This window comes from Sturnira hondurensis, unplaced genomic scaffold (assembly GCF_014824575.4).
Source record: "Sturnira hondurensis isolate 20B ecotype Veracruz unplaced genomic scaffold, ASM1482457v3 Scaffold0000566, whole genome shotgun sequence".
Classification (NCBI taxonomy): Eukaryota; Metazoa; Chordata; class Mammalia; order Chiroptera; family Phyllostomidae; genus Sturnira; species Sturnira hondurensis.
In genome coordinates, this window is record NW_028073197.1 from 3,879 (window position 1) to 75,967 (window position 72,089).

A 72,089-nucleotide genomic window follows, 5' to 3' on the forward strand; every position below is an offset into this window, starting at 1 on the left:
GCTGGAGATTTGTCATCTATGGCCTTTATTAGTTGAGATATCTGCCTTATATGCCCATTTTGCTGAGAGTTTTTATCATAAAAGGATGTTGGATTTTGTCAAATGTTTTATCTGCATCTGTTGAGATGAACATATGATTCATCCCTTTTCTTATTGTTAATGAGATGTATCACACTGATTGATTTACTATAGTTCAATCATCCTTGCATCCCTGAGATGAATCCAAGTTGGCCATGCTGTATAATCCTTCTGAAACTAATGTTGTTAAGAAGTTTTGCATCTACATTTATCAAGGACATTGGCCTGTAATTTTCTTTCTTTGTAATAGTTGTGTCTGGTTTTTGTAACCAGGTAATGCTGGCTTTACAGTATGAGATGGGAAGCATTCTTCCCTCTTCAATTTTTAAAAGAGTTTAAGAACGGGCATTAATTCTTCTTTAAAAGTTTGGTGGAATAACCTGTAAAGCCATCTGGTCATGAGCTTTGGTTTGTAGTTTGTACTACTTCAATTTCTTTCTTTTTCTGACAATATATTTTTTAATTACAGTTGACACACTATATTGCATTAGTTTCAGGTGTACAATGCCCAGTAATTAGATATTATGAATCTACTAAGTGATCACCCAAATAAATCTAATGCCTTTCTGACACTGTACATATATATTGGAATATTGACTGTATTGCTTATGCTCTATTTTACATTTCCATGACTACTCTGTATCTTCCACTTTGTACTCCTTAATCTCTTCAAATTTTATACTCGTCCCTTCAAGCCCCTCCCACCTGATGTATTTCTCTTCTTCTTAAAAAAGACTCTTCAATATTTCATGTAATACTGACTTGGTGATAATGCACTCTTTTATCTTCTTCTTGCCTGGAAAGACCTTTATATCTCCTCTGATTCTAAATGATAGCTTAGATGTGTAGAGTACTCTGTGTTGTAAGTCCTTGCTTTTCATTACTTTGAATATTTTGTGTCAATTACTTCTGGCCTGCAAATTTTCTGCTGAGAAATCTCCTGAAAATCATACTCAAGCTCCCCTGTAAATAAATACCTGCTTTTCTACTTCTACCTTTAAGACTCTGTCTTCAACTTTGACATTTTAATTATGGTATGTCTTGATTGTGGGCCTCTTTGGATTCCTCCTGTCTGGAACTCTCTGCACTTCCTGGGCTTGCATGTATATCTCTTTCCTTTTCCAGGTTAGGAAAGATTTCTGTCATGTTTTCACATAGGCCTTCAATCTCTTGCTCTCTCTTTTGTCCTCTGGCACTAACATCATGTAAATGTTTGTGTGCTTGATATTTTCCCAATGTTCCTCATATTACTCTCATTTTTGGAAATTCTTTTCATTTTTGCTGATGTTATTGGGTGTTCTCTTCTTTCTTGTTTTGCAAATCTGTGATTTGATCCTCTGCTTAATCTTTTCCTCTCCTGATTCCCTATAATGTGTTCTGCATTTTAGTTAGTATTTTCTTATGTCTGACTGGTTTTTTTTATGTTTTCTACTTCTATCTTTATGTTTCCTATTTCTTTGTTGAAGTTCCCACTAAGTTTGTACACTCTTTTCCTAAGTTCACGGAGCATCCATATAAAGAATATTTTGAACTGCATATAGTAAATAATTTGCCTCCATTTTTAGTACATTTTCTGGAGTTTTTTTAGTTCTTTCATTGGTACATGTTTCTTTATCTCCTCATTTTGGCACCCCTCCTGACTTTTTTCCATATATTATGTAGAGCTGCTATAACTCTCAGAGTTAGTAAAGTGGCTTTATATGGTAGGTGTCCTTTGAGGCCCAGTGACAGAGCTCTATATTCACCTGAAATGGGCACTCCAGGTGCACACTCCTCTGTCACACATGTACACAATCTTACTGAAGTTGATATGTGGTTACTGATGTCACATGAATTGGATATATTTACCCCAAGGTTGCTTGGCTGTGAGGACTGGCTGCTCCCACCATTGAGGATCAGTTGTGCAGGGGCCCACTTATGAAGCAGAACTTATTTCCATAGAGCTCTGGTGTCTGCTGAGTCCACCTCTTTAGTGTCTCACTTGTGGAGGTGGTTTGGCAATGCTTCACTGTTTCATGAAGCTGTCCACCAGGTATATTGGCTCTGGGTCCTCTTAGGAGATGCAGGCCAAGGTCATCACTGCCTATGTTCTGGCTGGAGCCACCTGGCATGAGCTACAAAGCAATCTGTAGGTGGCTGGAATTTATGCTGGCCTTGGAGGTATCCAGGAGAGTCCAAGCTGTGAATCAAGACCAACTGCTGCTAGTGCCCAGCATGGGGCCACTTAACAAGTTATATGAAACACACCAAGGACAGTTGCTGCTTATCTCAGAAATTTTATGAAAGTCAGAAGCATGAATCAGGACAGGCTGTTAGCATAGAAAAGTCCTTGAAAAGGGCTTGGGATGGGCTTGGTTTCAAGGAATCACTAGGCCAAGGCTATGAGTGTTAGCAAAATTGATAGAGACAGCTGCTAGCTAGCTCTGTGGAGAGAGGGCACAGAAAAGGAACAATGGTCTTTGACGGCAATTCTGCCTAGGAGAAAGGTGCCCTTTTAGCTCTCACCCTAATGCCAGACACTTCAGTTTCTTCCTGTACATCCCTTGTGCCTTTAGAACTTCTATCCCAGTGCTGGAGCTCAGAGAGAGTGAGTACAAGTACATTCATGTGAAGGCCCTTTACGAGGAATACCTGGAAATCCAGGAGCCCACTATCTCACTCAGCAACAATCCCTGCTAGTTTTTCCAGCCAGAGGTTATGGGGACTTCTCTTCCTGCCACTGGAACCCTGGGCTGGGGGCCTGGTGTGGCACTAACACCACTTGCTCCTCAGGGGAGACCTCCACAGCTGAGATACCCCTCTCAAATTTTATCTGCCACTTGTGAGTGTGAGAGCAGCCCATTCCTTGTGTCCACCTTGTTTCCTACTAGTCCTGTTGTGGTTCTTCTTTATATCCTTAGTTGTGGGGCATTTCTGCTCAGCTAGATATGAGATCATGATGAATGACAGTTATTCTGTAACTTACTTGCATTTTGCTGTCATAGAATTAGTTTACCACATTTACCTGTGCCACAGTCTTGACCAGAATCCCAACTAATACTGCTTCAATTCCATTGCTACTAATGAATCTATTTAAATTCTGTAGTTTTTTCCTGTTCAGCATGGGAATGGTATATACTTTAACAAATTTACCAGTTCCTTCTATATTGTTGGGTTTCTTAGCATCTAATTGCAATATTCTTTAGTGAGTCTTTGTATTATTGTGTGTCAGTTAACTGCTCCTCTCTCATTGATGATTTTATTTCTTTGGTCTTTTTTTTCTCTTGATGAGTTTCAGTATAAGTTTATCAATTTTTTTCCAAAGAGCCATCTCATAGTTTTACTGTTCTTTCAATAGGTTTTTTTCAGTTTCATTTATTTTTGCTCTGATCATAACTTTGTTCTTCCTTCTACTTACTTGGGGTTTCATCTTTTCTTTTTCTGGTTCCATTAGATGTAAAGTTAGATTTTTTTTTTATTTGGGATTCCTCTTGTATCTTGAGGTAGGCCTGTATGGCTATGAACTGCCTTCTTAGAAGTGCTTTCCTTCATCCCATAAATTTTCAAAAACTGTTTTTTCATTTATATCTGTTATGAAGTACATATCATTTCTTGTTTGATTTGCTCTTGATCCATTAGTTGTTTAGTACCATATTGCTTAGTTTTCAGGTGTTCATTCCAGTTTCCTTCCTGTAGTTGATGTCTAGTTTCATGCTGTTATAATGAAGAAATACACTGGATATAATTTCAATCAAGGGAAATTATTTCAGGCTTGTCTTGTGGCCTAATATGTGACCTATTATAAACAATGTTCTATGGGAACTTGAAAAAAATGTGCTCTGCATTTTGTGGATGAAATGTTCCACAAACGTCTATTATGTCAATCTGATCTAATGTGACATTTTAAGGCATTCTTTGTTTATTAATTTTCTGTCCAGATGATCTACCCATTGCTGTAAGTGTGGTATACATCCTCTTCTATTTCAGTATTACTTTGGATATCTCACTTGATGTTCATTAGTAATTGCTTTATATATTCAGATAGTCTTGTGTTGTGTGTACAGATATTTTGAAATGTTATATTCTCTACTTCAATTGACCACTTAATATTTGTGTAATGTCCTTTGCCTTTATTTTAAATTTTTGTTTAAAAAATCTACTTAGTTATAAGCATTGCTACCTCAAGTTTGTTTTTTTTTCTATTTCCATGAAATATATTTTTTCATCTCTCCATTTTCTGGCCATGTGTCTTGAATTTGCAGTCTCTTGTAAGCAGCATATTGATGAAGCAAATTTTTTAATCCATTCCGTAGGCCTGTGTCTCTTTTTTTATTTATCTTCACACCAGGACACTTTTTGTTGTTTTTAGAGAGACAGGAGTGGAGAGAAAGACAGAGAGAGAGAAAGAGAAGCATCAATGTGAGAGAGAAACATTGGCCAGTTGCCTCCTTATATGCACCTCAACTGAGAATCAAACTTGCAACCTGGGTATGAACCATGACTGGGAATGAAACCCACCAACTTTTGGTCTACAGGACGATGCTCCAACCAACTGAGCCACAGCAGCCAGTGTACCCTATGTCTTTTTATTGGACTATAATATACATTTACATTTAAAGTAATCATTTATAGCTCTGAACCTATTGCCATTTTATTAATCATTTTGTTGTTCTCTTTGTAATTCTCTGTTCTCTTCTTCTCCTTTAATCTCTTCCTTTGTGGTTTGCTGCTTTTCTGTATTGCTTTGCAGGTATTCCTTTCTCTTTATTCTTTGTATGTATTGTGGGGGTTTTGTTTTGTAGTTATCATAAAGTTTATGTATTCCTTCTATATCTCTAGCAGTCCACTTTAAGCTAATATGCATTTAAGTTCAAATATATTCTATAAGAATTATTGTTTATTTTCTCTTCCACATTTTGTTAGTGATGTTTATTTTAGATATTTCTGAGCTGTGCATCCACAAACTATTTATGGTATGTTGAGTTGGGTTACATACATTTTTTGACCTTTATACTAATTTTTTAAAATATTTTATTTATTTATCTTTTTAGAGGGGAAGGGAAGGAGAGAGGACAGAAACATCAATGTATGGTTGCTTCTTGTGCATCCCCTGCAGGGAACTGGTCCCTGCCAGAAACTGGCCTGCAACCCAAGCATGTGCCCTGACTGGAAATCGAACTGCGATCGTCTGGTTCGCAGGCCCGCGCTCAATCCACTGAGCTACACCAGCCAGGGTATACTAATTTTTTAAATGTCAGATTTACTGTATTTATTAAATATAACTGTGATGTTTTTCTTTTCTTATATTTCCTTATTTCTGGTTATGCCATTTCCTTTTCTTCTTAAAGAAGAGCCTTTAACTAGGAATAATAAAGACACACACAAGGATATTGCTAGCACTTATAATCACAGAACAGATATTAAATCCACCTTTTTATGAACAAGATCATCTACATTAGCTTTTCCAACTTCTCTGTGAATGCTCTGGTTGTTTGTATGAGGATACTATATTTACTTCAAGGTGTGGGAGTTATATTTTAACTTCCTGATTGATTTCTCCTCGGATAAACATGAGCAAAGACAAAAGGGATTATTAGTTTGGAAAGAAGCGTGTGTTCCAGCAAGATGTCTGTGAAATGGATTCCAGTTCTGCTGCTGCTACAGCTGAGTTGCCAGTTCAGCCCTGGGGGATGTGGAAAGGTGCTGGTGTGGCCCACAGATTATAGCCATTGGATCAATATGAAGATCATCCTGGATGAACTTGTCCAGAGAGGCCATGAAGTGACTGTTCTGACATCTACAGTTTCAATTCTTGTTGATCCCAATAAACCATCTGCTATTAAATTTGAGATTTATAATACATCTTTAAAAAAAGATGATTTTCAGAAGCTTTTCATAGAGGTGATCTCTAAATGGACATATATGCCTGAAGATACATTTTGGACTTATTTTTTACGAATGGAAGAAGTCATTCTGGAATACACTGATTCTATTCTAAAGCTCTGTAAAGATGCAGTTTTGAACAAGAAGCTTATAACAAAACTACAGCAAGAAAAGTTTGATGTCATTCTTGCAGATGCTGTGACACCCTGTGGTGAACTGCTGGCTGAGCTGCTTAAAATACCCTTTGTGTACAGTCTTCGCTTCTCTCCTGTCTATACAGTTGAAAAGCGGAGTGGAGGACTTCCATTCCCCCCTTCCTATGTACCTATCATCTCATCAGAATTAAGTGATCAAATGACATTCATCGAGAGAGTAAAAAATATGCTGTATGTGCTTTATTTTGACTTCTGGTTTCAAATGTTTCATGAGGACTGGAATCAATTTTATAGTGAAGTACTAGGTAAGTTAGGTTTGTATTTGGTAGTATGAAATTCTAACTTTCTTAGTGCCTTGGAAGGTGAGTATTTATTTGCATAAATACTAAGTGCATATAAGTAAAATGATGAAATAAAATTATAAATTGATATGTCATTCTAACAATTATTATGGAAATGCTTAAATTATAAGATCAGTGAAGAATTGTCTTCTCTTATATACTTTAGTTAGATTTTAAAACTGAACTATTTTGCCATATTACCTGAAGGATTCCTTCATAATATAATGACTCTATCTCAGACACAGGAACAGATAATCTAAGGTTTCTAATGATTTCAAATTCCTTCACTAAGAACTTACAACTTATCCATTTAAATATGTAAAAAATTGTTGAAAGGTGGACATGTAAGTCAGTAAACTATTGGGTTGGCAGAAATGCTCATTCATTATTAAAGTAAACAAAAAGTCACGTTTTTCTTTCTCACCGTTAACTTTATTTTTTTCTCTTTTTAATTGTTGTTCAAGTACCATTTACAATTACTGTTCACACTTTTGCTACATGACTCTTTCTGACACCAGCCATCCTCACCTCCCACCCTCCATCCTACCACCCTTTGGTTTTCTCCATGTGTCCTTTACACATGTTTTTTTCACAAACTTTCTCCTTCCTCTTTCCCCCATTATGTCCTCCAGCCTTTTTTTTTGGTACTGTCATTTTGTTCTTCATTTCAATGTGTCCTATTGCATATTGCTTTCTTGTGTTTTTTTTTTGTTGTTGTTGTTGTTGCTGTTGTTGATTAGGCTCCACTTACAGATGAGATCATACAGTATTTGTCTTTCACCATCTGGCTTATTTCACTTAGCATAATGCTGTGCAGTACCATCCTTGCTATCGCAAAGGGTAGGAGCTCCTTTCTTTCTGCTGTGTGGTATTCCCTCATGTAAATGAACAACAGCTTTTCGAACCACTCATTTACTGACTGGCACCTAGCCTGCTTCCAACACCTGGCTATTGTAAATTGTGCTGCTATGAACATTGGGGTGCATAAGTTCTTTTGAGTTGTTGTTTCAGGTACAGATTCTTAGGGTATAATCCTAGCACTTCCACTGCTGGGTCAAAAGGCAGTTCCATTTTTAATTTTCTGAAGAAATTCCATACAGTTTTCCACAGTGGCTGCACCAGTCTGCATTCGCACCAACACTACACCAGGGTTCCCTTTCCTCCACAGCCTTGCCAGCACTTGTTGTTTGTTGATTTGGTTATGACAGTCATTCTGACCTGTGTGAAGTGGTATCTCATTGTGGCTTTAATTTGCATCTATCTGATGGCTAGTGATGCTGAGCATCTTTCATATGTCTCTGGGCCCTCTGTATGCCCTTCTTCGAGAAGTATCTGTTCAGGTCCTTTGCTCATTTTTAATTAGTTTGTTGCTCTTCCTGGAGTGGAGTTGTCTGAGTTCTGTATATATTTTTTGGAGATCAAATGCTTGTCCAAGGTATCATTTACAAATATATTTTCCCATATCGTTGGCTCCCTTTTCAATTTGCTGGTGTTGTTCTTTTTTTTTAGCTGTGTAGAAACTTTTTATTTTAATGAAGTCCCATTTGTTAACTCATTTATGTCCCATGTTCTAAAAGACATATCAGTTGAAATTTTGCAAAATGAGATATCTGAGATTTTCCTGCCTGTGTTTTTCAGTAGAACTTTTATGGTATCATGACATATTTTTAAGTCCTCTCTGAATCTTGAGTTGTTTTTTTTTTTTTTTTGTATGCGGTGTAATTTGCTGATCAAGTTTCTTTTTTCTTTTCTTTTTCTTTTCTCTTTGTTTTGCATTTAGCTATCCAGATCTCCAAACAACACTTGTTGGAGAGCCTATTTTTACTCTACTTTACATTTCTGACCCTTTTCTTGATTATTAAATAACCATAGAAATTTTGTTTTATTCCAGGGCATTCTATTCTGTTCCATTGATCTATGTGTCTGTTCTTATGCCAGTACCGGACTGTTTTGATTTCTGAGGCCAGGTTATATATTTTGATGTCAACTATTCTGATCCCTCCCACTTTGTTCTTCTTTCTCAAAATTGTTGCAGCTATTTGGAGTCATTTATGGTTCCATATAAATTTCTGAAATGTGTTCTGAGCTTTTTCTGAAGTTTGTTCTGTATGTGTGAAATAGGTCATTGGTATTTTAATAGGAATTGCATTGAATCTATACATTCTTTTGGGTAATATGGACAATCTGCTGGTATTAGTTATTTCGATCCATGAACATGGTATATGCTTTCATTTATTTGTGTCTTCCTTCATTTCTTTCTTCAGCGTTGTGTAGTTTTCTGAGCACAGATTTTTCACCTCCTTGGTAAGGATTATTCTGAGATATTTTATTTTTCTTACTGCTCTAGGAAATGGGTTTTTCTTGATTTCTGATTCTGATCTTTCATTGGTGGTGTATAAAAATGCCTTTGATATCTGAATATTGACTTTGAGCCCTGCTTTTTTGCCAAATTCATTTATTAGGTTGAGTGGGGGGTTTTTGTGGAGTCTATAGGTTTTTCTATGTACACTACCATATCATCTGGAAACAGTGAGAGTTTTACTTCCTTCTTTTCAATTTGGTTGACTTTTACTTCTTTTTCTTTTGTGATAAGTGTGACTAGGACTTCCAATAACTTGTTGAATAGAAAGGGTGAAAGCAAACATCCTTGTTTTTTCCTGATCTTAGTGGGAAAACTTTTGGGTTTTGCCCGTTGAGTATGATGTTTGCTGTAGGTCTCTCATATATGGCCTTCATTATGTTGAGAAATGCTCCCTCTCCTCTCACTTTGCTGATTGTTTTTATCATAAATGGGTGCTCTACATTATCAAATGCTTTTTCAGACTCCATTGATACGATCACGTGATTTTTGTCTATCTGTTTGTTTGTGTGATGCATTAGGATTATTTGTGAATATTGTACAATCCTCACATCCCTGGAATGAGTTCCACGTGGTCATAATGTGTGATGTTTTTTTATGTATTTCAGGATGTTGTTTGTCAATATTTGGTTGAGGATTTTAGTGTCTATGTTCATCAGCAATATTGTCCTGTAGATTTCTTTCTTCATTTTGGATTTATCATGCTTGGGGATTAGGATGATGCTGGCTTCATAAAAACAGTTTGGGAGTCTTCCATCATTTTGGATTTTTTGGAATAGTCTGTGAAGAATAGGGGGAAGCTCTTCCTTAAATATTTTATAAAATTCTCTCATGAGACCATCCTGTCCAGGGCTTTTGTGTACCAGGAGTGTTTTCAGTACTGCTTCTATTTTGCCAGCTGTTATTAGTCTGTTCAAGGTTTTCTGCTTCTACTTCATTGAATTTTAGAAGATTAATTTTTTTCTGGAAATTTGACCATTATACCAAGGTTTTCAAAGTTCTTGGCATACAGTTCTTCATAATGATTTCTTACAATTCTTTTTATCTTTGAGTTATTGGTTATAATCTCCCCTCTTTCATTTCTGGTTTTATTTATTTGGGTTGTCTCTGTTGTATTCTTGATGAGTCTGCTTAAAGTCTTCCCAATAACCAGTCTTTTGGTTATCTTTTCAAAGAACAAGCTCCCGGACTTTTTGATCCTTAGAATTGTTCTTTCAGTCTATGTTATTCAAGTCTGCTCTGATCTTGGTTATTTCCTTGCTTCTACTTAATCTGGACTTTGTTGTTGTTTCTTCAGTTCTTGTAGATGTAGGGTTAGTTTGTTTATTGGGAATGCTTCTCTCTCTTTTAGTTAGGCCTGTATCACTACAAACTTCTTTCTCAGGACTGCCTTTGCTGAGTCCCATGAGTTTCAGACTGTTGTGAGTTCATTTTCATTTGTTTCCAGAATTTTTGTTTCTTCTCTAATCTCTTTATTAACCCATTCATTATTTAATAGCATGCTGTTCAATCTCCATGAATTTGAGCGTTTTTGAGCTTTTTTCCATGAGGTTGGTTTCTAGTTTCAGTCCCTTGTGGACCAAGAAAATATTTGAGATGATTTCAATATTTTTTAATTTGTTGGGGCATGTTTTGTGTCCTTTAATTTGGTCTATCTTTGAAAAGGCTGCACATGCATTTGAAAAGAATGAGTATTTTGTTTCCTTGGTTGAAAGTTTATGTATATATATATATGTATATATATATATATATATATATATATATATATATATAATCTCAATTAAGTCCATTTGACTAAGATGTTCTTCAAAGGCACAAGATTTTGGTTGATATTTTGTTTGCAAGATCTATCATTTGTTGACAGTGGGATGTTAAAAATCCCCTAGTGTATGTGTATTCCTATATATATATCTTTCTTGAAGTGCTCAAAGATTTTCCTTATACCTTTGGTTGCTCCTATTTTGGGTGCCTTTATGTTTATAATGTTTGTCTTCTTCATGGATTCTTCCCTTGAATATTATGAAGTGTCCTTCTCTGTCTCTTTTGGCCCTTGTTTTGAAGTCTGTTTTGTTGGATATAAGTATTGCTACCCTTGTTTTCTTCCTGTCCATTTCCTTGGAACATTTTTTCAGGCTTTCATTTTCAGTTTGTGTACGTCTCTTGTTCTGAAGAGGGTCTCTGGTAGGCAGGATATGTGTGGGTCATGATTTCTTGTCTATTCAGCTACCCTATGCCTTTTGATTGGAACATTTAATCCATTTACATTTAACTGTATTATTGATAGGTATTTACTCATTGCTATTTTATTCCCTTCATACCTGTGCTCCTCTCTCTCTCTCACTGTTTTATTCCTTTTCTTAAAATCAATCCCCATGCATCTCTTGCAGAGGTGGTTTGGAGGGAGTATATTCTTTCAGGCTTCTTTTGTCCAGAAAGCTCTGCATTTGACCTTACATTTTAATTGAGAGCCTTGCTAAATAAAGCAGCCTTGGTTGCAGGGGCTTGCTTTTTATCACTTGGAATATTTCTGCCACTTCTGTCAGGTTTAGAGTGTTTCCATTGAGAAGTCAGCTGCTAGCCTTATCGGGGCTCCTTTGCACACTACTTCCTGTTTCTCCCTTGCTACCATGAAGTTTTTCTCTTTGTCTTGGAATTCTGCCATTTTAACTATGATGTGTCTTGGAGTAGGCCTCTAGGGTTGCTATTAATTGGGACCCTCAGGGCTTATGGCTTTCTGTGACTTTTCCTCTCCTCAAATTAGGGAAGTTTTTCATTGTTACTATTCAAACAGGTTTTCTATACCTTGCTCCTTTTTGCTTTTTCCTGGTATCCCTATTATATGGATACTATTGTGTTTTACGTTTTCCTGCATTTCCCTTATCTCATCTTTATTCCTTCTGAGTCTTTTCCTTTTCTTGCTCTTTCTGGGAGTTTCTTTCTACCTTGCTCTCTAGCTCTCTGATTCAGTCCTCTGCTTCATCTAGCATGCTTTTAATTCCTTCTGCTCTGTTCTTCAACTTAAAAATTGTATTCTTTTTGTTCTCTTGGCTCTTCTTGATAGTTAGTATGTTTTTTTCATGGTGGTGTAATTCACAGTAAGTTTCTTGTAGCTTTCTTGTAGATTTTTGTAATTCTCAATGAGCCCATTGGGCTTCCTTATAACTATTGTTTTGAACTCAATATCTGATCATTGAATTACCTCTCTTTCATTGAGTATTCTTTCTGAGGATTCCTCCTTTCCTTTCGTTGGGGTTTCTTCATCTTCCCATCGTTTGTGAGACTCCTTTTGTTTACCTCTGCTTCTAAACTGACCTGTTTTTACTCTCTGAGTTGTTGGTGTGAATTTCTATATTAGGAGACCTATGAGTTTTAGTCATGCTGTCTCCTTGATATCCTGAACTAGATGATCTTGGGATGCCCTTATGCCATTTATGTTGGCTCTCTGGACATAACTGGATTTTGATTGTTGTTGGGTCATTCTTTGGTGAATCCTTCCCTCTACCTTGTTGACTAAGTGTGGCTGTGGCCACCACGTCTGGTATGCTGTTGTGCAGGTACTGCCAAAACAAAATCATAAAGCCCAGGAAAAAAAACACATCTACCAAAATATCATCCCCCTGACATCCCACTATCAACACCAAATGATCTAGTATTGATATGGGAGTACAGAGATTAAAACTATTATAAGAAAGGAGAGAAATGAAATGTAGTAAAAAAGCTAGTGACTTAATATGCACGAACTTGATGGATAACAAATGAATGTTAAAAAGCTATGCAGAAAAGAAAATATCACTAATCCTGGAGAAGACCACAGTGGATTTCCCATAGGTACCTCTAGTATTTGCCACTGTTTTTCCTTTCTAGATCCACCTCTGGTGATGTCAGATGTTGACCCCACCTGACCTTGACAGCCTCTTTGAGACTTCCAGGGATCTTTTGTTCCCTTCTATGTCCTTCAATTGTTAATCTAGTCATTCTACACTGAGCAGTCAGGCTTAAGCCCCATAGAAAAGGGCAGAATCTCTCCCGTGTTGGGGCTATTGTTCCTCCTCAGGCGTCTGGGGCTTGGAGGGGAGTGGTCTGTCTGAACATGCTGGCTGCTGCAGTATGGGGGATGACTCAGCATGGGGATCCCAACAGATACTTTCTCAGTTCTCTCCCCAAAGCTTCTGTCCCAAGTATCTCCTATGGCATAGGAGGAGGAGATACTTATATCTTGCCCACTCTGCCCATCGCCTTTGCCAGAGCCCTGGGTAAGTGGCTACAAATGAATATTTGTGTGTTGGCCGTTTAAACAGCTCTTTTGTGTCTCCATCCATCCATTTCTGTCATACAGCAAGCCTCATGCTTTTTGCTGATGGTTACTACTTGTGTACTTTTTGGTTTCAAGTATTCTAGGCTGGAGATCCTAGCTTAGGGTTTAGACCCTACACTTGTCAGTGGATCCAACCACTTGCTTCATTATTCCTGCCACCTATGGGCACCTAGCCAGCCCTATCGAGTCTCCACCATACTCCTTCCCAGTTCAGTTAGTGCTCAAGATAATTCTTCTGTCAGTCCGAGTCTATAAGATTTCTCTCTCACTGCTGTCCAGTTGTTTGTTCTGGGTGATTTCTCCACACTTTAGTTGTAATTCAAGATTAGACCTGGGAGGAGCTCAGTATGGATTTCATTCATTCCTCTGCCATCATGCCTCTTCCTCACCAATAGCTTTACTGAAAATGCATTCACCATTTCATTCCACTCCTTTCTGTCACTTTCAGTGAACTTCATAATCTCATCTTCCTAATACTTTTATTTTTTAAACGCAAAAATGTTTCTTGTGTCTTGTGCAGTCTTCCAAGGACCTGAATTTTTTCCATTAATAGAATTTTGCGAAGACTTAAATAAATGAAAATCTGAAGATGCAATGTCTGGTGAATATGGCAGATGAATCAGCACTTTCTAGTCAAACTGTAAAGTTCTTGCCTGGTCATCAAAGTAATGTGTGGTCTTGCGTTAACTTGATGGAAGATTTTGTGTTCTCTGTTGAGTAATTCTGGGTGCTTTTTGATAACTGCTGCTTTCAGTTGGTCTAACTTGGAGCAGTACTTGCTGGAATTAATCTTTTGGTTTTCAGGAAGGAGCACACAATAGAGGATTCCCTTCCACTCTCACCATACACACAACATCACCTTCTTTGGTGAAGACTGGCCTTTGGTGTGGTGGATGCTTCATTTTGCTTGCCCCACAGTCTCTTCTATTACACATCATTGTAAAGTATCCACTTTGCATCTTCCAACACAATGTGTTCATAAAATAGAATGTTTTCATTATCTTTATCCAGAGTATCACATGCAGAAATACAGTCAAGGAGGCTTTTTTCACATAAGTTCTGTGTAACCCAAACACCAAAGCAATTAACACAACCAAGCTGGTGCAAAAGATTTTAAAAGCTTGATTTGGATATTTTGAATATGTCGTCGATCTCCCATGTGATATAATGTTCATTGTTTTCAACTAATGTTTTGATTTGTTTCCTATCAAGTTGAAGTGGTCTACCTACTGTGGAGCATTGTTCAGAGAGAAATCTCCAGCATGAAACTTTGCAAACCACTTTTGACACATTTGATCACTGACAGCACCTTCTCCATACACACACCCTAAATGCTTTGTGTTTCAGTTGCATTTCTACCTACCTTAAAAGAATAATACATGATATGCCAAAAAATGTTGCTTATTTTCCTCCATCTTCAAGATTAAAAGGGCCATACAAAAATTCACCAATTTTGATTTTTTTCAATGAATGCTGATGTGACAGCTGTCACAATTTTATCTAACATGACTGTTTCCAATGAAGTTAAAGACAGCTAAGCACTACTAAAGCCATCTTAAGGAAAAAACAAACAAACCTTTGGGCCATCCCACATACTTTCTGAAAACTCTTCCTTTAAAGGCAAAATGAGCCAAAATTAAGGGTGAAGAAACCTATTATTACACATTATAAAATTATTCCAAATATTCCAACAGTTATTTGCAAATATTTTTATTAATGTACAAGGATTATTAAGCTCCTAAAACAAACCTGATGAAGTTATAGTACCAGTGACTTGCTTGCTAAATTGTAGAAACCACATGAACTAATCTAGGGGAAAGTGTTTCCATGGCTATGGTAGAGGACTTGGAATGATTGTTTATCTTTGCATCTATTACTGTTGCAGCTTTACAGAGTAAACAAATACATATTTAAGTCTATATTTTCTTATGGTTAATCATTTTCTATGATAGTAAATGTACTGATGCGACATTAGAAAAAAAACTATTACACTTTATCATATATCATGTATATTTCATGTATATAAATGATAGAATTAAACATGTATATTATATAATTATGTTTGCTGATAAAACCACCAACAATTTAAAGGGCTTTTGGCTACATTATCCCAAGCTTTTTCAGAAAACTAAATGGTACATTCACATTGCAACATTCTCAATTGATATACTTTCTCTTTGCTTTTTTTCTTTCAGGAAGACCCACAACTATATATGAGTTGATGGGGAAAGCTGAAATGTGGCTCACTCGAACCTATTGGGATTTTGAATTTCCTCGCCCACTCTTGCCACATTTTGAATTGATTGGAGGATTCCACTGCAAGCCTGCCAAACCTCTGCCTAAGGTAATCCTATCCATGCTGGCTTTACTTTGCTTACTTTGCAAATTTAGTTATAATAACTTTGGGTTCCTCATTTAGAATGTCTGATCACACTGGGAAAGGTATGAGAATAGAAGGAAAGTAACATGACAATTAGAAACTCATATATTTCTATATTATTACAAGAGTCTGAATGTCATTATCACTGTAGGATAAAGAGTCATACTTGGAGGGCTTTGGACATCGATTCAGTTAAATTAAGGCCTTCTTCATTCAATGCATAACAAAGTATCAGCCACAATTCAAGGAATACTTTTAACAACACTAGAATACTGCAAGGATAAGTGATGGGTATGTAGAGGAACAGACACAATGTTTGCTCTCACACACAAGATATTCTACTTGATAAGCAAGTACTAAAAATTGTGTGAAAAGTATCATAATAAAGAAAGAACGTAATGCTACTATAATGATAGAGAATATCTCATGGGAATGGATCATACTGCATCAGGAGTGACGACAGCAATCACGCATAAGTGAGCATAAAAGATCCCATTTTCTGTCTCTGTGACAACATATCTATTCATGAACAAAAATGTCTCTGTGGAAGTTGACATCTAGCATTACATGCCAAGGGACCAGAGGAGAATCTTGCCCACCTACACATCAGCTAATAGGCAGAGAGACACCAGTACTGGCTGTGATACCTACAGGATGTTGTGAATTGTTCTGCCCCTCCTGGCTGCAGTCCAGGAGCATGTACAAACCCTGACTTGGGCAGTCACCTATAGCTTAGGGAGCTGTTGTGGAAGTCGAAGTTTCCAGGGGAGAAGTTCCAACACACTATTGGAGCACAAAATATGTGCATTTAAATGCTTTGGTATGAGGTAGAGAGAAGCTTAACTTTTCCAGCATCACTCCTCCTCCAAGACAGCACAGTTTAAAGCTAAGAGAGAGCCCATGATTTCTCCAACAGGGGACAGGACAAGTCAGTCATTGGAGGGTGAGCTTTCCCTAGTGTGCAAAAGAGTCCTTTAGAAATGAATTATCAAAGGGCTCATTTCTCTTGCATGGCCTCCAGAATATTGAATAAGAGCTCAGTAATGTAGAAAGGGAACAGATTGAGAGAACAGCACATAAGATTCCCAAAGGGCGTTAAAGAGACACAGTTCCTGCTGACTGCACTCCCTGCTCCATCAGGAAGCTTGACCACAAACTAGGAAGAAAACCTCTCTTACAGATCCGCCAACTAGTCTGTGGGTGCCAAAAGTGAACTGCATTCCAAACCCATACAACCCACCCTCTGCACTCAGCTCCTTGTGCAAGCTGCTAAGCTTAGCAGCAAGAACAAGATTTGGGAGAAGGCTTCAGATCAAGAGCAGAATGCAGGCAAGGGTTTACTCACAGGTGAGAAACTACACACTGGAGCTGTAGCACCACCTTCAGGAAAATAGGGAGGCTATCAACATCTGGCCAGAACTTCATAGGGTGAAGAAGGACATCCAGACATAAGAATTCACCCAGGAGAGAGAGCCAGAAGCAGGGAGCTGGCATATTCAGACAAGGTCTGAAAAAGCCTTATCTGTGTCAGTATTGACTAAAGGTATTTCTACCTTGAAAGCAGTAAAGATGAAAGTAACAGACTGCTAATTCAAACACAAAAATCAACACCGCAAAACCTTAAAGGACATGAAAAACCAAAAAAACCTAAATCACCAAGTTTGACAATAATCCTCCAGCAACCAAATGCACACATGAATATATATCATTTCCCCCCCCCCAAAATTCAAACTAGCTCTGTGAGAAAACTCAATGATCTAGAAGGAAATAGGACCTTCTCTGCCATCAGTAGAAATGTAAAAATCATTGCAACCACTATGGGAAACTGTATTGATATTTCTGAGAAATTAAAAAACATCTGCCATATGATCCAGAAATCCCATTTCTGGGTATATATCCAAAAGAAAGAAAAACAGAATATTAAAATATATTCATAAACCCATATCTATTGCACCACTATTCACCATAGCCAATAAATGGAAACAACTTAAGTGTCTGTCAACAAATGAATGGGTAAAGAGGCGTGAATTACACACCAAGAAATAACACAAAAAAACAGAATATTATCCAGCCATGAGAAAAAACAAAAATTCTACCATCTTGGACAACACAGATGGACCGTGAAGGCAATATGCTAAGTGATGTAAGTCACAATGAAAAAGACAAATAATGTGCCATGCGCTTATATGTGGAATCTAAAAATGCAAACTCATAGGAACACAGAGCACAATGATGATTAGTATAGAGTGGAGAAAAGGACACAGGAGGTTGAGTAGGTGATCAAAAGGTATAAACCTGCAACTCAAAGATGATTAGGTTCAGGAGATGTAATGATTGTAGCCAGCAGTGCTCTATTATATGCTTGAAAGTTTCTAGAGACCAGATACTAATTGTTCTCACCACACACACAAAAAGATAAGTATGTGGCCAAATGGACGTGTTCACTAATGCTAAGGTCATACTCATACTACACTACATAAATGAATCAACTCAACACACTTTGCTCATAAACTTACAGAATGTTCTATGTCAATTGTATACTAATTTTTAAGACAAAAGCATGAAATAATGATTAAAGTAAAAACTTAAACTTTCCATGTTAAAAGGTTAGGTTAGTATTTTCCAGAGAGAAAAAACAAAAATTTAAAACAAGTGATCAAAGGGGCAAAAGAAATTAGTATGACATTTGAACCAGATATCCATTAAACATTTCACTCTTTACATATGTGGGATGAGGGTATAGTAAGTACATTGAACAATTAGAAATTTCTCTAGTACAGAAGGTAATGAAATTTTAAAACTGATAAGGATCAGGGTACATAGAATAATTCAGAAACAATTTGGGGGGAACATGACTTTACCAGGAACTTTATATTCATTGAACTGAGCTATTCAAGAGGGTGACCAGATCTCTGCTGCAGAAGGCCCAGCTCTACCTGTCCCAGCACAGGGCATGCGATCCCTGGGGGACTCAGTGAGGTGGTGATGAGGGCCCCTCCTATCTAGGTACATGTACCAAATTGTACTAAATCATCCATTTTGAATATGGTTTCAGAACAAAAGGTATCATTTGTAAATAAGCCATAAAAATTGTCACATAAATAAGTACCTTTACAAGTACAATCTGGAATCTTACAGCTATTTCATGGAAATTTCAGACAATAATACCAGATTCATGAATTATAGTGATATTCAACGTATACAAAGTGATTTAGGGGGAGAGGTCTGAAATGTCACTGCAAAAAGACCATGAACTCACATTCATGCATGAACACAATGAATATATACCTCCATGTAGAGCAAGTCCTCCTGACAGGTAACTGAGGGTTGATGGAGCAGCTTCAGCACAACAAAAGCTGAGAGACTGCATAGAGAAGGTTGAGAATCGGACTTCTGGCCAAGATGGAGGTGTAGGTGGAAACACTGTGCCCCCTCCAACAACTAAATTTAAAGACAACTAACTTTTAGTAACAAAAACGCAGCCAAAACAGTGAAAATTGAGCTGTACAGAAGTACGACTACAACAAACCACTCAACCAGACCAGTAAGAGGGGCAGAGTCAGCAGCAGAGCTGGTTGGGCTGGAAAGATCTTTAGGTCCACCAACCCAGGAGCAGAGGTGGAGGCAGTTGGTGGATCCCAGGAGTGGGGTGACAACGGGCAGACCCAGGGAGGGCGCAGGGTGGCTGGCTGACTGGCATCACACATTCGTACGCAGATAAACCAAGCAAAGGAGTGAACGGTGAAACACACCACTCAGGCTAGGGCCCCAGCGACGGGAACTAGAGCCTGAAAGCACCAATTGAAAAGACTTTCTTGGGGTCAAGGGCCCAGGAAAGGCTCCCAGGCTCACAGGGAGACCCACAGGGGAGAGAGGTCTCTCTCTCTTCCTTAGAGAGACCCACATGGCCCTGGAGAGTACCCAGGCCCACATACCCGGGAACCAGCACCAGAGGGGCCCAATTTGCTTGTGGCAAGCCGACGAGGTGACAGAAAACTGAGAGAGAGCAGAATAGAGCAAAGTGCCATTTTTTCCCCTCTCTGACCCTGCCCCCACATACAGCGTCACAACCCAGTGACTGGGTGGCCCTGACCTGGTGAACACCTAAGGATCCACCCCTCAGACCTCACAGGTACAAACAGAACAAACATTATGACTCAAGAACAGCTCGAATCCCCAGAGCCTATAATTCTAAGTGACCAAGAAATAGCCAGCCTTTCAGATGCACAGGTGAAAATACTGGTGATCAGGATGCTCACAGAATTGGTTGATTTAAGCCACAAATTAGAGGAATATATGAAGGCTAAACTGATTGAAATGAAGGGAAATGCACAGGAAACTGATAGTGATGGAAAGGAAACTGGGACAGAAATCAAGGGAGTAGACCAGGAGGAAGAAAGAAACAACCAAACAGAAAAGAAGAAAGAAACAAGAATTCAAAAAAATGAGGAGACGCTTAGGAACCTCCAGGACATCTTTAAACGTTCCAACATCCTGATTATAGGGGTACCAGAAGGGGGAAAGAAACAGCCACAAGTGGAAAACTTATTTGAACAAATCATAAAGGAGAACTTCCCCAGTCTGGCAAAGGAAATAGACTTCCAGGAAATCCAGAAAGCTCAGAGAGTCCCAAAGAAGTTGGACCCAAGAAGGAACACACCAAGGCACATCATAATTACATTAGCCAAGATTAAAATGAAGGAGAGAATCCTAGAAGCAGCAAGTGATAAGGGGACAGTCACCTACAAAGGAATGCCCATCAGACTGTCCGTGGATTTCTCAAAAGAGACCTTACAGGCAAGAAGGGCCTGGAAAGAAGTATTCCAAGTCATGAAATCCAAAGACCTACAGCCAATATTGCTCTATCCAGCAAAGCTTTCATTTAGAATGGAAGGGCAGATAAAGTGCTTCTCAGATAAGGTCAAATTCAAGGAGTTCATCATCACCAAGCCCTTATTCTATGAAATGTTAAAGGGACTTATCTAAAAAAGAAGATAAAAAATATGAACAATGAAAGGACAGCCGACTAACAGTTATTAACAACCACACCACTCACAGAAACAGAAAGCAGAATGACATTTGTGAGGGATGGGTGAGATGGGAAGAAAATGGAGAATTATAGTATAAGAAAGACACTTCCCATATGCAAGATGAAAAAGTTCAGAGATGGGTTGAACAAGAATCCAAATGCAATTCCACTGTACACACAGAAATGAAAAGGTGAGATGGTCACTTCATATTATGTAGAAATAACCACAGTCTTTAAAATCAGGCCCTACTCTAGTAACTACTTACAATCACTAATTTTCTCTCTGTAGTTTTTTGTAGCAGTGCTTTTCACTGGTGTTCACTCTGCTGTTGCTCTTTTGTGATGGGAAACTTTCTTCCTTCACAGGAAATGGAACAGTTTGTCCAGAGCTCTGGAGAAGATGGTATTGTGGTGTTTAGCCTGGGGTCGATGGTCTCTAATTTGACTGAAGAAAAGGCCAATATGATTGCCTCAGCCCTGGCCCAGGTTCCTCAAAAGGTTAGACAAAGCACCTTTGAGTAGAAAAACAATGAGTGTGTTAAACTCTCTAAAGCATCTGATAGCAGAAATTCCTACATAAAAGGTATACTCTTATGGACTGCTCCAGTTTATCTCAGGTAGCAATTTAAATCAAAGTGCCCATGGCAAAAACTAAAGTGATGCAGACAGTGCTTTGTTTGGTAATGACATTGGCATTAACATGGTGACAACAGAGCAGTGTAGTTCAGAGGCACAGTGTGAGGTCTGGTATTATAACAATGCTGTTGACAGATCCAGATATCGCCAAATTCTCCCTTGTCTCTTGCTCCCTTTTCTTGCAGGAACCCTAGGGAACTGTGTACATTACAGATGTTTTCAGAAAGTAGTTGCATTTTTGCAGTAACATAAATTGGGGATGATAACAGCCTGAAAAGCATCATGCAGTTTAGGCTTGCCAAGTTCACAGGCCTCCCTTCCTTTCTCTGAATTTTGTAACTGACCTATTCAACGTATTCTTCAACATTATGTTCAGAGAAAGTATGTCCAGGGCTCAGCAAGGTTCTGAAGCCAGCCTCAATGATTTAGAGCAAGAGAAAAATAGGCCTGTAAAAAAAACAAGAGAGAAGCCTCCTAGGTGGGGTGGGCCATGATAAATTCTAAAGCAGGAGATTCAATAGATAAGGTGGAGGTAACTCCAACACTCAAGGTGGCTGGCCCTGTGTTTTGTAAACTGTGGCCCAGAAACATCCCATCAGAAAAATAACCTCTCCCAAGTGGACAACAAAGGAACATAGTTGTAAAAAAAATGTCAAGCAAATGCAAGTCTCATTTGGGACCCCTTGAAATTCCTTCTCCATAAAATATGTTGTAAATTATCTAATACAGAAAATACACTTGAACCCTCAGAGTTTTTGTCACATACTTTTAGATTTCTAACTAGCAGGGATTTGTCCCTCTCACATTTGCTGGAAAATCACCGTATGCTGATTTGCTGGAAAACTGAGGTTACTTTAGCACTCACATAACAAATAGATGCTAACTACTTATAAACTAGCGTCTGCCCTATGAGACTTTCTTAGAAACTTCACATTTTAAACCTAATTTAGTTATGGGACTTAGAAGTTTCCTGGCCATTTATGATTAATTAACCATATTAGTCAATGCTCTCTGTGGGTCACAGCACATTGTGAGGTTAAACCATCAGTTCAATAAAATTCATCTTTGTAATCTTATTTGATCTTTTCAACAGCTATACTATTATTTATGAAATGCCAATGGGCTTTTAAAAGCTCTTCTACATTTTAAGAGAATTACCAATCCCAGCTAGACTGATAACATAAAATTCATTTAAAAATTATCACCTGAAATTTTTCATAGAGAGAGTAGTGATTCATAATTAGTCACCATAAAGAAGCTAAATTTACCCCAAAGCAGAAATTATTTATTATTAATAATAAATTGTTAAACATCAGAATGATTTAATTTTCACAAATAGCTGATTGCATTTATTTGGTAATTCTAGTTATGTAAAAGTCAAATAAAATACACTATGGAACAAGTGAATATAACTAAACCACTTCACTAATATACATAAAGAAATGAACAGGTTAATGTTCAATCTGGAAGATGAGAGCTGCTATACTTAATAGTTAAAACCACATAAATGTGTAGATTATTAGTAAGTTTCTGGGCTTTGCACAACAATTATGACTACCTAAAACTTTGAATATGCTTGAGAGAGTCATTGATACTCTTATTTATCTAACCCCTAACATCATGATTGCATTTTCACCGGACTGAATATAAAAACAAGTACATGCAATAGCAGTATCTACTCCTCTTATGTCAGTTTTATTGGTTCTCATTATCCAACATGTCTTGTCCTCATTCCCTTCTCTGTAAGATGGATGGGTTGAACTAGATGTCTCTGAATCTATTTAAGATTTAACATGTCATAATTTGGTAATTTGACTCATGGAAATTTCTGTTTCTTTACCCTAACAGGTTATATGGAGATATGAAGGCAAAAAACCAGACATGTTAGGGCCAAATACTCGCCTGTATAAATGGATCCCCCAGAATGATCTTCTTGGTAAGATTCTGGAAAACACTGAAATCAGCATCAGTTCCTCCAGAGTGATGAACAGTTCACTAGGAAAGAAATGTTTTGAACATTTCTTATTGATAGCGTCAGAAATAAAAATTAACTTCCTTACATGTATTTCACAGTCCTAGGGGAAATGAATAAGACAAAACAGTTAGCATCTTAGTCTACACGGTCACATTCCTCATGGCCACAAAGAAAATACCTTTAATACATGTGTCATTTCCTCTCAAATAGAACATCTCAACAATTTCTGGGTTACCACCCTGTCACTTAACTTTCTCCTTAGACAAAATCTTTCCACTTAAGGGTGTAGAAGTGCCATTGAATAATAGCCCATCTTTTCTTACCTGTGACTCTTTTGTTACCAGTGGTTTTCTCTTCAAAAAAAGTCAAAATCTCTTTCTGAAATAATAACATTTTTTTTTATAATGTGTACCAGAAAAAGACTTTCTCCTCTGACCCTGTGCCACTGCCATCACATTGGGTGCTGCCTTGACACCCCACATCTCAGACTCAGTGACTTCACCATTTTACTTAGAGAATATGTTCTATCATGCCTCCCCACTTTTCTGCATGCACTTTTTAAATTTGTATCCATATATTCTCTTTCAATTTGTCCACAGGCAATTTATATTCATTTCAAAGTTATAAGAAACACACCAAGCCTTCACTGTCTATGTAAGCCTTCACTGTCTCTTTGGAAGTTGTAGGAGCCTCTTCCTTTGAATTCTGAAAGACATTTTAATGCAGTCTGAAGTGCATTCTAATCTGTTCCTAAATGCACCATTATTTTCAAACACTCATTTTATTTAAGGTTCATAATTCATAATTTGCTTACATTCACCCAATTCTAGGTCATCCAAAAACCAAAGCTTTTGTAACTCATGGTGGAGCCAATGGCGTCTATGAGGCCATCTACCATGGGATCCCAATGGTGGGTCTCCCTTTGTTTGCGGATCAACCTGATAACATCGTTCGCATGAAGATCAAGGGAGCAGCTGTCAGATTGGACATCAACACAATGTCTAGTGCAGATTTTCTCAATGCACTGAGGACGGTCATTAATGACCCTTCGTAAGTATCACATTTTTAATAGTATTTGTAAAAAGCTCTCTTGTCAAAAATGCATATGAGTTTCATCCCATTTTAAGAGACTAATTTTGAGATTACTAACATGACTTAAACCATCTTAAATCTACTTTTATTTTCAACAACTCATTTATTTCAGAGTTATATTTTAACTTCGTGTTTTTAATGGGTAGCCAAGTAGTGTAACAGTTTTCTTCTCCAGTAAAATAAAGTTTTATAGGTAATTGCAGAAACCATTAAAAATATGATAGAACATATAGAAGGAATAATGATGAACTAGAAGATAAATCATAGCATCTTCCAATTAAATACCTAACATTTCTGAAAATATAAATCTCTTTATACTCAAAACTTATTTTCTTCTAATCACTTAAACGGATTTATGAATATAATGTACATAACTATGTGTAGCATGTTTACAGAGCTATGAATTTATTACCATGATATAAATTTAGGGTGTTTTCACCCTCCCCAAAAGCCATGTCATATGCCTTAGAAGTCACTCCCCTACCCCTCACACAAGTAACCATTAATCAATTTTCTGTCTCTATAAATTAGTCCTTTTAGACATTTCAGCATAACAGGACCATACAATGTGTAGTCTTTTGAAACTGGCTTCTTTCACATAGCATAATGTTTTTTAGTTTCATCCCAGTTGTAGCTTTGTTTCGCTGAATAATGATCTATGATATAAATATAGCACATTTTATTTATCTGTTTATTAGTTTGTGAGCATTATGCTTATTTCTAAGTTTGCCTATATTATAATATTGCTATCTAAGATTTTGTGTAAATATATGTGAAGATGTCAGTAGTCACAGAAAATATAAACAAAGGAAATCACTCAAACACAAACTGGACTAGAGTTTTTTATTAAAAATTTTTAATTTTTAAAATTAACTCTATATATTACTTAGAGGGCTTGCTTACATGGAAGTGTACAACAAGATTATAAAAAGTTAGAAAAATGACCTATTTCAACAGAGATCATAAAAAACACTTCGGTACACTATTATCAGACACAATGGACCAGAAGCACCACTAAAAATAGAGATAAAAATTTTCTAATAATAAATAGGCTAAGTTTCAAAACAATACAGATTATTAATTGGTAACACCTATTAATAAATCCCGAAACAGAAGAAGTAAAAGTAAAAAAATTCCAAAATTCATGTTTTTAATCATAGCAGATGTTTTTAAGGATCTTCATTCTATAATATAAAAAGAGGACAAAATAAATAAGTACAATAAAATATTTTAAACACAATGTTAAAATGCAACCTTTTGATATATATATATAAAAGTGGAGAATGTATAACTTTAAATACATAAGGAATGAACACAAGAAAAAAAATGAGGAATTCAACATACATGCTGGGGCAAAAGCCATGAGTCATATTTGAAAGTTGTCAAATTGTAAAGAGGATTTGTCCAACCAAACTAGAAGTAAATTTAAAAAGAAAACATAAACTAAAAAATTCTAAATTTTTAAAATTAACCAACACATTTTAAAATAATTCAGAATCAATACAGAACTCTTTACCATACACGCACCTTCTCAGCAATTCCACTTCTAGGAATATACACAATAGAAATGTATAAATATGTAAACCAAAGACATACACAAAAATAGTTGCATCAGCAATAGTAAACATATCTGAAATATATATTCATAATCCAAATGTCCATTTAGCATTATGAACGAATAATGTGCTATGGTCATATACTGAATTCTCTAGAGCAATGGAATCTAATAATTGTTATGAAAAGACAAAAACTAGTAAGTATTATTATATGAACCCCATACATACAGAAGACAAAAAAATCTATGATGTCAAAGGTAATGATAGTACTAATTTGAAGAAGGGATTTGTGACTAAAAAGTCCAAGAAAACGGGGAACTTCTGCAGCTTCTGGCATCCTGTATCAGTACTAGGTAGTAGGTACATTGATGTATTTATTTCATGAATATTTACTAAGTAACTATAAAACATAAAATTTTGAGTTGGTTACTTAGGATATGTACATTTTTCTTATGTTTTTACAATGAAATGTAGGGTATACTTTACAATATACAGTGTTTTGTTTTGTTTGGGGGAGGGAGCAATTTATACTCATAGACTGATTTCTGTCTTCGCTAAGAAACTAAGTAGCACAGACTCATGTGGAAGTTATAATTTCACATGTAAATAGCATAAGGATAATATCTCTTAATAAGTCAAATAAAGAAACAATATATATTTCAAACAATTGACTGGTTAATCACGCTATATTACAGGCAAGTAGAGATGAAGGAATGAAGTCACCTTTAATGAAGTATCAATGACCAATGAAGGACAGATTGCCAACAGTCAGTAGAAAAATAAAAGTCTCCTGTTGCTGGAGCATGTTGCTAGGGAGCATGATAACAGTTTGGAAGGCTGGCTGATCTCTTTCAAGGGCAGCTTTGAGAGTTATCACCACTGTTTAAGGCACCTATGTTGCCAAGACAGGAAGGAATGCCCAAGGGTCTCTGGAGAGAGTTTTGGTTAATGAAGAGTCACCCTGCCCAAACCAAATCTCTCAAATACTGCTAAAAAACCCTCAGTATTTATAGTCTAGATGTTTCCTGGCCATAGTTGCTTCACCACACCTCCTCATCAATAAGCTCCCATGTGGGGAACAAGAGCCTCTGCTTATGGACAAACATGAAGAGGGACATCCCAAGAGAAATTTCTTCATTCTTAAATCAAAGCAAATACTTTAGTCTTTGTAATAAACAAGCCTATTAAAAAGACTTAACTCATAAATGAGTGGATTTAAAATCACATAAGCAATGCATATGTATTTAAAGATCTATAGATCAAATAGTGAAAAAATTCAAAACCATAGAAGAAATGGCCTGGGCACCATTAGTGTGGTCAGTAAAAGATCCTCTGACACATGACATTGACCCCAAGGCCTCTGTCAGAAGTTAAGTGTAGCCTTGGGTGTTACAGGGAAGCCTGCTCTAAAAGGGGGACAGAGGAGAAGGAAAGGTCACAAGTGCTGAGGTGGAAACACGCTTGGCAGCTTCAGTGAACAGCCAGAAGGTACAGGTGCCAGCAAGACAGTGTGCATAGGGAAAGAGATAGGACAGGTGGTTGTCAAGGGTCTGTCCACTGTCACGCTGAAAAAATTCAGCCAAGTAAATTTGAAGATGGAATGGACTGTAACAAGTGATTCATGAATGGGGCAAATAACAACTAGCAACTAGAAGGGTTCTCAGAGCTTTTGTATGAAATGGAAGGTTTGTATAGAAAGAAGGATGTGCTGGAAGAATTATTAGCAAAATAAAAGAAAGGATTATTTTTAGAATGGGCATGTCTTTCCAGGAATGGGACTGTGTTATGAAAAAAAACCCAGAACCAATTTGCATCTTTGTCTCACATAATAGAAGAATATAGTGCAGCGATGGTGATAATGAAAATAAGATTTGTTTCAGTTTCGTAGAGGGTAGAAATTCTGGGAATCAGATCCAGAGTGTCACACCTGCATTAGAGTGCTCTGGCTTTTTCTTGTGGAGAGAGGGTGGGGGTGGGCTTTTCTTTTTGGTGTGATTTTCTATGGCTACGGGGAATTGACATGCTGTCTTTCATGGGAGTAAGGGGTGGGGAAGCTGAAAAGGGAGTCCTGCAGCTTCTTGTAAGTTCATTCCCTTCATTCAGGTGCTATCTCTCTGTTTTCATTACTGTTCCTCCCTACCCTAAACTCCTGTGGTATCTCACAACTGCGAGGAGAAGTGTCTGAAGAAGTCCCAGACCAGGGTAATTTAATCTAAGTATTTTCTGGTTAGGGAGGAGATGTATAAACCATTTGCTCTCAAATGTCCTTGGTTAGGGGAGATAAGGCCTTGCGATTCATCGGCTGGCTTTAAGTTGCTCAAACTCTCTGGCCTTGTTTAATAATCTTCTTTCAATTACTTTATTGTTCACATTATTACAGTTATTCTAATTTTTCCCTCTTTGCCCACCACCCAGACCCTCTCCAATCCCTCAGGCAATCCCAATGCTGTAGTCCTTGTCCATGGATCATGTATATATATTCTTTACCTACTATATTCACTATGCTGTCCTTTACATCTCGCTATTTGGTAACAATCAATTTGTACTTAATCTCTTCACCTTTTTCATCCATCCCCCTGACATTCCTCCCATCTCCCAACCATCTATCAAAACAGTCTCTGTACCTGTGATTCTGTTTCTCTTCTGTTTATTTTGTTTTTTAGATTCAATTTATGATAGATACTTATTGATTGCCATTTCAATGTTCATATTCTTAATCTTCTTCTTTCTCTTAAAGAAGACCCTTTAACATTGCATATAATACAGTTTTGGTCATGATGAACCTCTTTAGCTTTTTCTTGTCTGAGAACTTCTTTATCTGTCCTTCAGTTCTAAGTGAAAGCTTTGCTGGAGGAGTAATCTTGGTTGTGGGTTCTTGCATTTCATCACTGAATATTTCTTGCCATTTTGTTCCACCCTGCAAAGTTTCATTTGACAAATCAGCGGACAGTCTTAAGGAAGCTACATTAGAGGTAACAAACTGCTTTTTCACTTGTGGCTTTTCAGATTCTCTCTTTGTCTTTAACCTTTGTCATATCATTTATTTTTATTTTTATTTAATTCTTGTTTAAGAACAGTTTTCTGTCTTATATTCCTAGCCCTGCCCCCCCAGTGCTCCCCACCTCCCTCCCATTTCCACCCCCACCTTAGATATTGTCCATGTGTCCTTTATACTTGTTCATGTGAGTCCATCCCCTTTTCCCCTATGATTCTCTCCCCTCTCCCCTCTGGACCCTGTCACCCTGTTCCCTATTTGAGTGTCATTGGTCATATTTTGCTTGCTTGTTTGTTTTGTTGTTTAGATTTCTGTTAACAGTGATATCATATGGTATTCGTCTTTCACCACCTGGCTTATTTCGCTCAACATAATGCTTCCCAGTTCCATCCATGATGTTGCAAAGGGTAGGAGTTCCTTCTTCCTTTCTGCTGCATATAATTCCATTGTGTAAATGTACCATAGTTTTTTGATCCAGTCATTTACTGATGGGCATCTAGGTTGCTTCCACTTCTTGGCTATTGTAAATTGTGCTGCTATGAACATCAGGGTGCACAGGTTCTTTTGGATTGGTGTTTCAGGGTTCTTAGGATATACTCATAATAGTGGAATTGCTGGGTCAAAAGGCACGTCCATTTTTAGTTTTCTGAGAAAATTCCATACTGTTTTCCATAGTGGTTGTACAATCCCACCAACAGTGAACTAGGGTCCCCTTTTCCCCACAACCTCTCCAGCACTTGGTGTTTGTTTCTTTGTTTATCATAGCCATTCTGACTGCTGTAAGTGGTATCTCATTGTGGTTTTAATTTGCATCTCTCTGATAGCTAGCTTTATCAAGCATCTTTTCATGTGTCTCTAGATCCTCTGTATGTCCTCCTTGGAGAAATGTCTGTTCAAGTCCTTTGCCCATTTTTTAACTGGGTTGCTCGTCTTCCTTGCGTGGAGTCCAGTGAGTTCTTTGTATATTTTGGAGATTAAACCTTTGTCTGAGGTATCATTGGCAAATATGTTTTCCCAAGCTGTTACTTCTCTTTTTATCTTGATACTGTTTTCCTTATCCAAGCAGAAGCTTTTAATTTTGAAGAGATTCCATTTGTTTATTCTTTCCTTTATGACCCTTGATCAAGGGGATGTATTAGTAAAAATATTGCTGCATGGAATATATGAGATTTTCCTACCAATATTCTCCTCTAGGGCTTTAATGGTTTCATGGCTTATATTTAAGTCTTTTATCCACCTTGAATTAATTTTGGCGTATGGTGGAAGTTGGTGCTCGAGTTTAATTTTTTTGCATGTAGCTGTCAAGTTCTCCCAACACCATTTGTTGAAAAGGCTATCTTTATTCCATTTTATGTTATTGCCCCCTTTGTCAAATATTAATTGACTATAGAGAGTTGGGTTGATTTCTGGGCTCTCTGTTCCATTCCATTGGTCTATCTGCCTGTTTTTATGCCAGTACCAGGCCATTTTGATTACAGTGGCCTTGTAATACAGTTTGATGTCAGGTAGTGTGATCCCTCCTTCTTTATTCTTCTTTCTCAGAATTGCAGCTGCTATTTGGGGTCTTTTATGGTTCCATACAAATTTTTGAAGTGTTTGCTCTATGTCTGTGAAATATGCCATTGGTACTTTAATAGGTATTGCATTGAACCTGTAAATTGCTTTGGGTAGTATGGACATTTTGATGATGTTAATTCTTCCAATCCATGAACCTGCTATATGTTTCCATTTCTTTGTGTCTTCCTTGGTTTCTTTCTTCAGTGTTGTGTAGTTTTCAGCACACAGGTCTTTTACCTCCTTGGTTAGGTTTATTCCCAGATGTTTTATTTTTGTTTTTGCTATATCAAATGGGATTTGTTTCTTGATTTCTGCTTCTGCTGTTTCATTTTTGGTATACAAAAATGCCTTTGATTTCTGGATATTGACTTGGTATCCCACTGTTTTGCCAAATTCATCTATTAGTTCGAACAGTTATTTGGTAGAGTGTATAGGATTTTTCATTTTTCAGAGGACTATCATGTCATCTGAAAACAATGACAGTTTTCTTTCCTCCTTTCTGATTTGGATGCCTTTTATTTTCTTTCCTTGTGTGATGGCTGTGGCTAGAACTTCCAATACTATACTAAATAGAAGTGGTGAAAGTGGGCAACCTTGTCTTGTGCCTAATCTTAACAGAAAATCTTTTAGTTTTTGCCCATTGAGTATGATGTTGGCTGTAGGTCTTTCATATATGGCCTTTTCTATATTGAGGAATGCTCCCGCTATTCCCACTTTGCTGAGTATCTTTATCATAAATGGGTGTTCTGCCTGACCAAAAGCTTTTTCTGCATCTATTGATATGACCATGTGGTTTTTGTCTTTGCTTTTCTTTATGTGGTGTATTACATTTACTGATTTACGAATATGGAACCATCCTTACATCCCTGGGATGAATCCCACTTGGTTGTGGTGTATGATCTTTTTGGTGTATTGTTGGATGCTTTTGTGAATATTTTATTCAGGATTTTAGCGACTATGTTCACCAGTGATATTGGCCTGAAGTTTTCTTTCTTTGTTGTGTCTCTATCTGGTTTTGGAATTACGATGATGCTGGCTTCATAAAAAGAGTTTGGGAGTTTTCCATCATTTTGGATTTTTTGGAATAGTCTGTGAAGAATCGGGGTTAGCTCTTCCTTAAAAGCTTTGTAGAATTCTCCTGTGAAACCATCTGGTCCAGGGCTTTTCTGGGATGGAAGTTTTTTGATTTCTTCTTCAATTTCATCTGCTATGATTGGTCTGTACAGGTTTTCTGCTTCTTTTTCATTGAGTTTTGGAAGATTCTATTTTTCTAGAAGTGTGTCCATTTCACCTAGGTTTTCAAATTTCTTGGCATACAATTCTGCATAGTAATTTCTTTACAATCCCTTCTATTTCTGTGGTATCAGTTGTAATCTCTCCTCTTTCATTTCTCATTGTCTGTATTTGTGACCTCTCTCTTCTTGATGAGTCTACTTAAAGGTTTGCCTATTTTGTTTATCTTTCCAAAAAACAGCTCTTAGATTCATTGATCCTTAGAATTGTGCTTTTAGTCTCTATGTCATTTAATTCTGCTCTGATCTTGGTTATTTCCTCCCTTCTACTTGCTCTGGGCTGTCTTTGTTGTTGTTCCTCGAGTTCATGGAGGTGTCGGGTAAGGTTGTTTGTTTGAGATGTTTCTATCTATTTTAGAAAAGCCTGTATTTCATGAATTTCCCTCTCAGGACAGCCTTCACTGTGTCCCATAAGTTTTGGGTTGTTGCGAGTTCATTTTCATTTATTTCCAGAAACTTTTTATTTCTTCCCTAATTTCAGTCTTGACCCATTCGTTGTTTAACACCATACCATCAGTGTCCATGCTTTTGGGTGTTTTGGGTGTTTTCCTGTGGGGTTAGTTTCCAATTTCAGTCCCTTGTGATCAGAGAAAATGCTTGGTATGGTTTCTATTTTCCTGAATTTGTTGAGACTCGTTTTGTCTCCTATCATGTGGTCTATCTTTGAAAATGTTCCATGTGCATTTCAAAAGAATGTGTATTTAGCTTTTTTGGGATGGAGGGCTCTCTATATATATATCAATTAGGTCCATTTCATCTAGGGTGTCGTTTAATGCTGCAATATCTTTGTTGATATTTTGTTTGGAAGATTTGTCCATTTTAGACAGTGGGGTGTTAAAATCCCCTAGTATAATTGTGTTGCTGTCAATATCTTTCCTGAGGTCCTCTAGGATTTTCTTTATATATTTGGGTGCTCCTGTGTTGGCTGCATATATATTTACAATGTTAAGGTGTTCTTGGTGATTTCTTTTCTTGAGTATTATGAAGTGACCTTTTGGATCTCTCTTTATGGCCCTTTTTTGAAGTCTATTTTTTCTGATATGAGAATTGCTCCCCGGCTTTTTTTTTTCCTGTCTGTTTGCTTGGAAATTTTTTTTCCATCCATTCACTTTTAGTCTGTGATGGTCTTTTGACCTGAGGTGGGTCTCTTCTAGGCAGCATATGTGTGGGTCATGCTTTCTTATCCATTCGGCTATTCTATGTCTTTTAATTGGTGCATTTAATCCATTTGTGTTTAAGGTTATTATTGAAAGGTACTTATTCATTGTCATTTATGTTCCTGTGTTCCTCTCCGTCTATCTCTTTTCCTTCCTTTCCTTAAAGCAGTCCTTTTAACATCTCTACAGAGCTGTTTTAGTGGAGGCCTATTCTTTTAGACTTCTTTTGTCTTGGAAGCTCTTTATTTGGCCTTCTGTCTTGATTGAGAGCCTTGCTGTATACAGTACCCTTGGTTGTAGGCCTCTGTTTCTCATTACTTGAAATATTTCTTGCCATTCTCTTCTTGCTTGGAATATTTCCATTGACACGCTTGTCATTTTAATTAGGATGTGTCTTAGGTTGGACTTCTTTGGGTTTATCTTCTTTGGGACTACACTTCCTGGACTTAAATGTTGATGTCTTTCTCCAAGTTAGGGAAGATTTCTGTCATTATTTTTTCAAATAGGTTTTCAATTTCTTGCTCTTTCTCTTCTTTTTCTGGAACAACCATGATGCAACTATTGGTATGCTTGAAGTTGTCCCAAAGGTCACTTACAGTATCCACATTTTTTGGATTCTTTTTTTTTTTAACTTTTTGATTAGATGCTTTTTCCTTCTCTATGTCCAAGATCACTCATATATGTCTCACATTCATCAGCTCTACTGTTGATTCCCTATAAATTTTTCTTCATTTCAGTTCTTGTATCTTTCCTTTCTGATTGGTTCTTTTTATGGTTTCTCTGTGCTTCTTTATGCTGTTGAAGTTCTCTCTGGGTTCATCTGCTCTTCCCCTAAGTTCATTCAGCATCTTGACAACTAGAGTTCTGAACTTTGAATCTAGTAGGTTGCTTGTCTGCATTTTGTTTAGTTCTTCTTGAGCTTTGTTTTGTTGTTCATTTGGGCCATGTTTCTTTGTCTCCTCCTTTTGGCAGCCTCCCTGTGTATATTGTTTCTACGTATTAGGTGGAGCTGCTATGATTCCATGGTTTGGTAGAGTGGCCTAAAGTAGGTGGTTTCCTTTAGGGTCCAATGACACAACCTCCCAATCACCCAAGCTCAGTACTAGAGATGGACCCACCACATGGACTGTTTATACTCCCCTGTTGTAGTTGAGCCTTGATTGCTGTTAGCAGGTCAATGACAGGGATTTTCCCAGGTCAATCAGCTGAAAAGACTGGCTGTGACCACTGACCACCAACCTCTGATCACTGTAGAAGATCATTTGTGCACAGGCCCATGCCACAGAGCAACACTGACATCAGCAGGACTCTGGCACCTGCTGAGTCCACCCCTTGGGTTTTCCTTTTGGTAGATAGTTGGGTGGTAGCGCTCCAACATTGTATGTAGCTATCCACCAGGTACACTGGCTCTGTGGTCTCCTGGAAGGTAAAGGCCAAGATCAGCCAGCACCTGTGTTCTGTTCAGGGCCACCCAGTATAAGCTACAAAACAACCTGCAGATGGCTATCATTTGTGCTTGTCATGGAGGTGTCCAAGCAAGGCCAAGCTGTGAACCAGCACCAGCTGCTGCTGGTGCTGGACCTCTGGCCACTTAGCAAGAGGCACAGAGCTCACTGAGGCCAAATGCTACTTGTTGGGGAGAATTTAGGAAAATCTGAGGCATAAGCCAGGGTGAACCACCCATTGGAAAAGCCACTGTTAACAGCTTGGGGGAGCCTGAAATTTAGGTGGAGCTGAGCCTCAGAAAATCACAAGAGTGGGGCAAACAGTGTGAGCCATGTTGATAGAGTCTCAGATATGGCACCTCTCAGCCCACGCTGTGAAGGAAGGGGTCAGAAAAGGACCAATGGCCTCTTTCACCACTTTTGTCTGGGAGAAAACTGTTGTCCAGCTCTCACCCTGATATGAGACAATTCCATCTCATCTGTCTCTGATGCCTTTCACTGTGCTAGTCCCAAGCTGGAGCTCAGAGGGAGTGAGTCTGAGCAGGTCTGTGTGTGGGCCCTTTGAGAGAAACTGTGTAGCAAACTAGCAGTTCCTCTCTTCCACAACCTCAATTCCCACTGGTTTCTAAAGCCCTAAGTCATGTGCACTGATACTCCCAGCACTGAGACCCAGACTGGGCACACCTGGTATGGGGCTGGGACCCCTTGCTTTTTTGAGATATCCTGCCTGATCTTTATCTGCCCCATGTGGTTGTGAGACCAACCTGTTCTGCATCAACACCCCTACAGTTTCAATATTTTTTCTTTAATTCCGTATATGAGGACTTCTATTAAGCTCAATTTCTGGCAATTCTGAGTAATGGTTGTTCTGTAGTTTAGTTGTAATTTTGACGTGGTGATGTGAGGAAGTAAGCCCTGTTTACCTAGGCCACCATCTTACCTTTCACCTTGTCTCAGTTTCCTCATTCCACTTGCCCAGGAATTTTCCTAGCTTCTTACTTTCCTGTCTAAATGGCAAGGGTTTATAATGCGGATCACATCTTCTTCCTACTCAAGATACACAGGGCCCAAGTGTCAGATTACCTCATTGGATTGATCAGAAAATTCCAGACTGATTACTAAGCATTCCATTTATGGAAGAAGTTGAAACTTCAGTGAATTCTGGTACTAAATCAAGGTTTGGAACCATGTTCTTTTTGCAAAGTAACACCACCTAGGGCCTATGGTTTGTTGTTTTTGTTTTGTTTTTTGGTTTTGGTTTGGGGTTTGGAGAGGGTTTTTTGTTTGTTTATTTCTTTGTTTGTTTGGATTAACACTGGGTAGTGTCTTGTTGGCCTAAAGAGATTTGGAATTTCTTCTAAAAGGATTGAGAAGCCAAGCAGAAATTTCAAACAGGAGAGTGTCATAACTTTATGTGTTTCAAAACAATGTCATTCTGGGTGAGAAACACACAACAGGTCAAAGAGAAGTGTAGAAGCTGAGGGTCTAGCAAGGAAATTTTTTTCCTGCCATGAAACAATTTCTCTTCAAAAAGGTTGAAAGCATTGTCCTAACACTGCATTTCACCTTCTGATTTATGTCTAGGAAGGCATATCCAAAACTGTCAAAAAAAATTTTTAAGGTTATTTCAGCCAATAAGAGAGGACCAGCCCAAATAAAATCAACAGATGACAAAATGCTCTGGAGAATGGCACTGTGGCAGTTCTTTCTTTTTTTTTTTTTTTTGCATTTAGAGTTAAAGGAGGGAGTGTAAGAAAGGTCACATGAAGTCCATTTCTGGTAGATTAAGGAGGTGGGAGAAACTGGAGATGGGTGGGAGAGGGAGAAACTGTAGGATAATACAAAAAGTGAAAAGGAGAGATACATACTTCTTTTATATTGTCAGATACAGAATACTTCTTTCACATTGGTGGGGACAGAATAAGTAACATTTTACATTTATAGTAAATGTAGTTGGTATGTGGGCAACAAGAGATGTTTGAGGCCACTGTGCTCTGCTGCCCAAAGTCATGCCTTTGAGAAATTACTCAGGCATTTCAAAGGTATTTTATCCTTGATGCATAAGAACAATGGACTGGCTCTTTTAAGGTACAGATTAATCTTTTACTAAGGAAGCTATTGGCCTGAGATGAGACTACTCACCAGGACCCACCCAGTTAGAAATTTATGGTCAAGGCTTCCAACCAAGATGGTAGCTTAGGTAGAAACACTGTGTCCCCTCCAACAAATAAATTTAAAGACAACTAACTTTTAGTAACAAAAACGCAGCCAAAACAGTGAAAATTGAACTGTACAGAAGTCCGACAATGAATCACTCAGCCAGACCAGTAAGAGGGGTGGAGTCAGCAGCGGAGCTGGTTGGGCTGGAAAGATTGTTCTGTCTGACCAACCCAGGAGCAGAGGCAGAGGCAATTGGTGGATCACAGGCATGGGATGGCAACGGGCGATCCCAGTGAGGGCTCAGGGTGGCTGGCTGACTGCCATCACACCTTCGTGTGCAGATAAACCAAGCAAAGGAGCGAACAGTGAGACAGACCACTCAGGCTAGGGCCCCAGCAATGGGAATAAGAGCCTGAAAGCACCAACTGGAAAGGCTTTCTCTGGGTCAAGGGGACAGGAAAGGCTCCCAGGCCCACAAAGAGTTCGCTGGAGAGACCCACAGGGTCCTGGAGAGTACACAGGACCAAACACCAGGGAACCAGCACCAGAGGGACCCACTTTGCTTGTGGGAAGCCACAGAGGTGACAGAAATCTGAGAGAGAGCAGAGTGGAGCAAAGTGCCATTTTTTTCCCTTCTCTGACCCAGCCCCTACATACAGGCTCACAACCCAGTGACTGGGTGGCCCTACCCTGGTGAACACTTAAGGCTCCGCCCCTCATACATAACATGCACAAACAGACTGAAACATTATGACTCAAGAACAGCTCAAAGCACCAGAGCCCACAATTCTAAGGGACCAAGAAATAGCCAGGCTTTCAGATGCACAGTTAAAATACTGGTGATCAGGATCCTCACAGAATTCGTTAATTTTAGCCACAAATTAGAGGAATATATGAAGGCTAAACTGATTGAAATGAAGGGAAATGCACAGGAAACCAATAGTGATGGAAAGGAAACTGGGACTCAAATAAAGGGAGTAAACCAGGAGGAAGAAAAAAATGACCAAACAGAAAAGAAGGAAGAAACAAGAATTCAAAAAAAATGAGGAGAGCCTTAGGAATCTCCAGGACACCTTTAAATGTTCCAACATCCAGCCCTGGCTGGTGTAGCTCAGTGGATTGAGTGTGGGCCTGTGAACCACACAATCATGGTTCATTTCCCAGTCAGGGCACATGCCTGGGTTGCAGGCCAGTTCCCGGCAGCGGACACACAAGAGGCAACCATACATTGATATTTCTGTCCTTCTCTCCTTCCCTTCCCCTCTAAAAATAAATAAATAAAATCTTTAAAACAGAAAAAAATAATAAATGTTCCAACATCCGAATCATAGGGGTCCTAGAAGAGGAAGAGGAACAGACAAGAGTTGAAAACTTATATTGAACAAATAATAAAGGGGAACGTCCCCAGTCTGGCAAAGGATATAGACTTGCAGGAAATCCAGGAGGCTCAAAGAGTCCCTTCTTGGACCCAAGAAGGAACACACCAAGGCACATCATAATGACATTAGCCAAGATGAAAATGAAGGAAAGACTTCTAGAAGCAGCAAGAGATAAGGGGACACTCACCTACAAAGCAGTGCCCATCAGACTGTCAGTGGATTTCTCAAAAGAGACTTTACAGGCAAGAAGGGGCTGGAAAGAAATATTCCAAGTCATGATATCCAAAGACCTAGAGCCAAGATTGCTCTATCCTGCAAAGCTTTCATTTAGAATGGAAGGGCAGATAAAGTGCTTCTCAGATAAGATCAAATTCAAGGAGTTCATCATCACCAAGCCCTTATTATATGAAATGTTAAAGAGACTTATCTAAGAAAAAGAAGATATAAAATAGGAACAGTGAAAGCATAGCAAACTCAGTTATTAACAACCACACCTAAAACAAAGGCAAACTAAGAGGACAGCTAGATCAGGAGTGGAACCATAGAAATGGAGATCACATGGAGGGCTAGCAACAGGGGAGTGGGAGGAGGAGAAAGGGGGAGAATGTACAGAGAATAAGTAGCATAGACAGTAGGTAGAATATAGACAGGGGGGAGGGAAGGAATACTATGGGAAATAGAGAATCGAAAGAACTTGTGACACATGGACATGAACAAAACAGGGAAATGGTGGGGGAGGGCTGTGCAGGATGGGGGGAGTTAAGGGGGGAATGGGACAACTGTAATGGCATAATCAATAAAATATATTTAAATTTTTTAATTTAAGAAAAAGATATTTATGGTCAGATCAATCTGTGTGGTGACCTTGTGTCACAGAACTTGTCCACCTGCAGTTGTAGCCCCTGTTTCATTCACAGGAATACCCATTAGAATGGATCCCATGATTCCTCTGCTAAAAAGATGTGACTCTCCCACCGTATCACCCATCTTCATTTTTTAAAATATTTCTATCAGAAAATATAAACTTTAAAGTGAAACCATCCATGAAGACCCAAATAAAAATATACCTCTTCTGCAATTCTATGATATTTATTTGAAACCTATGTATGACACTTAAGAAACATTTCATGGGAATAACTCCTTCAGGCATATTAATTCCTTTCAATGTTGGCACCCTTGTGTTTCTCCTTCAGATATAAGGAGAATGCTATGAAATTGTCTAGAATTCATCACGACCAGCCAATGAAGCCCCTGGATCGAGCTGTCTTCTGGATCGAGTTTGTCATGCGCCACAAAGGAGCCAAACACCTGCGGCCAGCCTCCTATGACCTCAACTGGTTCCAGTACCACTCTTTGGACGTGATTGGGTTCCTGCTGGCCTGTGTGGCAACTGCTATGCTTGCCGTCATAAAATGTGTTCTGTTTTGTTGCCAGAAGTTTGCCAAAACAGGAAAAAAGGAGAAAAGAGAGTAGTGTTTCTAAGCCTGAACCTGATGTACCTAATAGATGGGACACATCCCGCTTATTCCAGCAAAAAGTAATTGCTCCTCCTGGGACAAAATGACTTTACACAATTTAGCTTCGCATTTCAAAGTTTGTTTGCAAGTGATTTCCACCTCTTTAAGGTTTATACACATGTCATGCCAAAGATAAATTTGGCATGACAAAAATAAAACAAACAAAACCACATCAATTTACATATATATATATATTTCAATTTGTTATTCCAATTTTAAAGATTTTCAGGAAGGAAAAATTAACTTGTCTCAAGCATTACATAAGAACACAAGAACTGGGAGTAGTCTGTCCACAAGTCAATATTATTTCACACATAATCAGAATATTTTAGCTACATTTTGCTGCAAAATTCTGTAGTTTCATCTTTTGCTAAAGAAACTATTCAATAATTAGAACTGTGTACAAAGACTCACCTTTCCATTTGATTTTGGGAGACATGCAATGCTCCCTGCTTTTGCTGTACACCCAGACTCAGCATCACTTGTGATTTAAAGACATGGCACGCTGCTTGCTTTCGACTAGTCTAAGTTAATTTTCCACCAAAACATACATGGAGTTAGAAATATAACAACAGCTAGACACTTCCTGTTATAAAACAGAGCTGTTTATGAACGACTGGTTTCAGTATCTAATTCTCTTCACCACAGAGCCCCTTAAAAAGATTCATCTGGTTGTTTTCACTCTCATTTCAGCTTTTAATGATGGATGTACACTTCCAATTTTAGATTTGATCATGTAGAACCCATACTCTAAAGGGACTTACTGAATTTGTGTCCTCTCAAGTGTGGGTGCCCGCATGTCCACTTCTTGCAAAACAAAGCACAACATCTCTCATCTACATACAGATATGGGGAGCAACTCAACATTTCAATTCAAGGGAGTTTGAAACAATGATTGTTAGTCCACATGACCACACTAGATCTGCACGTCTCATTCCTTCTCTGTTTCCTCAGATGCCTGCTGTTCCATCCCTCCCATTAACCTAATATAAGAACACTTAATCCTTTAGCATGACAAAAACAAAGAGGATACAAACTTTTCTTTCTTTTAAACCTAGGTATGTTATGACAGACCATAATCAATAACAGTGCAAAAACAAATACAGCCATGTAAATTTTATTGGAATAGAAAAATCAAAGCACAAGGATTTTTAAAGCCCCCTAAAACAGCAGGATTGACTTGGTCCAGGGGACAACACCACTCCTGTCTTTCTTGGTCAAAAGCACCATCACCTAAGTCTCCCAGTAAACATTATCCAGCATAAGCATGCACTCACTTTAGAAACAAAGTAAAACTTCAGTGATGGGCGTCATCCCTGAACAATGTTATCACTGAAATCTCCACGTAACTCTTCTAATGATTTAAAACAACTTTAAAGGAAAACAGAAGTAACACAGTGCCATAGTAGATAGTAATGTTAAATCACAAGTATAGGCTTAATTTTCCTCAAATTTAACACCTATCTATATGTGTTTAAACACATATAACAGATAAATCACAAAGAGTCAAACATTCCAAGATGAAAATAAATGGAGGATATGAACAGGCAATTCAGGAAAGTAAAAATTGGCCAGTAACATATAAAAGATGGCAAAGCTGCTGATTTTAATTAAGTGTAAATTAACTCAATACATTGTGACTCACAGGATATTTATCAAACATAAGAACCTATGCAGGAAGAGGCCACTGTGGCTGCCAGAGAGCACCCCCCTTGAGGGCCCAGCCTGCCCAGTCTGAGGAGCCCCTGAGTTCCAGAAAGCAGAGGCTGGCAGTGGCTCTTCCAGGACAGCGGGACCCAGAGCAGCTGGGTCCTGCGTCACCTCTGCAACCCAAAGCCTCCAGATTCCAAGGTGAGATTCTGTGCTTAGCAGGCAGTTAGTGCTGCCTGAGCTGGGTGTGCAACTACAGCTGCACCTGGCAACTGTGACCACAAGTCTGGCAGGCCTGCGTCTTTGCTGCCTCACCTCGTGGTGCCTGCTGGGTTGAGCCTGGATTATATGAGGTGTGATCCCACACATACCTCAGCCACCGCTATAAACCTAGGCTGCTGCCCTGATGTGCTGGCTGATTGCTCCCACAACAACGTGCCCACTCCTAACTGGTTAACAAAGCTAGGTGCTGTCTGACCAGCCTCTCCTGTTTACCAGCTCTTGGAGCTTCAAGGACCAAATCACAATCTGCCACTGTGACAATTGGCCTTGCCATCGCTGGGTGTTCCCTCAGCTGCCTCCAGCTGTGTAGGTGGCAGGGTGCCCATTTGTAAGTGGGTTCCTGGGCTGCCTACTGAGGCTGAAAGTGTTGAAGATTGCTGCAGGTCTGGACCTCTGGTACAGCTGCAGCCTATTGCCCTTGGATGCCTTCAGAGGGCATTTCTGCTGTTATCAGGTTCAGACCCGCATTCCAACTGTGCAGCTTGGGGAGACTGATCCACTGTGACTGACTTGCAGATCTGCAAACAAAGCCTTCTGTGGCTCCTAGGCCAAGGATAGGTGTCGTCACCCCCTACACTTCCTGAGCCCAAGACAGTGAGATTCTGTCACCAACTAAACCTTGACAACCAATTTGTGGATTCCAGGTCACCCCACCCACCCCATGTCAGCCTGCAATGGAGGTGGATGTGTGTTGTTTTCCTCATGCCTGTCAGTGTATGAAATATCTAAACCTGTAAGTATTTTTATGGAGCTATTTTTATTTCCTGTAAGAATTTTTATGAGTTTATTGGAGCCAAACTGATGAGAATTGCTGGGAAGTGAAGCAGTGATAGTCCACCCTCCTTTACACATTACATTCCAAAGAGAGGATGCAGTGGGTTGTGTGAAATCCACCTGTGATTGACTAGGGAGGCTGGAGAGAGCAAAGCTGGGATATCTCTGCAACTGGATGAAAAGTAAAATGATACACATGCACTTCTTTTACATACATGAGTACAGGAGAGTTAACAGTCAACGATTAACTCAGTAACAATAAGGGGACTTCTGGTCTCCTCTTTGGTGCTGTGGTACAGTATCTGTGTTGGAAGGGGTCAAGGAAAAACACTTTACTTTGACATTCTAAAGTACATTACCAAACATGCAAAAAAGGTAATTCACAGGCTTAATTAAAGACTGACTTTTTTCAGGAAAGAATCTAGTCTAGGATGTGACCATTGGTCTTTATTGGTCAAAACGACTGTCATTTGCCATAACCAATTTTAGCTAGTAACTTTTCATTTCAGACCATTCTTTGTGGTTACCTTAGGTTTCTAGTTAATATGGCCCCCACACAGACCTCCACTGAGTTTGTGAGGTTTAGTATGTGACCCCTCTTCACCCACATGACTCACACATCCCTTTAAAACATGTGGGACCAAAACATGCAGAGAGCGTGAAACTCTGAGGACAGGCAATTTCAGAAGGGCATGAAGGTCCCCTTGTGCTGCCAGCTGTCAAGAGTGAGACTCTTTAACAGTCCGGCAGGTTGTGAAACCCCATGGCCTCACCTGCCAAAATCGATGGCACATTTCTGAAGGATTGAGGTGGCTGGTATAGTCTGACCTGAGAAAGATGTGGATTGCCATATTCTAAATTATATTTTTGAAGATTCTTCAAGAACATAGAGAAGAGCCTGGGAATGATTCTACAAGACCTGTGAATACCTGGACTCCATTTTGTAAGAGGCTTTTCTACTCTAACTTGGTGGATGACAGAAGCTATTACTTGGTTCAAGTAGCGTTTCTGAGAACGGCCTTGTGTTTTCTGCACTTGGGTGTCTTCAACATGTGTCTCGTACCATAAGTCACAGGATTTAGTGACAGCTTTTCTTTCACCTCCCCCAATCAAAAGCTTTCTACCTTGTTCAAATCTTGGTTGGAATTAAAGAGCAGTAAACTTAGTCTTACCAAATTGACTACAGATGATACACTTGAGGTCACCTTATTGTCTACTGAGACATTCCTTGGGTATTATTTTTACCTCAAATGATAACACACAGTCTACATAAATAAGTGTCTAAAATATAAATTTGTTCATTACTGGAAGTGCTCATTCTACTAAACATTTTGAATATCAAAGTGAGATACATTGCAGTTTAGCAAGATAAGGCTAACCACCTTTGTAGTACATTAGTTTCTCTTATAAATTTCTGATTTTTTCTTAAAGTCAGCCTTAGGTCCTACCTTATGTGGACACTACAACATTTTCTACACTATGGATTGGCTTGATTTGGACCCCAATCAAGTCCAAGTCCTAACCTTCTGCTCTCTCCCGGCACTTTTTTTCTTTTAACAATGTTAATTTTTTTTTGAATTTACACTTTGGCTAGAAATCCATGACCATACTGATTAAAACAGAATAGTAAACATTCTTATAGTCCCAATTTCAGGTGGGAAATTTTGACCATTGGACCTATATTGTTTATTATTATTTTCTTTCAAATAAGTACTCATCAGGGGATTAAAGACATCTCCTATTAAACAAAAAAGAACATGAGAAAGCTAATTTTAGGGAGTTTAATATAGAAAAAAATCTCTCAAATAAAATTAAATATACTTTTTATCCCTGCAATTCTACACTTACAACCTGTCATACAGAAACTTCCATAGGCACACTTTTATATATAGCATGTTCCCTCAGGTACCTAAATACCTATCAGTCAATGAACACACTTACCTCTAATGAAGGGGATTAAGTATACAATAATTACAGAGAATATTAGATTACAAGCAATATTCTTGCATGTTCTCCATATTACATTGTAAATAAACAATTTCCAGGAAAAAAATAAGTATGATGCCATTCTTCAAAATATATATATATATATTTAAATTTGTATAAACACAGAAGAAATATTCTGAAAGAATACACAGAATTTCCAATGATGGAAATTTATACACACACACACACATATATGTATATAAATTGTTTGGCATTTCACAACATGGCTTTCATGTATAATGTGGAATAATAAATTTATTAGTAAAAGAATGTATTAAATCAAGACAACAATTTCCAAGACTTTTTTTTAAGGTTTTATTTATTTATCTTTAGAGAAGAAGGGAAGGAGAGAGGGAGAGAAACATCAATGTATGGATGCCTCTTGAGTGTCTCCTGCTGGGAACTGGCCTGCATCTCAGGCATGTGCCCTGACTGGGAATCAAACCTCAATGCTCTGATTCAAAAGCCTGTGCTGCATCCACTGAGCTATACCAGACAGGAAATATTTTATTTATTTATTTTTAGAGAGAGGGGAAGGGAAGGAGAAAGAATGGGAGAGAACATCAATGGGTGGTTGCCTCTCATGTTTCCTCTAATGGGGACCTGGCCTGCAACCCAGGCATATGCCCTGACTGGGAATCCAAGGCTTTTATAGTGTCTTATTAGTTTGTTATTGTTACTCAGAACATTTGGGGTGATGAAAATCTACTATGTTATCTTTTATATCAAATTGGAGCTTCTTTCACATTTAAAACAAAATATTTCATTTAAAATATCTAGAAAATTAAAGCTCTAGAAAAATATGACTAAGCGGCCAAGAGATAGCCAACCTATCAGATGCACAGTTCAAAACACTGGTGATCAGGATGCTCACAGAACTGGTTGATTTTGGTCACAAATTATTTGAAAAATGAAGGCTACACTGAGTGAAATGAAGGAAAATGTACAAGGAACCAATAGTGATGGGGAAAAAATGGGACTCAAATGGAGTAGACCAGAAGAAAGAAAGAAACAACCAAACAGAAAAAAAGAAAGAAACAAGAATTCAAAAAAATGAGGAGAGGCTTTGGAACCTCCAAGACATCTTCAAACTTTCCAACGTCCAAATTATAGGGGTACCAGAAGGGGAAGAGCAACATGTGGAAAATGTATTTGTACAAATAATAAAGGAGAACTTCCCCAATCCATCAAGGGAAATAGACTTCCAGAAAGTCCAGGAAGCTCAGAGAGTCCCAAAGAACGTGGACCCAAGAAGGAACATACCAAGGCACATCATAATTACATTACCAAAGATTAAAATGAAAGAGAGAATTCTAGAAGCAGCAAGAGATAAGGAGACAGTCACCTACAAAGGAGTTCCAATGAAACTGTCAGCTGATTTCTCAAAAGACATCTGACAGGCAAAAAGCGGTGGGAAAGAAGTATTCCAAGTCATGAAATCCAAAGGCCTATATCCAAAATTGCTCTATCCATCAAAGCTTTCATTTAGAATGGAAGGGAAGATAAAGCACTTCTCAGATAAGGTCAAGTTCAAGGAGTTCATCATCACCAAGCCCTTATTATATGAAATGTTAAAGGGACTTATCTAAAAAAGAAGATAAAAAATATGAACAGTGAAAGAACAGCAAACTCACAGTTATTAACAACCACACCTAAAACAAAAGCAAATTAAGCAAACAACTAGAACATGAACAAAACCACAGAAATGGAGATCACATGGAAGTTTAGAAACAAGAGAGTGGGAGGAGGGGAGGGGGAGAAGGTACAGAGAATAAGTAGCATAGAAGGTGGGGAGAAAATAGACAGGTGGAGGGCAAGAATAGTGTGGGAAATGTAGAAGCTAAAGAACTTATGACATATAGACATGAACTACAAGGGGGAAATGTGGGGGGAGGGGTGTGTAGGGTGGAGGGTAATGAAGGGGGAAAATGGGACAACTGTAATGGCATAATCAATAAAATATATTTTTAAAAAGTTATAGGGTACATCTACCCTATATGGGTACATGGAAAAGAAAATAAGACCCATGCACATGTTCTCTTTAAGAAGCCCACCTTAGAAGAAAAGATACACACAGACTACAAGTAAAGGAATTGAATAAAAATATTTCATGGAAAAGGAAAGGAAAAAAGCTGGGTTAGAAATACTGAAATCTGACACAATAGGCTGTAAAACTAAGGCTATAGTAAGAGACAAAATCACAGGGGAAAAGGGGAAGGACTCACATGAACAAGTATAAAGGACACATGGACAATAACTAAGGTGGGGGGTGGAAATGGGAGAGAGGTGGGGAGCACTGGGGGGGGGCAGGGCTGGGAATACAAGACAGAAAACTGTACTTGAACAAGAATTAATTAAAAATAAAAAACAAATAAATACATAGTGTTTTAACCTTAAAAAAAAGGACACTACCTAATGACAAAGGGAACAATGCAACAGGAGGATATAACCTTAGCCAACACCCAACATAGGAGCACCCAACATAGGAGTGCCTAAATAAGTAAAGCAAATCTTGAGGTACATAAAAGGAGAGATTGAGAAAAATAAATTTATACTAGGGGTTTAAAAAACCACACTGATTTCAATGAATATGTCTTCTTGGCAGAAAACCAACAAGGAGATGGTAGCTTTAAATGATATACTAGATCTAAAGAATTTAATGGATATTTTCAAAGCATTTCATCTCAAAGCCACAGAATATATATTCTTCTCAAGTTCACTTGGGAAGTTTCCCAGGATAGTCCACATGTTATGACAGAAAACAAGTCTCAATAAATTTAACAACATTGAAATCACATCAAGTATCTTCTCTGACCACAATACTACCATACTGGAATCAATCACAAGAAGAAAACTGAAAAAACACAGAGACATAGAAGCTAAACAATGTGTTATTAAACAATAAGATCAAAGAAGAAATCAAAAGATACTGTGAAACAAATGAACATAAAAACACAACAACTCAAAATCTGTGGGACTGCAAAAGCAGTCCTAAGAGGGAAATTCATAGCAGTACAGGCCTATCTCAAGAAACAAGAAAAAGCTCAAGTAAACAGCCTAACTTTACACTTCAAGAACTAGAAAAAAAGGGCTGACTTCCGCCAAGATGGAGGCATAGGTGGAAACACTGTGCCGTCTCCCACAACCAAGTTTGAATACAACAAAGGTTTGGAGAAACAAAGACACAACCAAAGGACAGAAAATTGAATTATATGGAAGTCCGACTACATCTAACCGTTCAACAGGGACGGTAAGAGGGGCGGAGCCAGCAGCGAGCAGGGTCGAATAGGACAGGTCGAGGCCGGGAACCAGCTGGGGTGCGGGACAGACTGACCGAGGTCGCACATTCGCGCACAGTGAGACAGACCACGCAGGCCCCAGGGGGCAAGGGCTGACGGCGGTGGCACACTCGCGTGCAGTGGGACGAAACGCGTGGGCCCGGTGATGGCAGCAACTGCGGCACCGGTGAGGGCCCTGGCAGAAGGCGGCGGACAGGACGCCATAGTCCCTCTTTGACCCCGCCCCCACATACAACGTCACAACGCAGCAACTTAGTTGCCCTGTTCTAGTGAACACTTTAGGGCTCTGATCCTGCTATGGAACAGGCACGAACAACCCAAAAGATGGCGCGAGAAGAACTCAAAGTCCCAGAGCCAATAACTCTAAGCGACCAAGAAATTGCCAGCCTCTCAGAAGCACAATTCAGGACACTATTTATCAGGATGCTCACAGAACTGGTAGATTATAGTCACAAATTAGAGGAACAAAGTCACAAATTAGAGGAATTTATGAAGGCTAAACTAATTGAAATGAAGGGAGATGCACAGGAAACCAATAGTGATGGAAAGGAAACTGGGACTCAAATCAATGGAATGGATCAGAAGGAAGAACAAAACATCCCACCAGAAAGGAAGGAAGAAATGAGAATTCAAAAAAATGAGGAGAGGCTTAGGAACCTCCAGGACATCTTTAAACGTTCCAACATCCGAATTATAGGGGTACCAGAAGGGGGAAAGAAACAGCCACGAGTGGAAAATGTATTTGAACAAATAATAAAGGAGAACTTCCCCAGTCTGGCAAAGGAAATAGACTTCCAGGAAATCCAGGAAGCTCAGAGAGTGCCAAAGAAGTTGGACCCAAGAAGGAACACACCAAGACACATCATAATTACATTAGCCAAGACCAAAATGAAGGAGAGAATCCTAGAAGCAGCAAGGGATAAGGGGACAGTCACCTACAAAGGAGTACCCATCAGACTGTCAGCAGATTTCTCAAAAGAGACCTTACAGGCAAGAAGGGGCTGGAAAGAAGTATTCCAAGTCATGAAATCCAAAGACCTACAGCCAAGATTGCTTTATCCAGCAAAACTTTCATTTAGAATGGAAGGACAGAGAAAGTGCTTCTCAGATAAGGTCAAGTTCAAGGAGTTCATCATCACCAAGCCCTTATTATATGAAATGCTAAAGGGACTTATATAAGAAAAAGAAGATGAAAAAGATGAACAGTAAAAGGACAGCAAACACACAGTTATTAACAACCACACCTAAAACAAAAGCAAACTAAGAGGACAGCTAGATCAGGAGAGGAACCATAGAAATGAAGAACACATGGAGGGTTAGAAACAGGGGGATGGGATGGGGAGAAGGGGGGAGAAGACACAGAAAATAGCATAGATGGTAGGTAGAAAATAGATAGGGGGAGGGCGAGAATAGTGGGGGAAATATAGAATCCAAAGAACTTGAGACACGTGGTTATAAACTAAGGGGGGAGAATGGTGGGGGAGGGAGGGTGCAGGTGGAGGGGATTGAAGGGGGGGAACAGAAGAACTGTAATGGTATAATCAATAAAATATATTTAAAAAAAGAACTAGAAAAAAAGAACAACAAAGTCCAAACTGAGTAGAACATACAAAAGAATCGAGATCAGAATAAAAATAGATGAAAGAGTCTAACAACAATACAAAAGGTCAGTGAATCCTAGAGCTGTTTCTTTGAAAAGATAAACAAGATTGACAACCATTTAACCAGATTCACCGAAAAAAAAAAAAAACGAAAAAAAACCCCAGGAAGGACCCAAATAAATTTTCCTAAATTCAGAAAAGAAAAACAATCTCATTCACAATTACTTCAAAAAGAATAAAATACCTAGGAATAAATTTATCAATAATTAAAAGATTCTGTACTCAGAAAATTATAAGATACTGAAGAAAAAATTAAAAGTACAAATAAGTGGAAGCATTAATATCATTAAAATGTCAATATTACCCAAAGCAATTTATACAGTCAATGCAATTTCTATAAAAATACCAAAGATGTATTTCACAAAACTGGACCACATATTTTTTTTAATATATGGAACCACAAGAGGCCTCAGATAGCAACAGTGGTCTAGAGAGAGAAGAAAAAAGTTGGACGAATCATGCTGCTTAATCTCAAACTATACTATAAGGCCATAATAATCAAAACAGCATGGTACTGTTAAGAAAAAGAAAGGACTTATAGATCAATGTAACAGAATAGAGTACCCAGAAATAAACCCACACCTTTCAATTAATATTTGACAGAGGAAGCAAATGCATACAATGGGCTAATGATAGTTTATTCAATAAAATGGTTGTAGGAAAATTGAACAGATGCATGCAGAAAAATTAAACTACATTTTTATGCCACATACAAGAATACATTAAAAATGGGTTAAAGACTTAAATGTTAGACCTCAAACCATAATCCAAGAAGAAAACATAAACAGCCAAATCTCATACATTACTCATAGCAATATTTTTCCCTCTCTACCTCCTCAGGCAAGGAAAACAGAAGAATAAATAAACAAATGGTACTAGATCAAACTAAAAGGGTTTGCAGAGCCAAGGAAACCATCAACAAAATACTAAAACAGCCTACTGAATGGGAGGACATGTTGCTGATACATCTACTGGGAGGTTAATACCCAAAATTTATAAAGAGCTTATAAAATTCAATGTCAAGAAAGCAAACAATCCTATTAAAATATGGGCAAGAGACCTGAGTAGACACTTTTCTAAAGAGGACAAACAGATGGCCAACAGACATGTGAAAAGATGTTCAATGTCACTAGTCATCAGAGAAATGAACATTGAAACCATATGAGATACCACCTCACACCTGTCAGAATGGCAACCATCAATATTAACAAACAACTGCTTGTGAAGTTGTGGAGAAAGGGGAATCACAGTGCACTGTTTGTAGAAATGCAGATTATGCATCACTGTAGAAAGCAGGATAAAGCATCTCACAAATTTAAAAATCAAACTCCCTTATGACCCAGAGATTCCACTTCTGGAAATTTATCTAAAGATATGCAAAACACTAATTTGAAAAAATACATGCACCACTATATTGTTTGCAATGTTATTTACAATAGCAGCCCAAGTGATCATCTGTATATGAGTAGATAAAACAGTTATGGTACATTGACACAATAGATTAGTACTCTGCTCTAAAAAAGAAGCAAATTTTCCTCTTTGAGACAGCGTGGTTTTACCTAGAGAACATTATGCTAAGGGAAATATGCCAGTCACAGGAGGACAAGTACCATATACTTTCCCTCATACATGCATTCTAATATACACACTGAAATAACAAGGAACATAGACACAGACTCATATACAGAGAGAAGGCTGCGAGCTCTGTGGGGCAGGGAGTGATTTGGAGTTTAGGAGGAGTGAACACAAAAAAATAAACAACTCATAGATATGGACAATGTTGGGAACAAGAACAATGGCCTCAGCCCCAAGGAGCCTGAAACCCTAGAAGAGACCCTGTAAGCCAATAATCTGCCTCTGTGCCAAAAAAAAAAAAAACCGCCTGCTTTATGACCTGTATATAAGGATTTAGCTGTAAGCGCTAGGCGCGAATCCCAGACGAGCCCCCAGTGGGCACAGTGTCTCTGGAGGGATCGCCCCTGCACAGGTTAAACTTGGCCAATAAATTAACATCTTTGAATCCCTGAAAGTCTCCGATATTTGTTCTCATGGTTGGTGGATCTAACATTTGGAGGTCCCACTGAGATATCCCTCCTCGGAGACCAGATGGGTGACTTCAGCTGAGTAAGTAATTGGTTGGGATCCTCTTAGTGTTTGTCCTCCGGAGTTAAAAGACCCTGCGGTGTGAGACAGGACGCTGTCTAAGACCACCCAGGGATTGTCAGGGGCAGGACGCTGCTCTCTGAAATTTGGTATTGACGACTTAGATTGGGACCGGTCCCATTAGGTTTCTATTTCCTTGCGCTGCACCACGCTGCGAGTGTGCTTGGTGTGTTTGCAAGTGTGTATGTTTAGGGACTCGGATAATCTGTGTGTTCGTACCGTCCTGTGCGTGTCGGGTCTTTGTTTGTCTTGTTTTGTGTATTGGTTTGGCCTCTGAGGTCTCTAAGGTCTCTCAGATGGGTCAGCGAGAATCTGTGCCTGATTCTCCACTTGATTGCCTGTTGAAAAATTTTTCTGATTTTCAGAGGCGAGCCCAAGGATATGGTGGCTCGCCGCTGGACCTTGAATTCCTCCGAACCCTGAGTCAACTAGAATAGCCCTCCTTTAATGTAGGATGGCCCACAGAGGAAACTTTTGAGCTTCCAACCCTGTTTGCTGTCTGGGCTACTGTTTATAGAGTCCCCCACCCTGACCAATACCTGTACATAGATACATAGATATCTGGCTGGATATCGCTACTGAGCGGCCTGGATATATTAGGAAATTTTTAAAAGGAAATCAGCGGGGCAGACGAGCGGTTTGTCTCGTGGCCAGAGGGAACAAAGAAAAGGGGGAGGAGCAGAGGGGCGGAACTGCTAGTGCTGCCCGGAGACAGCCCGGGAGTCAGCGTAGGCTTTATCCTGTTTTGCAAGAACCGCCGGAGGACAATCTCGATCCAGATCCAGTGAACGCTCCTCCACCTTACCCACGCAAACAGGAACCTGATTCCTTGCATTGGGACGTTGGCGAATCCATGAGCCCGTCACACGCGAGGGGGGGCGGGGGGGGGCACTCTACACGGAGGGGATATTGCCTGTGGGGCAAAACCCTGGGGCTTTCTCCTTGTCAGAGGGATCCACCCCTCTGCCCGTGGCGGGAACCCCTACCATCTTACTCCTCCGAGAAGCACCGCCCCTATCAGACGCTCCACTGCAAGCTCCTCCTCGATTTGTCTACGTCCCTTTTTCCACCAGTGATTTATATAATTGGAAACATCAGAATCCCCCGTTCTCTGAGAAACCCCAAGGGCTAATCTCCCTCCTCGAAACTATATTTAGAACTCATCAACCCACCTGGGATGATTGCCAGCAGATTCTGCAGACCCTTTTCACTTCGGAGGAGAGAGATAGGATTATTAGGGAGGCTACAAAGGCAGTCCTGGGTGAGGAGAGGGACACCGTGGCGGGAAGGAGGGAAATTGAGGGCATCCTCCCTTCCCAGCCTCCTAATTGGGATGCCAACACTACAGGGGGGAGAGATTCGCTCATTCAGTATCGCCGGGCTCTACTCAGAGGGCTGAAGGCAGCAGCTAGAAAGCCGACCAATTTTAGTAAAGTCGGTGAGGTCATCCAGGGGCAGGAGGAGTCCCCAGCAGCCTTCCTAGAAAGATTCATGGAGGCCTACAGGATATATACCCCTCTAGATCCTGAGGCAGAGGAGAACAGAAGGCTAGTGAATATAGCTTTTGTGACTCAGGCAGCGTCAGATATCAGAAAAAAGCTTCAGAAGATAGAAGGGTTTGAGGGAGAGAATAGGAGCAAGTTATTGGAAATAGCACAGAAAGTGTATGTTAATAGGGATGATCCGGAGGTTGGCAGAGCAAAGGAAGTTGCCAAGATTTTGATTGCCGCTCAGAAGCCTCCTCCCAAAGGAAAAGGGGGACAACGAAAAGGCCAGGGACGGCGAACAGACATAGACAAGGACCAATGTGCCTTTTGCAAGGAGAAGGGACACTGGAAGCGAGACTGCCCGAAGCTGAAGGCTATGAAGGCAGACAGTCAGGGACAAAAACAAGGCCCTGAAGTCTTGCTCCAAACCTTAGACTGACGGGGCCAGGGCTCCATTCCCGTTGGCTCCCAGGAGCCCATGGTCACCTTAACAGTCGAAGGTAAGCCAATAGACTTCCTGGACATGGGAGCCACTTTTTCAGTCCTGAAACAACCTCAGGGGCAAATTCAGAAGGCAACCACCAAAATAGTTGGGGTGACTGGCAAAGCAGAAGCCTATCCATGGACTACCGCTAGAATTACTAATTTGGGCCGAGGCACCATCACCCACTCCTTCCTAGTTATCCCAGACTGCCCTTACCCACTGCTTGGGAGAGATTTGTTGCAGAAGCTTCAGGCCGCCATTACCTTCAGATGTGAGGAGAGCCCTTCGAGGAACAAGGGCAAGGAGGCAGAGGTCAGCTTGGAGATAACTGTCCCACTGTCTGAAGAATACCTACTTGCCGTTGTACAAGGAGGTAAGGAGGAAGGAGCAGGGGTCCCTGATGCCCTACTCACCAAGATACCTGGAGTATGGGCAGAGACCAATCCACCAGGGTTGGCCATCCACCAGCCGCCTGCCCTGGTGCAGCTGCTGAGCACCGCCAGCCCACTTAGAATTAGGCAATACCCAGTCCCAGCCCGAGCCAAACAGGGCATTGCACGACACTTGCAACGCCTGCTGGAGGCAGGCATACTCCGAGAGTGTCAATCCGCATGGAATACCCCACTACTCCCTGTCCAGAAACCAGGGACTCAGGACTACCGCCCGGTGCAGGACTTGCGGGAGGTGAATGCGCAGGTAGAGACTATTCATCCCACGGTGCCCAACCCGTACACTCTGCTGAGCTCATTGCCCCCAACCCATACCTATTATTCAGTCCTAGACTTGAAGGATGCCTTCTTTTGTATTCCCCTGGCGCCCCAGAGCCAAGAGATCTTTGCCTTTGAATGGAACGACCCAGAAAATGGACTGGTGGGGCAGTTCACTTGCACTAGGCTACCACAAGGGTTTAAGAACTCCCCCACCATTTTCAATGAGGCCCTCGGCAAGGATCTGCAGGGTTTTCACTCCTCCCACCCGTCGATCGTACTGCTCCAGTATGTAGATGATATTCTCATAGCAGCCAAGGATAAAAGAGAATGTGAAGAGGCCACCATAGATCTGTTACAGGATCTCGAGCGGATGGGGTATCGAGTCTCAGCTAAGAAGGCCCAGATTGTGACTCAGACTGTAAGTTATTTGGGGCATAACTTGCAGGGGAGACAAAGGACTCTGTCCAGCCAGCGGATCCAGGCAGTTCTGCAGATTCCTGAGCCCTCCACCAAAAGGCAAGTACGAGAATTCTTGGGCACAGTAGGATACTGCCGGTTGTGGATACTAGGTTTTGCAGAACTAGCTAGACCCCTGCATGAACTAACCAGAGGAAAAGAAGAGCAGTTCACATGGACAGATGAGGAGAGGCAAGCATTCCAAGCACTTAAGGAGGCCCTCGTGACTGCCCCAGCCTTAGCCCTGCCGGACCTGGCTAAGCCCTTTCAGCTGTTTGTAGCAGAAAAGGGAGGGGTAGCCCTAGGGGTGCTGAGCCAGGAGTTTGGGCCGTGGAAGAGGCCCGTCGCCTATTTGTCTAAAAAGCTTGACCCCGTGGCCTCAGGATGGCCAACATGTCTGAGGGCACTTGCTGCCACCTCAACCCTGGTCAAGGAGGCCAGTAAGTTGACCCTGGGACAGGACATACAGGTGATTGGGGAACATTACATAGAGCAAGTGCTACGAGCGCCCTCAGATAGGTGGCTAACTAACGCATGGCTAACGCAGTATCAGGCCCAACTATTAAACCCTCCATCTGTTCAGTTCCTTAAAACAGCTGCCCTGAACCCAGCGACCCTGCTGCCAGTACCGGATTCCACTTTAGTCCACGCTTGCAAGCAAATCCTTGACACAGTGACTGGCTCCCGCCCGGACTTAAGAGATCAGGCATATAAAAAGGCAGACCTGACCCTCTTTACTGATGGGAGCAGTTTTATCAAGGATGGACAGCGGTACGCGGGGGCAGCAGTGACCACAGGAGATAAGGTCCTGTGGCGAAGGGCATTGCCTGCAGGGACCTCTGCACAGAGGGCAGAGCTGATAGGGCTGACCGAGGCCTTACGGATAGCTGAAGGAAAAGTGGCCAACATCTACACTGACAGCCATTATGCATTTGCCACAGCCCACGTTCATGGAGCCATATATAAGGAGAGAGGCCTCCTAACAGCAGAGGGAAAGGACATTAAGAACCGCAGTGAAATTCTTGCCCTCCTAGACGCCATTTGGTTACCCACCAAAGTTGCCATCATTCATTGCAAAGGACATCAAAAGGGGAACTCCCCTGCTATAAAAGGTAATTGCCTGGCAGACTCGGCTGCGAAAGAAGCAGCTATGGGACAACAAGAAAACCTCCTCCCCGTACTGCCTCAGCCAACGCTACCTCTGGATCCTAAATATTCCCCCGAGGAAGAGCAGGAAGGGATACAACTAAAGGGGCAGAAAAATCAGCGGGGGTGGATAGAACTTCCCGACTCCAGACTCCACCTGCCACAAGGAGTAATAAGAGAGATAGTAAAGGATATTCATACTAGCACCCACCTAGGGCAAAATAAGTTGGAAAAGCTTGTCAAGAAATACTATTTAGGGCCCAACATTAGGGACATTATTCACTCCATTGTCTCTAGATGTAGCATTTGTGCTAGGGTAAATGCGCAGAATAAGAAATTGCCTCCCCTTGTAAGGTATCGGGGAAAGCTCCTGGAGAGTTATGGGAAATAGATTTCACAGAGATGACTCCTAGGAAATCAGGTTATAAGTATCTATTAGTATTAGTAGACACCTTCTCGGGATGGGTAGAAGCATTCCCCACACGAGGAGAGACTGCCTCCACCATTTGCAAAGTTTTATTGAGGGAAATTATACCCAGATATGGCATTCCCATAGCCCTAGGATCAGACAATGGACCTGCATTTGTCTCAAAGATATCTCAAGAATTAGCTACAAAGTTAAATATCAATTGGAAATTGCATTGCATCTATAGGCCCCAGAGTTCAGGACAAGTAGAAAGGATGAACAGGACTTTGAAAGAAACCATAATGAAATTAAGGGAAGAGACCGGCGAAAACTGGGTTGAGCTACTCCCTTTCGCCCTTTTTAGAACAAGGTGTACTCCTTACCTTAAGAAATGGGCCCCTTACGAAATTTTATTTGGACAACCAATACCTCTTGTGCCTCGGTTAACTAGAGAAGAGATAGAAGTTTCTAACCACAACTTCCTCAAGTCCTTACAGGCACTACAGCACATCCGGAGCGAGGTGCGAGCCCTTCAGAAGACAGCTCTATCAGACGCTGATCGTGGCACCCGAATACCTGAACCACCAGAACCTGGACAGTGGGTGTGGATCCTCAATCACAGGCGGGGTAACCTGGAACCGAGATGGAATGGACCATTCCAGGTACTCTTAAGCACGCCAACGGCTATTAAAGTGGCAGAGAAACCCTACTGGATCCATCTCTCCCATGTGAAACCAGCCAACCCCCCTGACGAGGATCCCCGGAGATGGCAAGTCAAAAGAAAACCAGGGGAACCCTTGAAGTTGACTTTTTCTGCCAACTAAGACTACTGATTCTTTGTTCCCTGTTTGGTCAAAATATGGGGTTAAAAGGAGGAGAATGGGTACTAATTCGAACAGCCGATGGAAGTGCTATTGCTAAAAATTTTACTTGGGATGTGGGCCCAATAACCCTACAAGCTGATTTTTCTAAATTTTTTGGAGACACTCTTAAAGATTCCTCAGTGTCAGATAGGTTAGGGACTTCAAACCTTTATGTATCCACTGGGATAGTTGGAGGAGGGGCTCCCCCCAAACCCATACCAGTGGATGAAGAAGAATTTTTAAATAAACAATTAAGTAGAACGGGAGCCTACGGGTGTCCACAACCGGAGAGGAAAAGAGCCCGTGGCTGTGGATGGGAAGGAGATTTTTACTGCAAAAGTTGGGGTTGTGAGACTTTAGTCAGCAAGGGAGGATGGGTCCCAGGAGGAGGAAAAGATCCCCATATTAACTTAGATAGGGAAAGTAAATGGGGGAAACCTCAAGACTGTGGAAAAAATAAGTGTAACCCAACAGTCATTACTATTAAGAACCCAAAAGACCCTGAATGGATTAAAGGGAGAACTTGGGGTTTAAGATTATATGTTACTGGACAGGATCCAGGAACCCTGTTTACTATAAAGAAGCTCCCTACGAAAACTGAGTCACTCCTAAAGGGGGCAGGAGGTGGTCTCCCACCAAAGCCACCACAGCCCACTACAAGGGGGCCACCACGATCCACCACAAGTTCTCCCAGTCAGAGCAGGTTGCCTGTAACCCCCGTTGAAAAGTCAGAAGAATTAGAAGACCAGAGCCCTAAGCCACCATTCTACACTCCTAATCCACCGTTAGAAAGACCGCATCACCAAGAAATCTATGCCTTAGATTTATTGGATAAAGTTTTCCCATTCTTCAACAACACTCAGCCAGAAATTACAGAGTCCTGCTGGCTATGTTTAAGTCCCCGGCCGCCTTTTTATATAGGATTAGGAGCCAACACCTCCAGAGGAGGAGAATTAGCCCCTAAGACAGTCACTCTTACAAATGACATAGACCGAGATCAAGACCAGATGAAGGACTGTGTTACTGAAGGGTCCCTCACCCTTGCGGAGTTCCATGGGAGGGGAACCTGTTACCTCCAAGCAAATTCCACTCTAGACAAAAATCCAAACTATAGTGACTACTGTCTTAATCAAGAGGCCCTGCAAATAACCTCAGGGAACCCCTTCATAACCAAAGCTTCTGAGGGGTTATGGTTTGTCTGTACCCAAGGCATTTTTAAATGCATTGTCCCCACTCACCCTGAGCTCTGTGTTAGTGCTTATATTATTCCTCAAGTATATTTGTATGGAGGAAATCCTGAGTTTCTAGTTGCCTCCCCTAAGCGCACCAAACGAGCCCCATTGCTTATCCCAATTGTAGCCACTATAGGGATTGTAGGTTCCGCTGCTGTAGGGGCGGGGGCTTTCATACAAGGGGAGCTCAACCTCAGGCAATTATCCCAAACTTTCTCAAAGGACATATCCCTCCTACAAGATCAAATAATATATCTAGAGCACCAAGTAGACTCCCTTGCTGAAGTAGCCTTACAGAATAGGAGAGGACTAGACCTCCTCCTCCTCCAGCAAGGTGGGTTATGTGCTGCATTAGGAGAAGAATGTTGTTTTTATGCTAACCACTCTGGAATAATTAAAGAAAATGTCAAAACACTCACCAAAAGGTTAAAAGATAGAAATAGAGAAGAAGAAAGTTCTAATTGGTATGAATCTATGTTCAAAACGTCCCCTTGGCTAACCACCCTTATATCGGCCATTGCTGGACCACTCCTAGTACTCTTATTAGTGGTCACAATAGGACCTATTATCTTAAATAAAGTACTTGCTTTCATCCAGGAGAGAATAGAAATAGTTAAGCTAATGGTACTCTCCCAACCATACACCATCCTCCCGAGTGATGAAGAATCAAAGGTTTGACATACCCCCCAAAAGGAAATGGGGGAATGTTGGGAACAAGAACAATGGCCTCAGCCCCAAGGAGCCTGAAACCCTAGAAGAGACCCTGTAAGCCAATAATCTGCCTCTGTGCCAAAAAAAAAAAAAAACCGCCTGCTTTATGACCTGTATATAAGGACTTAGCTGTAAGCGCTAGGCGCGAATCCCAGATGAGCCCCCAGTGGGCACAGTGTCTCTGGAGGGATCACCCCTGCGCAGGTTAAACTTGGCCAATAAATTAATATCTTTGAATCCCTGAAAGTCTCCGATATTTGTTCTCGTGGTTGGTGGATCTAACAGACAACAGTGTGTTGACTGAAGAGCAGGGGAGCTGTGTAAGTTGAAGAGGGTGTAGAGAAATAAATGCTAATGGAAATAAAATTTAAAATGAACTAAAAAAAAGCATTTGCTCCCCACTTGCAGCTAAGAGTAGCCAAAAAATTGAGTTATAATATAACTACATTTAACCCCTGGGGAGGACACTGTTTTTAAATAATAAATCATCTACTTTAAAAAATGTACATTTAGAAAAAAATGGCGGCGGAGTAGGATGGAGCGACTGCAGTTCTCCTACACCTGGGAGAAAATCCTGGCAGATTCACAGAAGAACAGCGCAATCAATTCCCCAACCAACAATTCCCCAGCATTTATGAAAATAAGAGACCAGAGATAGTGACGAAGCAGACAGCTAGAGGTCATTGGGGTCTCAGGGACGCGAGTAAGGACGGAGGCGGCCAGACCAGCGGCAGCCATTAGCCAGCGCATAAAGACCTCGGAGCCGTGGCTGCCGCAAGCGGTCAGAGCCCAGAGGCTTCCTTCCGTCTGTGTCCAGCAACAGGGGCGTATGCCACGGAGAACTCATCGGGAGCCCGGCAACCCTGAGTAAAGTCAAGGGCAGCGGCAGCGGTGGTAGCAGCGGCGGGAGGACAGGCATTGGCCGGTGCATAAAGACCTTGGAGCCTTGGCTGCCTCAGCGGTTGGGGCCCAAAGGCTTCTGCCTGCGTCCAGCGACAGGGGTGTCTGACACAGAGGACTCATCGAGACCCGGGCACCTGTGAGTAAAGACAAAAGCGGCAGCGGTGGGACCAGCAGCCATTGGCCAGAGCGTAAAGACCTCGGAGCTGCTGCTGCCGCAGCTTCCAGGGCCCAGAGGCTTCTGTCTATGGCCAGCGTGGGGGGGGGGGGGGGGTCTGCCACAGAGGACTCAGCAGGAGCCCAGAAACTATGAGTAAAGACAAAAGCGGCAGCAGCAGGACCGGCTGCCCTCGACCATCACAAAACACCTCGGAACTGCCGCTGCCCCTGTGTTAGGGGTATAGAGGCTTCCGTCTGTGGCCAGTGCCACAGAGGACTCACAGGGAGCCCAGCACCCAGTGGAGCATTGGGCTGGCTTTGGGGTCCTTGGAAGAGCTTGCTCCCTCCCTCACCATCTAGGCGGGGCTGGGTGACAGAGACCTGTCTGCCTAGGTGTGCAGGGAGGGTGGCAAGGACAGGGGGCCATGTTCAGTTGCGATCTCTGTGGTTGCCAGCCCACCAGCCTGCCAGCCCAGGAAATTTGAGAGGAGCATTGTCCTAACCAGTCAGGTTGGGGATTGGGCTGGGCTGAGAGGCACGCTTTCTGGAGAAGTTTTTACTGGAAAGTGGACTGAGGTGTTCTCCTGTGAAGGCAGCTTGACTTGCTTCTCACCCAGCCACAGGACTGGGAAGGACCAGTACCAGATCCCGTGGGACAAAGGCAGCCTGTCAGGTGGGCGGGCACCCGCACCCCAGTCTGGTAGCCTGGCTGACGGGCGGGTGTGCGCCTGGGCCTACAACCCAGCCCACAGAGGGGTCCCGCTGAAACCAGAAAAAACGGATTGGACAGTTTGAAACCAACAAGGAAGGAGGTTGGTTTTTTTTTGTTTTGTTTTGTTTTAACTTTTATTTTTAAACTTTTTCAGTAATCGTATATATTTTTTAATTTTATTGTTCTGTATCTTTCAGTACTCTGTTCCTCTCCTTTCTTTTTTCCTGTCTTAGTCCTTCTTCATTTCACCCCAAACGTATTGCTTTTTCCTCACATCTCTTGCCCTTTCTTTGTGTGTTTGTTTGTTTGTTTGTTGCTTTCTATACCACTGTAAATACTTCACAACACAACTCTCGGGTCTTAGCCCACTTTACAGGTTCCTGAATTCTATTACTGTAGTGATTAACTCTACTTGCTCGCACGCTACGTCTATTTACTATTATTTACTCTCACCTTACCTCAAAATCTGACCACCCGCACCTCACTGCTTTTCTAGATACAACTCACAAGCCTTCTCTCCCCAACAAGAGACTTATCTTTAGTCTATCCTTTCCTAGAGGTGGCAAATTGTGTTGAAGATTACAGTAAACACTATATAGAGCCTAAAGATCTTCTATCTGTTCTCTACCAGCTGTGACTGTAAGTATCATAAAGTACTCTCCTGCTGTCATAAACCATTTTGCCTCCCCCTCCAGCTGATCACACACACACAAAGAAAGGAGTAGGTGGAAGCAGAGAACATCAAGATACCTGCAGGAGACTGAACCACTGAATTTCACAGGAATTCTGCCACAGAAGTTCACACCATAAACCTAGGGAGTGAGAACAGATCAATTTAAGAAACTGAAGCTAACTAGAAGAGGCTCATAAGCAATGGGAAGACAAAGAAACAATGCCAAAATGAAAGAAAAGGTGGAAGCCTCAGAAATAATGTCAGATGAAAGAGAGGCAAGTCAGCTATCAGATATTGAATTCAAAGCACTAGTTATCAGGAAAGTCAAAGAACTCACAATGAGCTACCAGAAACTAGAGGGGAGCTACCAGAAACTAGAGGGGAGCTACAATGAGCTCTCCGCAAACAATATCAACATCAAAAAGGAAATAGAAACTATCAGCAAAGGACAAGAGGAAATGAAGAATACAATTTCGGAACTGAAGAACACAGTAGAAGGAATCAAAAGCAGGATCGATGAGGGAGAATATCAGATCAGTGAGTTGGAGGACACAGTAGAAAGAATCTCCCAGAAAGAGCAAGAAAGGGAAAAGAGGCTAAAAAAGAATGAAGATGGACTGAGAGAAATGCAAGATAATATGAAACATAATAATCTCCGAATAATAGGAATACCAGAAGGAGAAGAAGAAGAACAAGGGATAGAAAACCTACTTGAAAGAGTAATAACAGAAAATTTTCCTAATTTGATGAGAGAAAAAGTTATAAGAATCCAGGAATCAAAGAGAGTCCCATTCAAGAGGAACGCAAAGAGGCCCACTTCAAGACACATCATCATTAAAATGGCAAAATTTCAAGACAAAGAGAGAATCCTAAAGGCAGCAAGGGAGAAAGAGGAAGTAACATACAAGGGAGCCCCAATAAGGTTAGCTACTGACTTCTCAATGGAAACACTCCAAGCAAGAAGAGAATGGCAAGAAATATTTCAAGTAACGAGACCCAGAGGCCTACAACCAACCCAGCAAGGCTCTCAATCAAGATAGAAGGCCAAATAAAGAGCTTCCAAGACAGAAGAAGTCTAAAACAATAGGCCTCCACCAAACCAGCTCTACAAGAATTACTAAAAGGGCTGCTTTAAGGAAAGGAAGGAAAAGAGAGAGAGAGAGAGAGGGAAACAGATACAAAAATGGCAATGAATAAATACCTATCAATAATAACCTTAAATGTAAATGGATTCAATGCTCCAATCAAAAGATATAGAATAGCTGAATGGATAAGAAAGCATGACCCACACATATGCTGCCTACAGGAGACCCACCTCAGGTCAAAAGACCATCACAGACTAAAAGTGAAAGGCTGCAAACAAATTTTCCAAGCAAATGGACAAGAAAAAAAAGCCGGGGTAGCAATTCTAATATCAGACAAAATAGACTTCAAAAAAGGGCCATAAAGAGAGACCCAGAAGGTCACTTCATAATACTCAAAGGAAGAATCCACCAAGAAGACATTAACATCATAAATATATATGTACCCAACATAGGAGCACCCAAATATATAAGAAAAATCCTAGAAGACTTCAAGAAAGATATTGACAGCAACACAATTATAGTAGGGGATTTTAACACCCCACTGTCAAAAATGGACAGATCTTCCAAAGAAAATATCAACAAAGATATAGTTACACTAAACAACACCCTAGATGAAATGGACTTGACTGATATATATAGAGTGCTTCATCCCAAAAAAGCTAAATACACATTCTTTTCAATGCACATGGAACATTTTCCCAGATAGACCACATGATAGGACACAAAATGAGACTCAACAAATTCAAGAAAATTGAAATCGTACCAAGCATTTTCTCTGACCACAAGGGAATGAAATTAGAAACCAACCCCACAGGAAAAAACCCAAAACAACCAAAATCATGGAGACTGAATGGTATGCTATTAAACAACAAATGGGTCAAGATAGAAATTAGGGAAGAAACAAAAAAGTTTCTGGAAACAAATGAAAATGAACTCACAGCAGCCCAAAATTTATGGGACACAGTGAAGGCAGTCCTGAGAGGGAAGTTCATTGCAATACAGGCTTACCTAAAGAAAATAGAAATATTTCAAACAAACAACCTAACACGACGCCTGCAAGAACTTGAAGAACAACAACAGAGACAGCCCAGAGTAAGTATAAGGAAGGAAATAACCAAGGTCAGAGCAGAATTAAATGACAAAGAGACTAAAAGCACAATTCTAAGGATCAATGAATCCAAGAGTTGGTTTTTTGAAAAGATAAACAAAATAGATAAATCTTTAAGTAGGCTCGTCAAGAAAATAAGAGAGAGGACCCAAAGACAGACAATGAGAAATGAGAGAGGAGAGATTACAACTGATACCACGGAAATAGAAGCGATTGTAAGGAATTACTATGAAGAACTGTATGCCAAGGAATTTGAAAACCTAGGTGAAATGGACAAATTTCTAGAAAATTATAATCTTCCAAAACTCAATGAAGAAGAGGTAGAAAGCCTGAACAGACCAATAACAGCAAATGAAATTGAAGCAGTAATCAAAACACTCCCACCACACAAAAGCCCTGGACCAGATGGTTTCACAGGAGAATTCTACAAAGCTTTTAAGGAAGAGCTAACCCCTATTCTTCACAGACTATTCCCAAAAATCCAAAATGATGGGAAACTCCCCAACTCTTTTTATGAAGTGAGAATTATCCTAATTACAAAACCAGATAGAGACACAACAAAGAAAGAAAACTTTAGGCCAATATCACTGATGAACATAGATGCTAAAATCCTCAACAAAATATTGGCAAATTGCATCCAACAATACATCAAAAAGATCATACAACATGACCAAGTGGGATTCATCCCAGGGATGCAAGGATGGTTCAATATCCACAAATCAGTAAAGGTAATACACCACATAAACAAAAGCAAAGAAAAAAACCACATGGTCATATCAATAGATGCGGAAAAAGCTTTTGATAAGGTACAACACCCATTTATGATAAAGGTACTCAGCAAAGTTGGATAGAGGGAGCATTCCTCAATATAATAAAGGCCATATATGAAAGACCTACAGCCAACATCATACTGAATGGGCAAAAACTGAAAGCTTTTCCACTAAGATCAGGAACAAGACAAGGTTGTCCACTTTCACCACTTCTATTTAATATAGTATTGGAAGTTCTAGCCACAGCAATCAGACAAGAAAAGGAAATAAAAGGCATCCAAATGGGAAAGGAGGAAACAAAACTGTCATTGTTTGCAGATGACATGATAGCGTACATGGAAAATCCTATAGACTCTACCAAAAAACTGCTCGAATTAATAAATGAATTTGGCAAAACAGCGGGTTACAAAGTCAATATCCAGAAATCAAAGGCATTTCTGTATACTAACAATGAATCAGCAGAAGCAGAAATCAAGAAAAAAATCCCATTCGATATAGCAAAAAGAAAAATAAAATATCTGGGAATAAATCTAACCAAGGAGGTTAAAGACCTGTATGCATAAAATTACACAACACTGAAGACAGAAATCAAGGAAGACACAAACAAATGGAGACGTATACCGTGTTCATGGATTGGAAGATTTAACATCATCAAAATGTCCATACTACCCAAAGCAATTTACAGATTCAATGCAATACCTATTAAAGTACCAATGGCATATTTCACAGACATAGAACAAACACTTCAAAAATTTATATGGAACCATAAAAGACCCCGAATAGCAGCTGCAATGTTAAGAAAGAAGAACAAAGTAGGAGGGATCACAATACCTGATATCAAACTGTATTACAAGGCCACTGTAATCAAAACAGCCTGGTACTGGCATAAAAACAGGCACATAGACCAATGGAACAGAATAGAGAACCCAGAAATAAACCCAAATCTCTACAGTCAATTAATATTCGACAAAGGGGGCAGTATCATAAAATGGGGTAAAGATAGCCTCTTCAACAAATGGTGTTGGGAGAACTGGACAGCTACATGCAAAAAAATGAAACTCGAGCACCAACTTACATCATACACCAAAATAAATTCAAGGTGGATAAAAGACTTAAATATAAGCCATGACACCATTAAAGTCCTAGAGGAGAACATTGGCAGGAAAATCTCAGATATTTCACGCAGCAACATTTTTACTGATATGTCCCCTAGAGCAAGGACTATAAAGGAAAGAATAAACAAATGGGATCTCATCAAAATAAAAAGCTTCTGCGCAGCTAAAGAAAACAGCATTAAAATAAAAAGACAACCAACTGTATGGGAAAACATATTTGCCAATGATACCTCAGACAAAGGTTTAATCTCCAAAATATACAAAGAACTCACACGACTTCACTCTAAGAAGACAACTAACCCAATTAAAAAATGGGGAAAGGACTTGAACAGACACTTCTGCAAGGAGGACATACAGAGGATCCAGAGACACATGAAAAGATGCTCAATATCACTAGCTATCAGAGAGATGCAAATTAAAACTACAATGAGATACCACTTTACACCGGTGAGAATGGCTATCATAAACAAAGCAATAAACAACAAATGTTGGAGAGGGTGTGGGGAAAAGGGGACTCTGGTCCACTGTTGGTGGGATTGCAGACTGGTACAACCATTATGGAAAACAGTATGGAATTTTCTCAGAAAACTAAAATTGGACTTGCCTTTTGACCCAGCAATTCCACTGCTGGGATTGTATCCTAAGAACCCTAAAACACCAATCCCAAAGAACCTATGCACCCCAATGTTCATAGCAGCACAATTTACAATAGCCAAGAGTTGGAAGCAACCTAGGTGCCCGTCAGTAAATGAATGGATCAAAAAACTATGGTACATATACACAATGGAATTTTATGCTGCAGAAAGAAAGAAGGAGCTCCTACCTTTTGCAACAACATGGATGGAACTGGAAAGCATTATGCTGAGTGAAATAAGCCAGGTGTTGAAGGACAAATACCATATGATCTCACCTCTAACAGGAAGCTAAACAACAAAGCAAACAAGCAAGCAAAATATAACCAAAGACACTGAAATAGAGAACAGGCTGACAGTGACCAGAGGGGAGAGGGGAGGGAATTTCAGGGGAAATAAGGGAGGGATTTAGAGGAACCTATATAAAGGATACATGGACAACAACTGAGAAGGGTGGAAATGGGAGGGAGGGGGGAGGATGGGGGGTGGGATGGGATGGGAGTAATAGACAGAAAACTGTATTTGAAAAATAATTAAATAAAAAAATTGGAAAAAATAAAAAATGTACATTTAACTGGCCATGATGGAGGCATAGGTGGAAACACTGTGCTTCCCCGCACAAACAAATTTAAGGGTGACAAAGATTTAGAAACAAAAACATGACCAGAACAGACAGAAAATTGAATTGTATGGAAGTCCAACAACAAACCATTCATCCAGACCAGTAAGAGGGGCAGAGTCCGCGGCTGGCAGAGAATGGTCGGGGCAGGAAAAAGTGGTGGTTGGCACACACTGGCACGCAGGCAGTGTGGGGCTAGCAGATGCAGAACATGGTTGGCTGACCTCAGACACACATTCATATGCAGATAAACCAGGCAAAAACAGGCAGTGAGACGGACCACACAACCCAGGGCCCCAGTGATGGGAAATAAAGGCTAAAAGCACCACTTGAAAGAACTTGCAGATGAGTTGAGGTGCCAGGAGAGACTCCCAGCCTCACAGGAGAGTTCTTGGAAAGACCCACAGGGTCCTAGAACATACTCTATCAAAAATCCATTTCAAACTGGATTTTTTCCTTGCTATTGAGTTGTATTAGTTCTGTATATGTTTTGGGCATTAACACCTTATCACATATAAAATTTGCAAATACTTTCTCTAATTCTGCAGATTGCCTTTTCATTTTGTTGATTATTTCCTTTGCTGAACAGAACTTACTAGTTTGATATGGTCCTTGTTTATTTTTACTTCTGTTACCTGTACTTATGGTGTCATTTCCAAAAATATTACCAGCAAGACCAATACCAAGAAGCACTTACTATGTTTTCTCTAGAAATGCTATGGATTTGGTGCAATGTGCAGGCCTTTTCCATTTCCTGTTCATTTTTCTGAGCGCTGCAGTATAGGGTCAGGTTTCATTTTTCTTCATGTGGTTTTCCAGTTTCCCAACCCCATTCACTGAAAATACACTATCCCTTCCCCACTGAGTATTCTTACCTCCTTTGTCAATTTGACGATATATTTGAGGCTTTTTTTCTCTGAATTCTCTCTTCTGATCCATTGGTCTATGTGACTAATTTTATGTCAATATCATAATTTTGATCATGATAGTTTTGTGATATAGTTTGAAATCAGGAAGTGTGATGCCTTCAGCTTTGTTCTTTTTTAAAACATTGTTTTGGCTATTCATGGTTATTATGCCTCCATACAAATTTTAGGGTTGTTTTTTCTATTTCTGTAAAAGGCCTTTAAATATGTATTTGGGTTTTATTTAATATAGATGGCTTTGGGTAGTATGGACATTCAAACAATTTTTTTCTAAATGTCATCATTTTATTGTAAACCTGTTTTCACTTACAATTCTGTTAAATATTATTTTGTATAAGTTTCAGGCATACAGCATAGTAGCTAGACAGTCATATAATTTACCGTATTGCCTTTAATATTTGCAGTACTGAACTAGCACCAGACATACTTATTAAAATATTATTAACTACATTCCCTATGCCTTTTTTTTATATTCCAATGACTATGTTGTATGTACCACTCATACTTTTTTCACCCCCTCACCTAACCAGCTTCCATTCTAGTAACCACCAGACTATTCTTTGTATCCCCGAGTCTGTTTTGATTTGTTTATTCATTTATTTTATTCTTTAGATTCCACATGTAAGTGAAATTGTATAGTGTTTGTCTTTCTCTGATGACTTAATTTACTTAGCATAGTATCCCCTAGGACCATCCATGCAGTTGCCAATCATAAGATTCCATTATCTTTGGTGGCCAAATAATATTCTATTGTTCATATGTACCAATATTTTTTATCCACTCTTCTGTTGGAGGGTACAAGGGCTGTTTCCAGATTCTGGCTATTGTAAATAATGCTGCAATAAACAGAGACGAGCATATATTTTTCAAATTAGTGTTTTCTGTTTCTTTGCATATATAGTCAAAAGTGGAATCACTGAGTCATAAGGCAATTATGACTCAGTTCATTTTTAATTTTTTGCAAAACTTCATACAGATTTCAAAGTGGCTGCACCAATCTGCATTCCCACCAACAGTGCACTAGGGTTTCCTTTTCTCCACATCCTTGCCAGCACTTGTTGTTTATTGATTCATTAATGAGAGCCATTCTGACAGGTATGAGGTGATATCTCATTGTGGTTTTAAATTGCATTTCTCTGATAATTAGTGTTGTTGAGCATTTTTTCATATGTCTCAGCCATTTGTATGTCCTCTTTAGGGAAATGTCTAATCAGGTCCTTTTCCAGTCTATTATTATTTGGATTGAATTCTATGAGTTGTTCATACATTGTGGATATTAACCCCTTATCAGATACATACTTGGTGAATATATACTCCATTAAGTGGGTTTTCTTTTTATTTTGTTGATAGCTTAATTTACTATGCAAAAACATTTTAGCTTAATATGGACACATTTGTATGTTATTTCCAATGTTTCCCTTGCCCAAGAAGATATATCAACATGATATTACTAACTAAAATACCTGAGATTTCACTATCTATATTTTCACTTAGGATTTTAATGGTTTTGCATCTTACAATTAAGTCTTTAATCTATTTTTATTTTATTTATTTACTTATTTATTTATTTATTTATTTTACTTTTGTATATGATATAACAAGGTGGTCTAGTTTCACTTTTTGCATGTATCTGTCCAATTTTCCCTATATACTTTATAAAATAGAGTTTCTTTACTCCATTTTATGTTCTTGCCTCCTTTGTTAAATGTTAATGACCATAAAGTTGTGGGTTTATTTCTGGGCTCTCTATTCTGTTTCATTGACCTATATGTCATTGTTTGTGGTGCTACCATGCTGTTTTAATTACTATGACCTTCTAGGATTATCTGATATCAGATAGTGTGTTTCCTTCAACTTTGTTCCTCTCTGTCAATATTACTGTGGCTATTTGAAGGGCTGTGGCCCCATATAAATTTTGGAATATCCATTCTAGTTCTGTTAAATATGCCATTGGTGTTTTGATAAGAATTGGGTTGAACCTATAAGTTGTTTTGGGGCATATGGACATTTTAACAATGTTAATTCTTCTTATCCATGAGCACACTGTATGCTTCCATGTGTTGGTATTTTATTCAGTGTCTTTCTTCGCTGTCTTATAATATTCTGAGTGCAAGTCTTTTACCTCCTTGGTTATATGTATTCTAAGAAATTTTTAATGCATTTATAAATGGGATTGCTTTCTTAGTTTCTTGTTCTGATAGTTCATTATTGGTGTATAAAATGCGACCAACTTCTGAATATTTATTTTATATCTTGCTATTTTACTGAGTTCATTTATCACTTCTAGTAGTTTGTTGTTGGAAATTTTAGAGTTCTTTATATATAGGATCAAGTCATTTTCAAATGACAGTTTCACTTCTTCCTTTCCAATTTGAATGCCTTTTCATTCTTCTACTTGCCTAACTGTTGTGGTTAAGACTTCAGTCCTGTATTAAATAAGAGTAGTGAAAGTGGACGTCACTCTCTTGTTTCTGATCTAAAAGACAATGTTTTTGTTTTCCACTATTAAGTATGATGTCAGCTGTGGGGTTCTCACATATGGCCTTTAAACTGTTGAAATGTGTTTCCTTTATTCCCACTTTGCTAAGTGTTTTTATCAAAATGCGTGCTGGTTTTGTCAAAAGATATTTTTGGATCTATTGAGATAATTATATGGCTTTTATCCTTCATTTTCTTCATTTTGTGTATCATGTTTATTAATGTGTAAATATTGTACTGTATCAACCTGACAACTTAGGAGTGAATACAAGTGATCATGGTGTGTGACCTTTTAATGAATTTGTGGATTTGGTTTGCTAATATTTTGTTAAGGATTTTTGCATCTAAGTTCATGAGGAATATAGATCTATTAGTCTGTTTCTTTTTTTTTTTAATTTTTATTTAACTCCTGTTCAAGTACATTTTTCTTTCTTGTATTTCCAGTCCTGCCCCCCCCCCATGCTCCCCACCACCTTCCCATCTCCGCCCCCAACATGAGTTATTGTCATGTGTCCTTTATACTTGTTCATGTGAGTCCTTCCCCTTTTCCCCTGTGATTCTCTCCCCTCTCCCCTCTGGACCCTGTCTGCACGATCTGTATTACAGTGTCTGTGGTTACATTTTGCTTGCTTGTTTGTTTTGTTGTTTAGAATCCTGTTAAACGTGAGATCATATGGTATTTGTCTTTCACTGCCTGGCTTATTTCGCTCAGCATAATGCTTTCCAGTTCCATCCATGCTGTTGCAAAGGGTAGGAGCTCCTTCTTCCTTTCTGCACCATAGAGTTCCATTGTGTAAATGTACCATAGTTTTTTGATCCAGTCATTGACCGATGGGCACCTAGGTTGCTTCCAACTCTTGGATATCATGAATTGTGCTGCTATGAACATTGGGTGCATAGGTTCTTTTGGATTGGTGTTTCAGGGTTCTTAGGATATATTCCTAACAGTGGAATTGCTGGGTCAAAAGGCACCTCCATTTTTAGTTTTCTGAGAAAATTCCATACTGTTTTCCATAGTGGTTGTACCAATCCGCAATCCCACCAACAGTGAACTAAGGTCCTTTTTTCCCCACAACCTCTTCAACACCTGTTGTTTCTTTCTTTGTTTATGGTAGCCATTCTGACTGGTGTTAGGTGGTATCTCATTGTGGTTTTGATTTGCATCTCTCTGCTAGCTAGTGATATTGAGCATCTTTTCATGTGTCTCTGGATCCTCTGTATGTCCTCCTTGGTGAAGTGTCTGTTCAAGTCCTTTGCCCATTTTTTAATTGGGTTGCTCATTTTCTTTGAGTGGAGTCGAGTGAGTTCTTTGTATATTTTGGAGATTAAACCTTTGTCTAAGGTGTCATTGGCAAACATGTTTTCCCAAACTGTTGCTTCTCTTTGTATCTTGATACTGTTTTCCTTAGCCATGCAGAAGCTTTTAAGTTTGATGAGATCCCATTTGTTTATTCTTTCCTTTATGTCCCTTGCTCTGGGGGACGTATCAGTAAAAATATCATTGCGTGGAATATCTGAGATTTTCCTGCCAATGCTCTCCTCTAGGCTTTAATGGTTTCACGGCTTATATTTAAGTCTTTAATCCACCTTAAATTTATTTTGGTGTATAGTGTAAGTTGATGCTCCAGTTTAATTTTTTTGCATGTAGCTGTCAAGTTCTCCCAGCACCATTTGTTTAAGAGGCTATCTTTACTCCATTTTATGTTACTGCCCCCTCTTTTTGAATATTAATTGACTGTAGAGAGTTGGGTTGATTTCTGGGCTCTCTATTCTGTTCCACTGGTCTATGTGCCTGTTTTTATGCCAGTACCAGGCTGTTTAGATTACAGTGGCCTTGTAATACAGTTGGATATCAGGTATTGTAATGCCTCCTACTTTGTTCTTCTTTTTCAAAATTGTAGCTGCTATTCGGGGTCTTTTATGGTTCCATACAAATTTTTATTTCCATACAAATTTTTGAAGTATTTGTTCTATGTCTGTGAAATATGCCATTGGCAGTTTAATAGGTATTGCAATAAATCTGTAAATTGCTTTGGGTAGTATGGACATTTTGATGATGTTAATTCTTCCAATCCATGAACACGGTATATGTTTCCATTTGTTTGTGTCTTCCTTGACTTCTTTCTTCAGTGTTGTGTAGTTTTCTGCATATAGTTCTTTTACCTCCTTGGTTAGGTTTATTCCCAGATATTTTATTTTTGTGTTTGCTATATCAAATGGGATGTTTTTCTTGATTTCTGCTTCTGCTGATTCATTGTTAGTATATAAAAATGCCTTTCATTTCTGGATATTGACTTTGTATCCTGCTGTTTGGCCAAATTT

At 39.7% G+C, this 72,089-nt stretch overlaps 1 protein-coding gene across 1 annotated transcript; it reads left to right on the top strand.

The window, feature by feature from the left end:
• The first annotated feature begins 5,659 nt into the window (after window positions 1-5,659).
• On the top strand, window positions 5,660-39,422 carry LOC118984162 (UDP-glucuronosyltransferase 2B31-like). Its single transcript, XM_037041941.1, has 6 exons — window positions 5,660-6,400; window positions 15,306-15,454; window positions 20,886-21,017; window positions 23,004-23,091; window positions 23,961-24,180; window positions 38,957-39,422. Exons 1-6 carry the CDS (start codon window positions 5,683-5,685, stop codon window positions 39,234-39,236), a joined length of 1,587 nt encoding a protein of 528 aa, XP_036897836.1. The 5' UTR covers window positions 5,660-5,682; the 3' UTR covers window positions 39,237-39,422.
• Window positions 39,423-72,089: the final 32,667 nt, after the last annotated feature.

Bases quoted from the DNA above. Each gene is read 5' to 3' on its own strand.
- LOC118984162 (XM_037041941.1), top strand. From the start codon at position 5,683: ATGTCTGTGAAATGGATTCCAGTTCTGCTGCTGCTACAGCTGAGTTGC. The intron at 21,018-23,003 runs GTTAGACAAAGC...TTACCCTAACAG, and splicing joins TGGCCCAGGTTCCTCAAAAG to GTTATATGGAGATATGAAGG. The intron at 23,092-23,960 runs GTAAGATTCTGG...ACCCAATTCTAG, and splicing joins CCCCCAGAATGATCTTCTTG to GTCATCCAAAAACCAAAGCT.